The 72,089-nt window shown below is 51.7% G+C and overlaps 2 protein-coding genes across 2 annotated transcripts; both read left to right on the plus strand.

Annotated features, from left to right (window-relative positions):
* Nucleotides 1–1,409: 1,409 nt before the first annotated feature.
* On the plus strand, nucleotides 1,410–42,602 carry LOC133362103 (adhesion G protein-coupled receptor L3-like; the record flags this gene model as incomplete). The annotated part of the gene is made up of 7 exons (XM_061581065.1): nucleotides 1,410–1,605; nucleotides 3,147–3,256; nucleotides 12,210–12,481; nucleotides 14,382–14,949; nucleotides 30,427–30,491; nucleotides 39,004–39,667; nucleotides 41,340–42,602. Coding segments are annotated over 7 exons (2,033 nt in total), but the record flags the coding sequence as incomplete, so codon positions are not given.
* A 6,907-nt stretch (nucleotides 42,603–49,509) lies between these two features.
* On the plus strand, nucleotides 49,510–55,375 carry LOC133362107 (basal cell adhesion molecule-like). The gene is made up of 4 exons (XM_061581067.1): nucleotides 49,510–49,653; nucleotides 53,789–54,005; nucleotides 54,612–54,676; nucleotides 55,343–55,375. The coding sequence occupies exons 1-4, from the start codon at nucleotides 49,510–49,512 to the stop codon at nucleotides 55,373–55,375; spliced, it is 459 nt and encodes a 152-aa protein (XP_061437051.1).
* Nucleotides 55,376–72,089: the final 16,714 nt, after the last annotated feature.

The following is a 72,089-nucleotide window of genomic DNA, read 5'->3' on the forward strand; positions in this document are numbered from 1 at the left end:
GAATTGAGAAGTGATGTGCATAAGAGAGGGGCGCCGTGGCGGTGAGATGTTGACCACCTCGCCTGGTACACAGGAGGTCGTGGGTTCGATCCCGACCCGGACACCTGCTGCTGTATATTTGGGGTTTGCGTGTCTCTCTCTCTCCGTGGTGAGATGTTAACAACCTCGCCTGGTATACAGGATGCCGTGGGTTCGATCCCGACTCCTGATGCCTGCCGTATATTTGGAGTTTGCCTGTTCTCCCGTGGTCACGTGGATTTTTCTCCAGGTCCTCCGGGTGTTCGCTGGACATTTAGAATCAACGTGCGTTTTAGAGTATTTGGCTGCTATAAATGTCCACACGATAAGCCACGTCGTTGAGCTGTATAGCTCGTTCTCTCTCTGGCAGGGCGAGCGATAGCCGTCAGAGCGCTACAAGTTGAAATCGTTGCTACTGTTGGATTGCAATGGGGGTGTTTGGGTGCTCATTCCAATTGGACATCCTGGAAATCCCACATTGGCGGTGACACTTGTGCATCACAGCAAGCAGCGCCTGGGTTCAAATCCCGACTTGGGCACCTTTCTGCATGGAGTGTGTCTTGTTGTTGTTTCCAAAGCACGTGCGTACTTTGGACGTCTTTGGCACCGTACGTAGCCCACCGTGCTCATCGGAGTTGTGGGGGAAGGACAACAAACGAAACACAAACTGAAAAATTGGATTCCACCACACAGCAGCAGCAGCGGTAGCAACATCGGCCACTACGGTGAAACCCTGGCAGGACCCTCCTGGACAATAACCCTTGAGACTCTGAGGCGTTTGCTTGGGTAAGCGGCCAATCATAATAACAATGATGATGATGACGATAACGACCTCTTGACCTTGTCCCAGAGGTCGCAACCGGGTACCCGATACCCGTACCCTACCCGATACCCGGCTACCCGTACCCGGTCGGGTACGGGTAGCCGTTTGCGACCCTGGTGCGGCCGGGTACGGGTAGGCCGTGAGTCACTGGTGAGTCACCGTTTGTCACTCATTTCCCAACGTCTTGTCTCTTCTCACAATTCAAGTTCCTAGAATCAACCCACCCGCGCCTGCAACATGGCTTCATCCCAGAGGTCGCAATCGGGTACCCGTACCCGTACCCTACTCGTACCCGGCCGGGTACGGGTAGGGAACGGGTACCCGTTTGCGACCCTGGTGCGGCCGGGTACGGGTACAGCCGGGTACGGGTACGGGTATCGGGTACCCGATTGCGACCCTGGTGTGGCCGGGTACGGGTAAGGAATCAAAACCCGTTTGCGACCTCTGACACAGACCTACACACACCTACACACACCTAAACAGACCTACACACACAGACGGACCTATACACACACATAACGACCTCTTGACCTTGTCCACCTCCGCCTGTCCGTCCTGTCCGTCGCAGGCTCCGAGTCCCCGGTGCGGCGGGAGCTGTCGTGCGAGGGTCGTCCCGTCGACCTGCGCTGCCCGGGCAGCTACGTCATCGCCGTCAGCTCGGCCTTCTACGGCCGCACCGACGGACAGATCTGCGAGTCCGAGGCGGCCAAGATGCAGAACACGGCCTGCTTGCAGGTCGAGAGCTTCCACATCGTGGCTCGGAGGTGGGCGCCAGTGTCGTGAGCGTGTGTGTGTGCACGCGCGAGTGTAGTGTGCGCGTGTGTGTGTGTGCACGCACGCGCGCGAGCGTGTGTGTGTGTGCACGCGTGTGTGTGTGTGCACGCGTGTGTGTGTGCGTGTGTGTTTGTGTGTGTGAGCGTGTGTGTGTGCACGCACGCGCGCGAGCGTGTGTGTGTGCACGCGTGTGTGTGTGTGCACGCGTGTGTGTGTGTGCGTGTGTGTGTTTGTGTGGTGTGTGTGCACGCGTGTGAGTGTGTGTGGGAGTGGTCGTGTAGTTGGCACAGTAAGGGGAGGCACAGCCTCTCCCTGTGGTCGCATGGATTTTTCTCTGGCTACAAACGGTGCAAAAGAAAGTCTCCATACATCCATAGAGACCCACAGACTCGGATAGAGACCCATAGACTCACACAGACACCCACAGCCTCAGAGACCCATAGACTCGCATACATACACGTACATACCTCCAACACAGCATGTACACGAACAAACTCGGGGCACCGGCTACGTGTCACAGTGCGCTAACCCACTCGGCCACCGTCTATCCCTGCCCGCCCCCCCCCCCCCAGTAAGAATCATAATAATTATAATGAATATGCCAGTCATTTGATAGCCACAAAGGGCCTGATTCTCATCATCACCCTCTCACAGGAGGGTCCTGCACTGGGGATGCTTGGCCCAGCTGTGGCCGAGAGTCGCGGCACCGGTGTGTGTGTCTGTGTGTGTCTGTGTGTCTGTGTGTCTGTGTGTGTCTGTGTGTGTGTCTGTGTGTGTGTGTGTCTGTGTGTGTGTGTCTATGTGTGTCGTGTGTCTGTGTGTGTCTGTGTGTCTGTGTGTGTCTGTGTGTGTGTCTGTGTGTGTCTGTGTGGTCTGTGTGTCTGTGTGTGTCTGTGTGGTTGTGTGTGTGTGTTGTGTGTCTGTGTGTCTGTGTGTCTGTGTGTCTGTGTGTGTCTGTGGTGTGTGTGTGTGTGTCTGTGTGTGTGTCTGTGTGGTGTGTCTCTGTGTGTCTGTGTGTGTCTGTGTGTGTGTGTGTGTCTGTGTGTGTGTGTCTGTGTGTGTGTCTGTGTGTGTGTGTCTGTGTGTGTGTTCTGTGTGTGTGTGTGTCTGTGTGTGTCTGTGTGTGTCTGTGTGTGTGTCTGTGTGTGTGTGTCTGTGTGGAGGGAGCGGCAGTGTAGCGGTTAGCGCGCTGCGCTATGAACCTGGTGAACCGGGTTCAATTCCCGCTCACGGCCAGCACCAGTGACGATTATCTGAAATGGTCCCGGGCCTCTCCTAGGTCGACTCAGCCTTGGTGCAATGTGTAAACATCGCCACTAGGGAGACAAAGGGCGTGGTGTTGGCCACCCACCCCCTCGTGTGCCGTGCTGGCCTTCATAGGTGCTGGCTAACAGCACTTGCCCCAACAGTCTGTTACAGGCTACACGGGGGATCTTTGTCTTTTGTTTTGTGTGGGCGGGGGGGTTAACGCGCGTGCTCGTTACCCCCCCCTCCTCTCTCTACGCCGCTCCGCTCCCCCTGCCCCCCGCAGGTGCAACAACAGGACGTGGTGCCACGTCGTCGCTGGCAACGAGCTGTTTCCGGACCCCTGTCCCGGGACGTACAAGTACCTGGAGGTTTGGTACAAGTGCGTCCCCTACAGTGAGTACTTGCGGAGCGCGCACACGCACACGCACACACACGCACGCACATGCACGCACACGCACGCACACACACGCACGCACACACGCACACACGCACGCACACACACGCACGGACGCACACGCGGGCAAAGATCGCCCCCCCCGTAACGCCCTTTGACAGGCTGTCGGGGCAAGCACCGATGAAGGCTGGTACGGCACATGAGGGGGTGTGAGTGGCCAGCACCACGCCCGGCCGTCTTTGTCTCCCCAGTGCTAGCGATGTTTACGCACTGCACCAGGCAACCGAGGGGAGGCCCATGACAGGTTTAAACAATCGTCACTGATGTTGGGCGTGAGCACGAATTTAACTCGGGTTACCGGGTTCAAAGCTCAGCGTGCTAATCGCTTGCAGTCCACCACTGACCCGTACATTGTTTGCACCTGCGGACTGGAAGATATTCGGTGTGATTACGAAACACACAACATATGTACCACTCTTAGCTTGAGACATAGCTGATAAAACCAAAGAATTCAATTGTGTGCGCTCACCAAAAGTTATGCAGGTTGTAAATAAATATTTATTATGAAATCGAATCAACGCTTTCTAACAGTTTTCGGCGTTAATTGACAGCATGGCGATTATGTGACATCGTCATTGCCTTGTTTCGTGTAATTGTTGACCGCATTTCTGGCGTAACTGTCAGCGCTGTGCGTTCATGAGCCTTATAGACTGCATTGATTACAATAGAACTAACACGCTAAATACGAGTACTACAACGTTATTGGAAAATCGTCCTATTGTGAAATTTGATGTCGTATAGTGAAAAAATATTTTGCGGCAATCCCAGTAACAACACCTTCGGTTGAAATTCGTTTAGGCTAGGCCTCAGCGCATCCTGGGAAACCCCACAATCCTCTGCATGCCCGCTGTTTCTGTGCAAAAGCTGAATGGCCTGTGTTCACGACGCTTTCATTTCAGCCAAGTGTTTAACCGACGTGCGACGATGAATCTGTCGATTTATGCCACACACAATAAGCCCCCGATGCACATGCCACGTGTGTGTTTAAGAATCGCGATCGTTCCCTGTGGACATTCGGCTTCGTCAGGCTCTGCTGCGACACAGACGGCACCTATGTTGACACACACCCATCAGTACACGTGTCACGTGAGGTTATATCCGGGTCGTTGACGGATTACAACTCGTCACGATGATTGGCTCTACCGGTCCTGGTCCATAGCCAATGGGGGGAAGCCTAGGGGCGTGGCCCTGACGTGATGGGATGGTGACAGCTGTTTGTAGAGGATTGGTTCTGCTGGCTTTGGCCACAGCCAATGGGGGGACGAGTCAGGGGCGTGGTCCCGGGAGCCTACGATGGAGTCTGGAAGATTCCATGGAGGCTAACCAGGATTGGTGGAAAGGTACCACGTGACCCGGGTATTAAATAGGGGTGGAGACGAACGACACGTGGTCAGAACTGGAACGAACGGAGGAGGAGGCCACGCGAAAACGGGGGTCCAGGCTGCCACGTGGTCTAGCCTGCCACGTGGTCCAGGCTGCCACGTGGTCCAGGCTGCCACGTGGCAGTGCGTCTCTCTCTCTATCCCTCTCACGCTGCCTGTCAGCAGCGTGAAGGAAGTGCTGTAATGAAAAGTGAATAAAGACCGGATTCCAGAAGTCGCTTCAACGACCTTTATTACACACGCATGCAAACGGTGGCGAGATGTTAACTACCTCGCCTGCTATACAGGAGGTCGTGGGTTCGATCCCGACCCTGACGCCTGCTGTATATTTGGAGATTGTGTGTCTCTCATCATCATCACGGTGGCTAGGAGATGTTAACTACCTCGCCTGGTACACAGGAGGTCGTGGGTTCGATCACCAACCTTGACACCTGCTCTATATTTGGAGTCTGCGTGTCTCATCATCATCATCACGGTGGCTAGGAGATGTTAACTACCTCGCCTGCTATACAGGAGGTCGTGGGTTCGATCCCAACCCTGAGGCCTGTATACTTGTGTAATGCGGGCGTAAACGACCTTCCGGAAGTGACGTCATGGGGGGAGGAGTTACGTCACGTGGGGGACAGGGTTCAGGGTTATAAGGGGAGAAACCGGAAGCAGTAGGGAGTGATCGGAGACTGGGGAAAGTGTAAGGCCATGCAGGGCGGAGTGGGGAAGAGAGTGTGGCGAGATCGCCACACACACAGACCTCGAGGATCGGCACCGTCGGCCAGCGGTGACCGACCCCGGGGCTGGAGGAGCAGCGAGGAGGCTGCAGAGAGAGCAGCGGGTCTGCAAGGGTGGAGTTGAGCAGCGGGGGGGGGGGTCTGCACGACGAGACAGCAGCGGGTCTGCAAGGAGGGAGTGGGCTACGTGAGCGACAGCAGCCTGGGGGCTGCAGAGCGAAGAGTATATAGGGGAGTGCTGTGAAGTGGGCTACGTAAGCGATAGCAGCCTGGGGCTGCAGAGCGAAGAGTAAGGGGGAGTGCCGTGAGGGAAAAGAGATCGAACCCAAATAAAGGACACAGGACAGAGAGAAGCGTCCGAGTTTTATTACACTGGTGTTGGAAGTGTAACGGCATGGCAAAACAACTGAGAAAAAAGATTATTCCGTCTCCGGCATCGGCTTCTTCTTCCGACGACGAAGACCTTCCTCCTACGGTGGACCTGACTCCGACAGATGAGGAGATCCGTGCTGGGACGAGTGCGGGTCCGGGGGTCCAAGAGGTCGTCGCGTCGGCGGACCCGTCTTCACTAAAGAACGTGGATTTAAGATGGAGTCAGATGGCGGAGCAACTTGAAACTCTCAAGAACGTACTTGCACAGTTGTGTGAGCTCGTCACGCCGGGAATGGCGTCTGGGGAGATGTTGGTGGTCCGCAGGAGCCCGGGTTGTCTTCGCTGTCGCCGCCATCAGCCACGCGGCGTGAGGACGCCATCTTGGGCGTGGCGCACGAGGAAAGGCGGGAAGCCGCCATTTTGGGCTCTTCTCGGCGTAAGGCCGCCATCTTGTCGACACCACGTTGGGACGCCATGTTGAATCTGCCACCCGATGAGTCAGCGGCGTCACTTGCCGACTGTAAAAGAATTCTCCATCGGGGGAGATTGGAGCGCGTTCGCCTGCAGATTTTTGGCAGCGGTACGCACGGCGAGGTGGACTGACGCGGAGGCATTAGAAGTTCTTCCGACTCTTCTCGATGATGAGTCTGTTAGATTCTTCCGCTCCATAAAAGCCGCAAAGAAGAAAACGTTGCGAGGAGTATTCACCGAAATGGCTGACGCTTACGAACCACCGGACGATGCTCATCGCCGGTTTGTGCAACGACAGCGCGCACCCGAGGAGTCTCCGGTGGCGTATAGGGGCGCGGTGCTAGAACTGGCTATGGCTGCATACCCGGAGACGGAGCCTGACCTGCTGGAACCTCTCATCCTGGGAAAGATGCTGGAGCTGTCCCGGGATCTCGGCATTCCTATGCCGGTGTGTGATCATGAGAAGCTCACCTCCCGGGCTGCGGCCAGATGTCTAGATGCCCAGTTCAACCTGCGCCGGTGGAAGCAGGTTACGGCGTGGACGGGGGGGCCTATCGTCGAAGGTGGAGCCTTGGGTTGGGACCCCAAAAAGGCAGTTTTTGTGCCAGACGACAGGGGCCCGCAGGAGCTGTCGGCTGCCGCGACTCCGTGGACGGGCCGAGGGGGGCCGGGGCCACGGGCTGCGCCGCCGACACGGCCGCGTCGGGACGGGGCGTCTGCAGCGCGCCGTAACGACATCGACTGTTTCCGCTGCGGCCGTAAAGGCCATTACGCTCGGGACTGCTGGGCCCGCGTTCCGGGTCCGCCCCAGCAGGAGGCCTCGACTGCGGCCGCTCCAGGAAAGGATTCGCCAGCACAGGCAAGTCGGTGCGCACCAGACACCCGGCAAGGCTTGACACCTCATTCATCACCGTTGTCGTGCGATCCGGGTATTGTTAATAACGGGAGGCCATCGACTGCGCCTTGTCGCTCGGTAACGCAGTGGCGTAAGCTGGCTCGGCGGGTTGTCGCGGCCGCTACCGGTTCGTCCACCGTACCTGGGTCGATACAAGGGGTGGACGTGCGGATTTTGGTAGATTCTGGAGCGTCCGCGACCATTATTTCTGATGTAATATTTCATCTCTTGAACATCCCACCAGAGGCCGTGAGTCCAGCTTACGCTTCCTGCATCGCCGCGAAGGGGGGTAGCATGGGCATTGTGGGCCAGGTGAACGCTAACATCGCTATCGGGGGAGTGTCTGCCTCGGGAATTGTGTTAATTTCGAGGTCTCTTGCGGTTCCTTGTTTGTTAGGGACCGATTTTCTGGCCAGAATGCCCATTCTGATTAGAATTAATGAGAGCTGCATTGAGCTACCGGAAGGCCGAAAAATTGCGTTTTTGCCGTCAGCCTGGGGGCGACCTGATCCTGTCGCCCAGGTGCAGGCGTTGTCCGAGGTGTCTGTTGATATTCCACCTGGCTCACAGATACTCATTCCCTTGCGTTATCGGAAGCCTGTACCTGGTCGTCAAGGAGCGATTGGTGTTTTGTTGTCGCCGTCCGCCGCTATTACGGGTGGATCGGCACTGGTTGGGGCACAAACTATTGTCCGGCCAGACCAACAGCCGTTTTTGCAAGTGCTTAACGCGAGTACCGAAAGCGTGTGTGTGCCGGCGGGTACTGTTGTGGCACATGCCACTACTGCGTTTACAGCTCATGATAATTTGTCCAGCCGGGGAGTTGTTGGAGGTGTTTCGGGGGCCGGAGCTGCAGATGATCGCTGGATCGCTGAATTGTGTGCGGAAAATTCGGTTCTTTCCGGGGAACAACGTTGTGCGATTCGTAAATTATTATTCAGCTATTCTGACGTGTTTAGCTCTGACGATTTGGACTTGGGACGCACCTCGTTGCTTTACCATCATATTGACACAGGGGACGCTGCCCCTATTCGGTTAAACTTGCACCGGATGAGTCCGGCGGAACGCGAGCATGTTCGAGGGGCAGTGGATGACATGTTGGCTGCGGACATAATATCTCCGCCTAACAGCCCATGGGGCGCGCCTGTTGTTTTGGTCAAAAAGAAAGATGGCAAATTGAGATTTTGTGTTGATTTTAGTAAATTAAATAAAGTGTCGGTAGCAGATGCATATCTCCTGCCGCATATGGACGACTCTCTCGATGCCTTGTCGGGGGCGAAGTTTTTCTCGACGCTAGATCTCTCTTCGGGCTTCTGGCAGCTTCCCCTTGATGAGTCCTCGCGAGAAAAAACAGCTTTCCGTACGCCGCAGGGGTTATTCCAATTTAACTGCCTTCCGATGGGGCTGAATGCGGCCCCTGCCACTTTTCAGAGGTTAATGGAGTTGGTATTAACGGGGTTGCAGTGGGAGACGTGTCTTATATATCTAGACGATGTTATCGTCTTCAGCCGCACATTTGACGAGCATTTATCGCGGTTGGAGGCTGTGTTCACCAGGATGCGCTCTGCTAATTTGAAATTTAAGCCTAAGAAATGTCACCTACTGCAACACTCCGTGCGTTACCTGGGGCACATCGTCAGTGTGGGGGGTGGCCACGGATCCGGACAAGACTGCATGCGTCCGTGACTGGCCAACCCCTGCCACGGTGGGGGATGTGCGTCGGTTTTTGGGGTTCGCCTCATACTATCGGAGGTTTGTTCCAAACTTTTCTACGATCGCGAGGCCCTTGCATCTCCTTACGGGAAAAGGACATAAATTTGCTTGGGGACCGCCAGAGGAGGCGGCGTTTCGAAGCCTACGCGATCTATTGGCTACGGCGCCGACGTTGGACTATCCGGATTTTGAACATCCCTTTATTCTGGATACGGACGCGAGTGACACGGGTATTGGGGCGGTGTTGTCTCAGTCCAAGGGTGGTGTGGAACGCGTGGTGGCGTATGGTAGCCGGGTTTTGTCTCCAGCTGAGACCCGCTATTGCGTCACACGCAGGGAACTTTTGGCTATTTTTTTTTCTCCGCCAATTTCGACCGTACTTGTACGGTCGTTCGTTTATTGTTCGCACGGATCACGCGGCCTTGCAGTATGCGCTTAAAATGGACCAACCATCCGGCCAGCTGGCGCGGTGGTTGGACACGCTGCAGGAATTTTCCTTCCAAATTCACCATCGGAAGGGAGTGCGTCACGCTAATGCGGACGCACTTTCCAGGCTGCCGCAGCGATCCCCTTGCGCGTGTGCGTCGGGGACGCATAGGTGTGGCCCGATTCAGCACCCCCCTCAGCCTGTCGCGTTGGCAGTCGAGGTGCCTGAAGCTCCGCTTGAGCCGGGGCCGGCTGATGGGGGACCGGCTGATGGCATTTTACATCTTCCGAGGTCCGTGTGGATCCGCGAACAAATGTTGGATGATTCTTTGGTGACATTACGTAAGCGGCCAGTGAAGGGAGAGGGGGGTGTGCCGGAAACTGCTCTCCGTGATGGCTTGCTGATGTGGAGGGAAGGGATACAGGAACGCTGGCGTCTTGTTGTACCGGCATCATTGCGGTACGAATTGATTAGAACTCTGCATTGTGACACGCTTTTACATCTGGGAGTGCAGAAGACCCTATTGACGCTGCAGCGAGATTACTATTGGCACGGCATGACGACGGATGTCGTCGGACACGTTCGTGCGTGTCCCGATTGTGCCCGCCGTAAGCCACCTAAACATCCATATGTGCCGCCTATACAATCTATTCAAGTGTCTCGAGTTAATGAGTTGGTGGCGTTAGATATTTTGGGACCCTTTCCGCCATCCGCTAGGGGAAATAAATATTTGCTGGTAGGGGTGGAGTACCTCTCCCGCTGGCCGATGGCCTGGCCCTTGCCTGACCAGTCAGCGGCGTCTATCACAGACGCCTTTCTTTTTGGGTATGTTATGGACAAGGGGGCGCCGGAGAGACTCCTTACGGACCAAGGCCGGAATTTTTCGTCTAAATTGTTGGGGGAGGTGTGTGCGGCTCTTGGAACAAAGAAAATTCGGACATCTCCCTACCACCCGCAAACGGATGGTATGGTGGAACGGCTAAATAGGACTCTGTCCACCATGTTGTGCCATACGGTTAGTGAAAAACAATCGGATTGGGATTTGCATATCCCTGGGGTGCTTTCTGCGTACCGAATGACGCCGCACGCGGCTACAGGATATTCGCCGTTTTTTCTTATGTACGGTCGTGAAAACGTACCGCGATTAATGAACAGTTGGGAACCGGAATGAGGGGACCTGCCAAGCCTCTGCCTGACTATATTCAGGACACCGTTCGCCGAGTCACTGTGGCGCGGGAAGGGGCCCGCGTGGCTACGGCCAAAGCCCAGGCTCGGAATGAGAGGTGTGCGCGCCGTTCAAAAGGGGAATGCCCCTGGAAACCGGGGGACCTGGCCTGGCTTCATTGTCCATAGGTGCGGCCAGGTACCTCTCCTAAGTTACACAAACCATGGCAGGGCCCGGTTCGCCTCATTGAGGTTCCCAACCCACAGTCGGCGCGTGTTCGGTTTGGATCTCGGCGTTGGTTCGTCCACACATCTCGGTTGAAACCATACGTGGCCCCTCGACCTGATGCGTCATCTCCTGAGATTGCCTTGCCGGGGTCTGTTGCTGCCGACGCGCCTTTGCCTGTGCCTGCTGACCTTGCAAGAGCGCCTGTTGTGCCTTTTACAGACGAGCCGGCCGTAACGTGGCAGGGGAAAGACGACTCAGCTCGGGGTGCGCCTAACACGGCTGCGGAACCTTTGAGGCCCGCAGCCCTTCCAACCCCGCCGCGGACGCGATTTCGGGACGCCCCTGATGCTGCGCCGGCAAGATTGGGGGACCGGGACGTTGCCAGGCTTCCAATAACGACAGACGTACTTCAACCTGTCGCTCTTAAGACCCTGCCACGTTCTCGTTCGGCGGGAGGGCCGCCGACCGTCCGGGACGGTCCGGCGACCCGCACCCGCTCAAAATCCCTCACATTTCGTTAAATATTGTGTTGTGTTCTTGTTCTTCGATATAATATTGTGTGTTCTGTGTCCTTTTTGTTTTTTTGTATACGGTCGTGTTCGCTCGCATTATTGTTGGAGTTGTGTTCAGCCGAGGTCGGCTGGATTTTCTCTACGGGGGAGGGTGGTGTAATGCGGGCGTAAACGACCTTCCGGAAGTGACATCATGGGGGGAGGAGTTACGTCACGTGGGGGACAGGGTTCAGGGTTATAAGGGGAGAAACCGGAAGCAGTAGGGAGTGATCGGAGACTGGGGAAAGTGTAAGGCCACGCAGGGTGGAGTGGGGAAGAGAGAGTGTGGCGAGATCGCCACACACACAGACCTCGAGGATCAGCACCGTCGGCCAGCGGTGACCGACCCCGGGGCTGGAGGAGCAGCGAGCAGGCTGCAGAGAGAGCAGCGGGTCTGCAAGGGTGGAGTTGAGCAGCGGGGGGGGGGTCTGCACGACGAGACAGCAGCGGGTCTGCAAGGAGGGAGTGGGCTACGTGAGCGACAGCAGCCTGGGGGCTGCCGAGCGAAGAGTATATAGGGGAGTGCTGTGAAGTGGGCTACGTGAGCGGTAGCAGCCTGGGGCTGCAGAGCGAAGAGTAAGGGGGAGTGCCGTGAGGGAAAAGAGATCGAACCCAAATAAAGGACACAGGACAGAGAGAAGCGTCCGAGTCTTTTATTACACTTGGAAGCTTGCATGTTCTCCCCCCGCGGTCGTGTGGAGTGCTCTCCGGGTCCTCCAGTTTTTCCCTCCGCGTTTAGAATCGACGTCGCGTGTTTCGAGTACTCGGACACCGCTGTACATTTCCACGTGATAAGTCACTTTCATTGAGCTGCCATTGTGTGCGGCGAGGTTGCTTCTGCAAAAGAGTTACATAGCTCAGTTGGCCTTTTATAGTATATCGACTAGGGAGCAGCCGCGAATGATGCTTGACCCGACTGTCCGTCCATCCGTTCGTTCGTCTGTCCCCCGTTCCCCGTGGCAGTCTTCCCCTGCCCGGGCAGCATCCGCCTTGTTGGCGAGGCCTTGCACCTCCTGCAGGCGAAGCAGAAGGCCGGCTCGTGGTGCCGCGACCCGCTGCGTGCCGACGGCAAGGTGTACTTCATGCCGTGGATGCCCTACCGCACCAAGAGGCTCGTGGAATACGCCTCCCTCCAGGACATCGCGGCCAGGCTGCCGCTCACCAACTACCAGCTGCCGCACCGAGTGGACGGCACGGGCTTCGTGGTGTACGACGGAGCCGTGTTCTTTAACAAGGTCGGTGCCCGGCGCGGCGGAGAGATGTTGGCCACTTGATTTAGAATCCACGCGCATTTAGAGCGATTGGCTGCTGTTACGTCGCCACGTGATAAGCCACTTGGTTGAGCTCTCATTTTGTGTGGTGAGCTGCAATTGCCAGGTCGTCGGCATACATAACGTGGTTGACCAATAGGGAGCCTAAATGTTTTTAACCGGCGAAGATGTTCCATTAGGGGGGTGCACGTTTCGCAAGCGTAGAGAAGGGAGGAAATTACCGTGGCCGAGAAGACCTGAAGCTTCATGCGGAGCGAGAGAGACCAGGTAGCTTCCACACAGCGTAATGCAGCCGATGAAAAGATAATGACGCTCGACTGATTTGGAGTGAGACCTCTGCTGTTAAGCTGGAGCCGGTCATGAGCACACTGGCCAGGTATGGGAAACTCTCCACTCTCTACACAACTGCCGCATCACCGATTGTGAGTTATGGGAGTGGATTGTCCGATGGTACAAAATACCCAGGCAGGTGCTTGGTTTTGGTGGGGCTGATGGTAAGGTCCCACCTTTTAGTGGCAAGTTCCAGGTTCAGCAGCAGTGCCTCCAACTCCACCTCTGAGTGAGCAGCAATCACCAGAGCATCGGCATACATAACATGGTTGACCAATAGGGGTCTATACCTTGACCGCACCCGGGCATCGATCAGCCTCCCATTGTATCTGTACCAGATGGAAATTCCTCCGGTACAGCTAGTGAAGGCTTCACGAACTACGTGGTCGAAATAGATGTTAAATCATGTTGGAGCCAGAGGACATCCCTGTCGCACCCCAAGGTGTACAGGGAATGGCTCTGACTCCTGGCCACGTAGTTTTACCCGGGCCAGCTCACCATCATGAAGGTCCTTAATGAGCGTGAGCAGAGGGTCAGGCACTCCGAAAGCACGAAGAACAACCCAGAGCCCAGGCCTACTGATGGCATCATAGGCCTTGACCAGGTCAATGAAGCAGAGATGTAGGTCTTGTTGGAATTCCCTACACTTCTGCTGTAGTAGACGGACAAAAATATGGCATCTGTGTAGGACCGCCCTTTCATGAAACCACATTGGGGCTCCGCAAGTCCTCAGCGTGCCTAGCAAGGCGATGTTGAATAATCCTTGCCAAGACCTTTCCCGGCACACTGAGGAGTGAGATGCCCCTGTAGTTGTTACAGTCTGTGCGGTCCCCCTTCTTAAAGAGGGGGACCACCAGGGCATCCTTCCAATCCTGCGGAATCCGTCCAGTGGTCCCGACTGTTGTTATGATGTCATATAGGGTAGTCTGTGCACAAACGCCACCCTCCCTAAGCATTTCGCTTGGGAGATGATCTGTGCCTTTCCTGGTCTCAGACTCTGGATCGCCTTCAGTACTTCCTCAACGGATGGCACCTCAGCCAGCCACTCACAGGGGGTGAATTCCTCCTCCAATATTTGAGGCACCGCAGCCTCAGCAAGGTCATCCGCACTTTGTCCCATGATGTTTTCCAGGCTGAGGGATTTCCCCTCCTCCATGACCTCAGAAATGCTCAGCAAATCTGCAAACCTGTTCCTGGGGGTCTGAGATTGGATCATCGTTCTTTCCCCTAACGATGGTAATAGGTGTGGCGCTGCAGGTTACTTTTTGATCGAGTTAAATAGTGATTTGTGATCGCGGGCCATTGAGCAGCACCTATGATGGCCGGCGCAGCGTACGAGGGGGTGCTGTGGCCAACACCACCACGCCCGGATGTTTCACACTCACACCTTCACCCACTCATACACGCACACACTCCCACTCTCCTCTCTCACTCTCACCTTTCCTCTCCCCACCGCCTCTCCCTCCCTCTCCCTCACACACTCACCCACCTCTCCGACACACACACACACGCTCACCTGACCTCCCCCTCGCAGGAGCGAACGCGCAGAATCGTCAAGTTCGACCTGGGCACGCGTGTCAAGAGCGGCGAGGCGGTCGTCCCCAACGCCAACTACTACGACACGTCGCCCTACCGCTGGGGCGGCAAGTCCGACATCGACCTGGCGGCCGACGAGAACGGCCTGTGGGTCATCTACGCCACGGAGCAGAACGAGGGGCGCGTGGTAGTGAGCCGCTTCAACCCGTACACGCTGCGCGTCGAGGCCTCTTTTGAGACGGCCTACGACAAGCGCTCGGCCTCCGACGCCTTCATGGCGTGCGGCGTCCTCTACGTCCTGCGCTCCACTTACGAGGATGACGGCGACGGAGCGGCGAACGGCACCGCAGGAGGAGGAGGGGTGGGGGGGGGGACGAGCGACCGCATCGATTACGTGTACGACACCAACTCGCGACGGGATGCACGCGTCTCCATCCCGTTCCCCAACCCGTTCCAGTTCATCACGTCGGTGCAGTACAACCCGCACGACGGCGCCCTCTACGTGTGGAACAACCACCACGTGCTGCGCTACACGCTGCACTTCGCCCCGCTGGATCCCACTGCAGGTGAGCGGAAGGGTGAGGCGGCGGCGTGGGGGTGGGTTGGAGGAGTGGGGGGAGGTCGTGGGTTCGATCCCGACCCTGACGACTGTTGCTGTATATTTGGGGTTTGCGTGTCTCTCTCTCTCTCCGTGGTGAGATGTTGACCACCTCGCCTGGTATACAGCAGGTCGTTGGTTCGATTCCGACCCTGATGCCTGCTGTTGTATATTTGGGGTTTGTTCTCTCTCTCTCTCTCCGTGGTGAGATGTTAACTACCTCACCTGGTGTACAGGAGGTCGTGGGTTCGATCCTGACCCCGACAATGCCTGTATATTTGCAGTTTGCGGTGTCGCTTTCCCTGTGGTCGCATGGATTTGGGTACGAGGTGGCTGGGCATGCGGGCTACATGACCCAGCCAATGGAGCCTTGCCTGCCGGAGGAGCTCAGCGACGGGACTGTGTCCGGATCTTTCAAGGATCTGTGAGCTCCTCACACAATCCAGCCTGGTTAAACCCAACATGATTGTAAGCAGGCCAGCCTGCATGTTTCAAACCAGCACAGATATTCCATTAGAGCGGTGCACAATTTGCAAGCATAGAGAAGGGAGTTTAGTTGGTTGTCAACAGACACTCGCTATTGCATTCACATTCGTCACAACGACTCAAAAGTGATTTTCCTGCTCAGAAAGAGCGTTGAGGCATGTGCGCTCATCTCCCGCTTACAACCCTGAGCCAGCGGTGGGAATTCCACCTTCCTATGGCGGGGACAAGTCTATCGCACAGGACAGTGTAATTCCATTCAGAGTGAGTGATTAAATCCAGCTGCTCGTTCAAAACTGACCAGAGGGTAGGAATACCTTTTGAACCAGAGGTAGGACCCATCTGTGGCCTGTGGCTTCACTTCACAAGGCACACAGCCGCATGAGGCCAACTACAGACGATTGTTATCCATCGCCGTGGGCAGTTTTTCTTCGTGGCACTAATCGTCTAAACGACGCAGGGCTCTCAAGTCGCTCCCATCACCGCCTCGTCTTGTTTTCTGTGTGCAGCAACTTCACTCAGGGTGACCTCGTAAGAGTAAAACTCTTAAATTGGGGCATGGGTTCGAAATCAACCCTGATGCCTGCTGTATATTTGGAGTGTTCTCTCTGGTGTGTGGATTCTTCTTCGTGTTCTTTGGTGTTTCCCTCCACATTTAGAATCAACATCAACGCGTTCAGAGTGTTTGGCTGCTATAAATCTCCACGTGACGATGAGCCACTTCGTTGAGCTATTAAGCATATAAATGTTATACTTTGTTATTATACACTGTACCATTGACCGTCGTGTCAATGGGTGAATAGTGGGGGGAAAACTTGCAGCGGAGCAAAGAATCCATTCCCTGCGGAGAATACAATGCCAGTGAGTGGAACGCAGTCTGAAAGTCACCGTAAATGTGAACACAATCAGTTAAGATCCTAAATGGTTTATTACGTCCTTCCAATGATTGCTAAGCCAGAATCCATCTTCTCGGTTGAAATTGTCTCTGTGTTTGTATATGTGGATAGCCTCATGAACGAATCTCTCATGATAGCCAGTTGGCTTGCAGACAACCTCTGTCTTGGAGAAGTCAATGTCATGTGAGCCCACTGAATTGTAACAGTGATCTGCCACGGCTGAGGTTTGTCCTACCGTGTTTCAGGTCTGCTTTATGTTCATGGATGCGGTCCGAGACATGTCGTTTGGTTTCTCCAATGTAACTGCTACCACAGAGGCAACTTAGTTTGTAGACGCCAGGGTACTTTATGTCTGGAACCACATCTTTTACAGACGGGACCAGATCATGGATTTTATGTACTGTGTTGAATCGGACCTGGATCTTGTGTTTAATCAGGATTTTGGAGATCTTTTTTGTGACCCCAGCAATGTAGGGTAAGGTGATGGTCTTGAAAGGCTCCTCAACAGGATTCTTCTTGATGGTTGGAGTGATGGCCTTGCGGATTGTGTAGTCGGAGTAACCATTAGCCTTAAGAGCTTGGCGTACGTGTTTGAGTTCACTGGCAATGTGATCCTGGTCGGAAATGCATTGGGCTCTATGGTATAGAGTCTTGATGAGGGAATTCTTCTGGGATGGATGGTGGGAATCCGGTTTTAGGTAAGCATCCATATGGGTGGCTTTCCTGTAGACAGAGTGGCTCATTGAACCATCAGGTCTCCTTTTAATTAGGACATCCAAAAAGGGTAGCTTGCCATCTTTTGGACTTCCGTGGTAAATCTGATGGCTGGGTGTATGGAATTGATGTGGTCGAGAAATTGGTTTAGAGCAGGTCGGCCATGTGGCCAGATGACAAAAGTGTCATCTACGTACATCTTCATAAGGTCGGGCGTAGAGTGGCAGTCTGGATGGCGTCAGTCTCAAATTTCTCCATGAAGATGTTGGCTACAACCGGAGATAGGGGGGAGCCCATTGGGGTGCCCTCAGTTTGCTTGTAGAAAGTTCCATTCCAGGTGAAGTATGTATTGGTTAAGCAGTGTCTCACCAGGGGGGTACCCCAGCATTCAGTCCTTGATGGACCAAGTCTTCAATGATTGCGATGGTGTCAGGTACAGGAACTTTGGTGAATAAGGAAACCACATCAAAACTGATAAGCAGGTCGTCTGGGGACAGGGCAATCCCCTTGATTGTCGATACCAGGTCAGTAGAGTTTAGTACCGCAGAGGTGGTTTTTCCAGTGAAAGGCCGTAGGATTTCAGACAAAAAACGAGCCAGTTTATAGGTGGGGGAGTTGATAGTAGAGACAATGGGACGAAGAGGTGTATCTTTATGTATTTTGGCAAGCCGTATAATCTTGGTGGCCTGGCTGCAGAAGGTTTCAACGAGAACTGTTTGGTCTGATCAATTAATGCGGTTGAATCAGAAATGATTTGCTTGGTTTTAGAGACGAGGCTGTTGGTGGGGTCTCTTTTATTTTTGTATAGCTGCCATCGTTGAGTAGTTCTTGGATTTTTGTTGTATTCTGTTTTGTCCATGATGACAGTGGCATTGCCTTTGTCGGCTGAGAGGATGACAATGTCATCCCTCTTTTTTAATTGAGCTAATTCATAACGCTCATCTTTGCTGATGTTGCTAGCTGGCATCTTTGCATTTTTGAGAGTTGCAGAGATTTCAGATCTTGCTACGTCTGCAGCGATGGACTCAGGCCCTTGAAGCTACATCTACTCTAGCAATTATATCATTAACTGGTATGTGTCTAGGTGTGACTGCAAAGTTTAGTCCTTTAGCTAAAACGCATTTCAGACCTTGAGAAATAGAACTGTTACTGCGATTAATTATGACTTTGTTAACATCTAGCTTTTTAATGTGTGGGTCCGGTTCCTTATTTGAGAGGCGGTTGAATTTGGAAATCAAGTTGTCCTTACATTTGGTCGACATAGCGGCAGCTGACGAGGCAGTCATTTTTCTACATGTTCCCAATCCGATGCGGACATTGTTGCACTCAAAGATAAGTGTGATTTGTAGAGTGTCTTGTCTAACTGATCTAGATCGGTGCGCGTAAGTCTGATTTTCTCTGAGATAAGAGCCAAGCTAGTTCTAGACAGAATTCGTTTAGCATTAGAAGTTACAGCAGCAGATGTTAGTGTAAATGCGTTTGGTATTACCTTAGAGTCGCGGCATCTCTTCAGAAAGGTGAGAGACTCGATTAGCTGAGCCTTCTATCCCGGAGCTTGTTGAAGGATCTCAAAGTTATGTGGAAATCCTCCCCGTAGAGGCGGTTAAATTTCGATTTAAAGCTTTCGTGACTGCAGGGATAATCTTCTCGGTTCTTTCGGTAAAGTCACGTAGAAGGGAAGTAATAAAATAATAAAAACAAAACATAACAAAATAATATAATTCTCACGACGTTTCGGCCACAACGCAAGCAGCCGTCCTCAGGTGAAGAATGAAACACCACCAAGCTAGGAGCGTATATATAAGCTGGGTTGGGGGGGGGAGGTGGGAAGAAGAGCGCCTTAACAACATAATTTGCATATCAAGAGGAATTTAGCATATGAAAAATGCGTAGGAGGTGGATGGAGGGGTTTCAAGTTAATATTATGCCCGTGCATTATGCAGGATTAGCAGCATCAAAGGGAGGGGGAAGGGGGGTAGCATTAACAAAGGAAAGGAATGTTAATAGTATGTAGCTGCAGTTAAACAACAACGTAAAAAAAACTAAAGTGTAAACTGCATGAACAACTAAAGTATAAACTACATAGCATCATTAGTATACTTACTATACTCTACAATAAGCTGAGTTACTAACAGTAAGTAATATATTACAATTTTACGTCGTTTTAATGTAACACTATGTATTATTCTACCCACCTTAAAGTGTATCACAATGCTATATTTTACTATAAAATTACGATACTATATATTACTTTGTACATTGTATTAAGCATATAAATGTTATACTATTTGTTATTATACACTGTACCATTGACCGTCGTGTCAATGGGTGAATAGTGGGGGGGAAACTTGCAGCGGAGCAAAGAATCCAATCCCTGCGGAGAATACAATGCCAGTGAGTGGAACGCGGTCTGAAAGTCACTGTAAATGTGAACACAATCAGTTAAGATCCGAAATGGTTTTACGTCCTTCCAATGATTGCTAAGCCAGAATCCATCTTCTCGGTTGAAATTGTCTCTGTGTTTGTATATGTGGATAGCCTCATGAACGAATCTCTCATGATAGCCAGTTGGCTTGCAGAACCTCTGTCTTGGAGAAGTCAATGTCATGTGAGCCCACTGAATTGTAACAGTGATCTGCCACGGCTGAGGTGTTTGTCCTACCGTGTTTCAGGTCTGCTTTATGTTCATGGATGCGGTCCGAGACATGTCGTTTGGTTTCTCCAATGTAACTGCTACCACAGAGGAAACTTAGTTTGTAGACGCCAGGGTACTGTATGTCTGGAACCACATCTTTTACAGACGGGACCAGATCACGGATTTTATGTACTGTGTTGAATCGGACCTGGATCTTGTGTTTAATCAGGATTTTGGAGATCTTTTTTGTGACCCCAGCAATGTAGGGTAAGGTGATGGTCTTGAAAGGCTCCTCAACAGGATTCTTCTTGATGGTTGGAGTGATGCCTTGCGGATTGTGTAGTCGGAGTAACCATTAGCCTTAGAGCTTGGCGTACGTGTTTGAGTTCACTGGCAATGTGATCCTGGTCGGAAATACATTGGGCTCTATGGTATAGAGTCTTGATGAGGGAATTCTTCTGGGATGGATGGTGGTGAATCCGGTTTTAGGTAAGCATCCGTATGGGTGGCTTTCCTGTAGACAGAGTGGCTCATTGAACCATCAGGTCTCCTTTTAATTAGGACATCCAAAAAGGGTAGCTTGCCATCTTTTTCGACTTCCATGGTGAATCTGATGGCTGGGTGTATGGAATTGATGTGGTCGAGAAATTGGTTTAGAGCAGGCCGGCCATGTGGCCAGATGACAAAAGTGTCATCTACGTACCTCTTCCATAAGGTCGGGCGTAGAGTGGCAGTCTGGATGGCGTCAGTCTCAAATTTCTCCATGAAGATGTTGGCTACAACCGGAGATAGGGGGGAGCCCATGGGGTGCCCTCAGTTTGCTTGTAGAAAGTTCCATTCCAGGTGAAGTATGTATTGGTTAAGCAGTGTCTCACCAGGGGGGGTACCCCAGCATTCAGTCCTTGATGAACCAAGTCTTCAATGATCGCGATGGTGTCAGGTACAGGAACTTTGGTGAATAAGGAAACCACATCAAAACTGACAAGCAGGTCGTCTGGGGACAGGGCAATCCCCTTGATTGTCGATACCAGGTCAGTAGAGTTTAGTACCGCAGAGGTGGTTTTTCCAGTGAGAGGCCGTAGGATTTCAGACAAAAAACGAGCCAGTTTATAGGTGGGGGAGTTGATAGTAGAGACAATGGGACGAAGAGGTGTATCTTCTTTATGTATCTTTGGCAAGCCGTATAATCTTGGTGGCCTGGCTGCAGAATGTTTCAACGAGAACTGTTTGGTCTGATCAATTAATGCGGTTGAATCAGAAATGATTTGTTTGGTTTTAGAGACGAGGCTGTTGGTGGGGTCTCTTTTTATTTTTGTATAGCTGCCATTGTTGAGTAGTTCTTGGATTTTATAGTTGTATTCTGTTTTGTCCATGATGACAGTGGCATTGCCTTTGTCGGCTGAGAGGATGACAATGTCATCCCTCTTTTTTTATTGAGCTAATTCAAAACGCTCATCTTTGCTGATGTTGCTAGCTGGCATCTTAGCATTTTTGAGAGTTGCAGAGATTTCAGATCTTGCTACGTCTGCAGCGATGGGACTCAGGCCCTTGAAAGCTACATCTACTCTAGCAATTATATCATTAACTGGTATGTGTCTAGGTGTGACTGCAAAGTTTAGTCCTTTAGCTAAAACGGATTTCAGACCTTCAGAAATAGACTGTTACTGCGATTAATTACGACTTTGTTAACATCTAGCTTGTTAATGTGTGGGTCCGGTTCCTTGTTTGAGAGGCGGTTGAATTTGGAAATCAAGTTGTCCTTACATTTGGTCGACATAGCGGCAGCTGACGAGGCAGTCATTTTTTCTACATGTTCCCAATCCGATGCGGACATTGTTGCACTCAAAGATAAGTGTGATTTGTAGAGTGTCTTGTCTAACTGATCTAGATCGGTGCGCGTAAGTCTGATTTTCGCTGAGATAAGAGCTAAGCTAGTTCTAGGCAGAATTCGTTTAGCATTAGAAGTTACAGCAGCAGATGTTAGTGTAAATGCGTTTCGTAATACCTTAGAGTCGCGGCATCTCTTCAGAAAGGTGAGAGACTCGATTAGCTGAGCCTTCCTATCCCGGAGCTTGTTGAAGGATCTCAAAGTTATGTGGAAATCCTCCCCGTAGAGGCGGTTAAATTTCGATTTAAAGCTTTCGTGACTGCAGGGAATAATCTTCTTGGTTATTTCGGTAAAGTCACGTAGAAGGAAAGTAATAAAATAATAAAAACAAAACATAACAAAATAATATAATTCTCACGACGTTTCGGCCAAAACGCAAGCAGCCGTCCTCAGGTGTAGAATGAAACACCACCAAGCTAGGAGCGTATATATAAGCTGGGTTGGAGGGGGGGAGGTGGGAAGAAGAGCGCCATAACAACATAATTTGCATATCAAGAGGAATTTAGCATATGAAAAATGCATAGGAAGTGGACGGAGGGGTTTCAAGTTAATATTATGCCCGTGCATTATGCAGGATTAGCAGCATCAAAGGGAGGGGGAAGGGGGGTAGCATTAACAAAGGAAAGGAATGTTAATAGTATGTAGCTGCAGTTAAACAACAACGTAAAAAAAAAACTAAAGTATAAACTACATGAACAACTAAAGTATAAACTACATAGCATCATTATACTTACTATACTCTACAATAAGCTGAGTTACTAACAGTAAGTAATACATTACAATTTTACGTCGTTTTAATGTAACACTATGTATTATTCTAACCACCTTAAAGTGTATCACAAAGCTATATATTTACTAAAATTACGATACTATATATTACTTTGTACATTGTATTAAGCATATAAATGTTATACTATTAGTTATTATACACTGTACCATTGACCGTCTTGTCAATGGGTGAATAGTGGGGGGGAAATCTTGCAGCGGAGCAAAGAATCCATTCCCTGCGGAGAATACAATGCCAGTGAGTGGAACGCGGTCTGAAAGTCACCGTAAATGTGAACACAATCAGTTAAGATCCGAAATGGTTTGTTACGTCCTTCCAATGATTGCTAAGCCAGAATCCATCTTCTCGGTTGAAATTGTCTCTGTGTTGTATATGTGGATAGCCTCATGAACGAATCTCTCATGATAGCCAGTTGGCTTGCAGACAACCTCTGTCTTGGAGAAGTCAATGTCATGTGAGCCCACTGAATTGTAACAGTGATCTGCCACGGCTGAGGTGTTTGTCCTACCGTGTTTCAGGTCTGCTTTATGTTCATGGATGCGGTCCGAGACATGTCGTTTGGTTTCTCCAATGTAACTGCTACCACAGAGGAAACTTAGTTTGTAGATGCCAGGGTACTGTATGTCTGGAACCGCATCTTTTACAGACAGGACCAGATCACGGATTTTATGTACTGTGTTGAATCGGACCTGGATCTTGTGTTTAATCAGGATTTTGGAGATCTTTTTTGTGACCCCAGCAATGTAGGGTAAGGTGATGGTCTTGAAAGGCTCCTCAACAGGATTGTTCTTGATGGTTGGAGTGATGGCCTTGCGGATTGTGTAGTCGGAGTAATCATTAGCCTTAAGAGCTTGGCGTACGTGTTTGAGTTCACTGGCAATGTGATCCTGGTCGGAAATGCATTGGGCTCTATGGTATAGAGCAGGGGTCCTCAAACTTTTTAAACAGGGGGCCAGTTCACTGTCCCTCAGACCGTTGGAGGGCCGGACTATAGTTAAAAAAAAAAAACTATGAACAAATTCCTATGCACACTGCATATGTCTTATTTTGAAGTGAAGAAACAAAACGGGTACAAATACAATATTTAAAATAAAGAACAAGTAAAGTTAAATCAACAAACTTGCCAGTATTTCAATGGGAACTATGGGCCTGCTTGTGGCTAATGAGATGGTCAATGTCCGGTTCCATATTTGTCACTGCTAGTCGTAACAAGTGATGCAAGTGTGCATCCGTTAGTCTAGATCTGGTTGGAGATTTCAAATGTTTAATTCTGGAAAAAGTCTGTTCACAGACATAAGTGCTGCCAAAGATGGTTGCCATTTTGAGTGCATGGTTCCTGAGAGGATATGTCTCAGAGGGGAGAGATGCATTGAAATTATGAAGGCTGTGACATGAATGCGTTTCAGAGAGTCACAATTCTGCAGTTCAGCCAGTTCCATTTGGTAAATTGTATCCACATTTTCAATGTCAATAGAAAATGGATTACGGAAAAGCTGTATGTCCTGTTCATGGAGATGAAGCTCTTTAAATCCAAATTGGAACTCCTTTTGCAATTTTTCCAGTGAATCCACACATGTTTTGTTTGGGAATGCAACCAATGGTTTTTCCGCTAACAGATTTTGAGTTGTGGGGAGATGGCAGAAGTTTTCCTCCTTCACTTGTTTGATGAGGAGGCCTAATTTTACTTCAAATGCTTTGACATGTGATTGCATATCACAGATGAGCTTCCCCTTTCCTTGAAGTTGCACATTGAAACTGTTGAGTAGCTCTGTTACATCTGTCAGAAAGGCAATGTGCCATTTTTATTCTGCATCATTGAGCTCTGGTACTTCTTGTTTTTTTAAAGCAGAAAAACTGTAATCTGTGGAAGTAAGTCATAGAAACGTTTCAAAACTCTCCCTCGACTCAGCCAACGGACTTCTGTGTGATACAAAACATCTTCATAGTCAACATTTAGCTCAGACAGAAATTCCTGAAATTGTCTGTGGTTTAGTGCATGAGCTCTAATGAAGTTAACACAAGATACCACAATTTTCATAACAGAGTCCCACTTCAGTGATTTACTACACAGCGCTTGTTGGTGGATGAGGCAATGTATGGCTATTGGATGAGAATGGTTATGTTTGTCCATCTCTTGGTTAATGCGAGCAATTACTCCTTTCTTAGACCCCACCATGCTAGGAGCACCATCAGTTGTCACACTGGCTAGTTTAGCCCAGTTCAGCTCCAAACTATTCACAGTTTGGCAAACTTTTCATAGATATCCTCTCTTCTTGGTTCTTTCGGTAAAGTCACGTAGAAGGGAAGTAATAAAATAATCAAAATAAAACATAACAAAATAATTGCATATCAAGAGGAATTTAGCATATTATGGGAAATGCAGGAATGTGATTAGTACTACATATGCAGCGCGGGCATATGTAGTACTAATCACATTCCTGCATTTCCCATAAATATGCTAAATTCCTCTTGATATGCAAATTATTTTGTCAAGGCGCTCTTTCCCCCGTTTCCAACCCAGCTTATATATGCTCCAAGCTCGTGTGCTGTTTCATTCAGACGCTGTCTCCCGACAGACCTGGTTTTCACCTGAGGACGGCTGCTTGTGTTGTGGCCGAAACGTCGTGAGAATTATTTTATTATGTTTTATTATTTTATTATTTCCCTTCTATGTGACTTTACCGAAAAAACCAAGAAGATGAATCCCTGCAGTCACGAAAGCTTTAAATCGAAAGATATCCTCTCCTGTAGATGTTCCTTTGATGCTTTGCAGTGCAGCAAGCTCTTCTGTGACTTCGAAATAGTCATTCGTCCCACGAATAAAAATTAGAAGTTGTGCAGAATCACGAACATTATTGCTTTCGTCGAGTGCCGAGGAAAAATAGGAAAGTTTTTTGTGGAGTTTTGCAAATGCTGATGCAAATTGTCTCCCATTTCTTCAATCCTCCGTGTAATTGTAGGTCCTGAAAGACTCACTGTACTAAATAAATCGGCCTTCTCTGGACACATCTCTTTGGCAACAGAAAGAAGGCATTCTTTAATAAATTCTCCTCCACGAATGGTCTGCCAGTGCACGCTATTAGCTTGGCAACTTGAAAACTTGCTCGCAGTGATGAAATATTTATCTGCTTCTGCTTCACAAAAGTATTTTACTGAGTTGTTAATGTATTTTTCAGTTTTAATATTTTATCCTTTCTCACTTCTCCGACCAAACAATCATATTTATCTTTATGTTGAGTTTCATAGTGTCGACGTAAATTGTATTCTTTGAACACAGACACTATATTCTGGCATATCAGACACACAGCTCTTTCCTTGTACTGCATGAAAAAGTAATCATAAGTCCACTGTTATTTGAATATCCTACACTCCGAGTCAATTTTCTCTTTCTTGACATCATTGTTTCCTAGGGAGTCAAAATTGCTATTAGTAAAATACCAATATATATAGTGCTACAAAAACAATATACCAGCAATAACTTTGCCCACACAGAGACATACAGACTGCACTGCCCATCAATGCAGTCTGATTGGGGGAACTCCGCCCCCTCTCCCTCTTCCACCAATGACCGTCCTTCTCATGTAGAAAAAAAGTAACAGACAGGCAGCGGCGGCAAAAACGCCCGGCGGGCCGGATAAATGTCCTCGGCGGGCCGCATGTGGCCCGCGGGCCGTAGTTTGAGGACCCCTGGTATAGAGTCTTGATGAGGGAATTCTTCTGGGATGGATGGTGGTGGGAATCGGTTTTAGATAAGCATCCGTATGGGTGGCTTTCCTGTAGACAGAGTGGCTCATTGAACCATCAGGTCTCCTTTTAATTAGGACATCCAAAAAGGGTAGCTTGCCATCTTTTTCGACTTCCATGGTGAATCTGATGGCTGGGTGTATGGAATTGATGTGGTCGAGAAATTGGTTTAGAGCAGGCCGGCCATGTGGCCAGATGACAAAAGTGTCATCTACGTACCATCTTCCATAAGTCGGGCGTAGAGTGGCAGTCTGGATGGCGTCAGTCTCAAATTCTCCATGAAGATGTTGGCTACAACCGGAGATAGGGGGGAGCCCATTGGGGTGCCCTCAGTTTGCTTGTAGAAAGTTCCATTCCAGGTGAAGTATGTATTAGTTAAGCAGTGTCTCACCAGGGGGGGTACCCCAGCATTCAGTCCTTGATGAACCAAGTCTTCAATGATTGCCATGGTGTCAGGTACAGGAACCTTGGTAAAAAATGAAATTAAAATTTATAAAAAATAAAATAAAAATCACGACGGTCCCACCTGATGACGGAGACTTGTGTTGCCTCCGAAACGTCGTGATTTTTATTATTTTTTTTTTCATTTAAATTTAAATTTTTTACCTACGTGACTTTACCGAAAGAACTAAGAGTATTCTAATATTTAATATACATTTTTAAAAAACCTCTGCAAAAAATGTGAGCTATTAGTATGTTTTCGCTATATCAACATCATCCATAAAAGGTAATGCGATCTAAACCAAAATACCCCCCTTTATTATAGAGTAATGGGCTAACAAACGACCCAGATGTGTTATTTAATACATTTCGATTTAAAGCTTTCGTCACGTAGAAGGGAAATAATAAAATAATAAAAATAAAACATAATAAAATAATTCTCACGACGTTTCAGCCACAACGCAAGCAGCCGTCCTCAGGTGAAGAATGAAAAAAAAATACTTAATAAATGTTATACTCAACTAAAACAACACGTATCTGACAATACAGCCTCGAGTGAATGCCTCATCTAACACTCACAGAAGTCGTCCCCAGCTCCACTCTGCACTGCTGGGTGATGTTTGTGCTCAGCTCCATTGCCGCTCCAAGCATCTGAACCACGTGGCCGAGTGGGGGAGGGTCTTTATACCCGAGGCGAGGTCTGTGTCGTCATCCACCAATGGGGTGACGCCTCTAGCGCCTGGCCGCAACGTCACGTGGTCGTCAACAACAAGTGACGTCACGCGATTTTGGACGATTTTTGACCCCCCCCCCTCGTCACACGGCGTCACAAAAAGTCAGACCCCCCCCCCCCCCACCTCAAATATGACGTCACAAAGCTCTGCCCCCCCCCCTCCATTTTGAAAAAAAACAATTCAAATGGCTTTAAACTGTTGTCATTGTCGTGCGTATTTAATGTGGCGCTGCACTCTGATGTTGTAGGAGAGTTGTCATAACAACTAGTGTTGTTATAACAATCCCATATTCATTTAAAGTTGCGTATTTAGATGTGACGTCACATTTCTCACTCCCCCCTCCTCCTCGTCACACATCGTCACAAATGTCTGACCCCCCCCCAGGTGCGTGACGTCATTTATGGACGGCCCCTAAGTGTGTCGTAAACAATAACATAAATATATAATAAATATAATATAAAAAATATATAAAAAATATTGGTTCATGTTTATTATTTTATTATTTCCCTTCTACGTGACTTTACCGAAAGAACAAAGAATGTGAATCCCTGCAGTCACGAAAGCTTTAAATCAAAACTGCAACACGATGTTTGTCCCCGGGTAGTGTTATGTTTAATTGGCTATGCCTAAAATGGATAGAAAGTGGCAATTATCATTCCCCACAAACTTTGCTTTTGTGACCAGGACTTTGTGTGTCCTGGTCACAAAAGCAAAGTTTGTGGGGAATAATAGTAACCCACTTTCTGTACTTTTGAGGCATTAGCAATTAGAAAATATTACTCACTACCCAAGGACAAAAAAACATGCTTTTGTTACAGTGTTGTCACGATTCACCACCAGCACGATCCACGATTCACCAGCTCTACGATCCACCAGCATCACGATCCACGATCCACCAGCTCCACGATCCATCAGCACCACGATCCACCAGCTCCACGATCCACCAGCACCACGATCTACCAGCACCACGATCCACCAGCTCCACGATCCATCAGCATCATGATCCACCAGCACCGCGATCCACCAGCACCACGATCTACCAGCACCACAATCTACCAGCACCACAATCTACCAGCTCCACAATCCACCAGCTCCACAATCCACCAGCTCCACGATCCATCAGCACCACGATCCACCAGCTCCACAATCCACCAGCATCATGATCCACCAGCTCCACAATCCACCAGCACCACGATCCATCAGCCTCATGGCGCCTGGATCCGTCTCCTCCACGCTCCTGCAAAGCGCCAGTCTTCTGGGGTCTCTCCTCGCCGTCTGCGTCGCTCACGAAGGTAACGAGGCGAGTGGGGGGCGGGGTGGGGTGGGGGGCTCAAGCATCATCGCTCTTTGCCGGCTCCGCATCTTTCATCGTGAATGTGACGGGGCACGTGGAGAGAGAGAGAGAGAGGAGAGAGAGACACCGCCAACTTCTGTACGTGTTGTTTACGTCGTTTATTGTGGAAAGTTCGGTCACAGTTCCTGTGATCACTGTTTCATTGCTTTCATGGCTTGATTTTGGTGATTTTCGAAAAGTGTATTGGTTTGGCCATGTTTGTGTTGTTGTAGTACAGAGTTCGACTGATGGCCTTAATCTAAGTTGTCTTGTGGTTGTTTGACTTGCATCCCACTGGGATTTTTGCACACAGCGTTGGTGTGTAACGGTGCTTTTTCTGTAATATTTTGCTGTCTTTTCTTGGATTTTCTGTTTGCACTCAGTTACATATTCACTTTGAGATGTTTTTTGTTCATGTTTTAGTTTTTTTGTTTGTTGCGATTGCACCCGATTCAAGAGCCGAATGGTTCACAGGGCTATACCTAATACATGAACTTTGAAACTTTGATATATTCTAGATGTGAAGCTTTCGTGACTGCAAGGATTCATAGTCTTAGGCTTTTTCGGTAAAGTCACGTAGGTAAAAAATAAAAAAAAAAATAGAAATAAAATAATAATTCACGACGTTTCGGAGGCAAAACATTACGAAGAGAAATCCCTCTACGATTTCAACAACATCCACGGGGCCTTTTTGGAATTTCAAGTTGTCTCCTGGAGCCTGGTAGGGCCCATCCACGGTAGTTGCAGAGGGAGTTTGTGTTGAGTCCAATGTGCCTGTAAGCAGATAACTGGTTCAGTGAGATAAAAAAGTTTCATGTCAATGATGGAAAATAAAATACTTCACATTTTAGCCTCATTTTAAATAATCGTTTGTTTTACACCAAAGACTGTATATTAACACCGTATTCTCGAGAATATAAAATGCTGCTGAAAATAAGAAATTTTAATTATGCAGGGGGCAGGGGGGGGTCTTATAATCCAGAGAATACGATGTCAGCAATACGACATTTCCCATTGGTATTCTCTGACAGATGACCCCACTCGCTTGGTTTACCTTGAGTAGAGTCGGGGAAAATGCATGGCCATTGTGCCATTGCTGTCGCAGAGTGTTCACCCGCACACTTCACCAACAAACACATCGTCCTGCTGCTGCGGAGGGAGCTGGTAGGAACGTTGGGTTGCTCGGTCAATGGCCTGCAGGGTCAACAGCGGCGTGGTGTATTCCACCAATATGCCCGACTGTGAGGGCGGGCACAAGCCGGCGTGAGTAGGTTCAACGTTGATAAGGGCACCACGGGGTGACCAGCCTTTTCCCACCCAGCCCCACCCCTCCCAGCCCCACCCTCCCCACCCAGCCCCTCCCCACCCAGCCCCACCTTCCCCACCCAGCCCCTACCCTCCCAACCCCTACCCACCCAGCCCCTCCCGACCCAGCCCCACCTTCCCCACCCAACCCCTCCCCACCCAGCCCCTACCCACCCAACCCCTCCCCACCCAGCCCCTACCCACCCAGCACCTCCCCACCCAGCCCCACCCTCCCTACCCAGCCCCTCCCCACCCAGCCCCTACCCACCCAGCCCTTCCCCACCCAGCCCCTACCCAGCCCCTCTTTGCACGGCGGACACAATAATCTCCTGTGGGCTGGTGTAACCAAGAGGTTCCTACCAGTAAAAACATGTGACTCTCATTGTGTTTGACTTGATGTGTCTCCCCGGCCTCGCGGCTCTGCACATCCCCACGTTGTGACGACCAGCTGTTCGGGGCTGAATGTTGCGCCTTGTCTCCTGCAGTCAATATCCTCGACTCAAAGAGCGCACTGGGGGAGCCTGGCTGGATTGCCTCACCACCTGAAGGGGTAAGAAAACAAAATGACCACCTACGGATATTGGTACTGTATGAGTGCAGGCTCATGCAGCCAGTTATGGCTGCAGGGTTTGGTGTTGTTTATGTCGTTTATTGTGAAAATTCGGTCACAGTTCCTATGATCACTGTTTCATTGCTTTAATGGCTTTATTTTGATGATTTCGAAAAGTTTTTTGATTTGGCCATGTTTGTTTCTTGTAGTACGGAGTTAGACTGATGGCCTTAATCTAAATTTGTCTTTTGGTTGTTGTTGTTTGACTTGCATCCCACTGGGATTTTTCTACACAGTGTTGGTGTGTACGGTGCATTTTTTTCTGGAATTTTTGCTGTTTTTTCCCCTGGATTTTCAGTTTGCACATAGTCACATAGTCACTTTAAGATTTCGATTTAAAGCTTTCGTGACTGCAGGGATTCATCTTATTGGTTCTTTCGGTCAAGTCTCGTAGAAGGGAAATAATAAAATAATAAAAATAAAATATTAAATTCTCACGACGTTTCAGCCACAACGCAAGCAGCCGTCCTCAGGTGAAGAACAGGTCTGTCGGAAAGACAGCGTCCGAATGAGTAGTAGTGCTTATCACAACTTGGGATTTATTCCCGGCCATGTACACCGGTTTTGGAACGTTTACTGGCCCTCCATGAGGTCAACTTTGTCCTAAAAGAGTCCTTGGAATCGTGTTAAAACATATTCACGACAGAGTCAAAGGTCCATCCCCTCATACAGCATGCCAGTGATCACCAGGAGATTCTCTGATTTTCAGCCAAACATTCAAATAATGTTTAATTTGTTGCGACTAATTAATAAGTTGATAATTGGTTATTTACCCTTCTATCTGGCAACAAAACTGACACCTTTTTACAAGGAGTCATGTTTGCATAGACCACAATACCTGCAGTCATAATACAAACAAAAGACATAACTCTGATAATGTGCACTGTCCTTGAAGTTGATTGGTCCACACCCGAGACAGCTTTCCTTAGAGCCTAGTCTCACATGGGTTGGACCAGATGACGCCAAAAGGTGTGGACCAATCAACTTCAAGGACAGTGCACATTATCAGAGTTATGTCTTTTGTTTGTATTATGACTGCAGGTTTTGTTGCCAGATAGAAGGGTAAAAAACCAATTATCATATTTTTACTGGCAAATGAGGTTCCCATAGTGTAGATAATTAATAAGTGTCGGAATAATTGTGATCGTTGCCTAAAAAGCTAAGCAGCATTGAGCCTGGTCGGTAGTTGGATGAGTGACCACCAGGTACCACCACCAGGTGTTGTTGGCATGGGGATGCCAGAGATGGTCAGGAGATGACGGTGCTGAGTGGCACCACCTCGTAACTGTGGTGGATTTTCTCCGGGCACTCAGTTGGGCAGGACTGTGGTGCCAAACCATATTCAGGGAGGATCCTGTGAGTCTTTTTATCTGGAAATAATTTACATCATTGTTATTGTAATAAAGGTCGTAGAAGCGACTTCTGGAATCCGGTTATTATTTGTCTTTCATTACAACACTCCTCCACGCTGCTGACAGGCAGCGTGAGAGGGATAGAGAGAGAGAGACACGCGCGGCCACGTGGCAGCCTGGACCCCGCTTCAGCGTGGCCTCTCCCTCCGTTCATTCTAGTTCTGACCACGCGTCGACATTTTCACCCCCCCGCACGATTCCCCCGACGCGACGGCGCAAAGCGAGGAGGGAGGTGTCCTCCATTTGGAGGCGCCCCCACTCCGCAACCGACAACCCCAGCAAGGAATCCCTCCCTTCTTGCTCGATAGGACCGGCAACGGAAGGCGCATCGGCGGCGGCTGCTAAAACCGAATTAGAGCTGACATTCGGAGGTCTGCAACGCCACGAACCCAGCAGGCAAGCGCACTCAGAAGTGGGTGGTAACCGGGACAGAGCGTCCGCATTGGTGTGGCGAGTGCCCTTACGATAGGTAGTCGCAAAATCTAAATCCTGAAGGATTTCCAACCATCGAGACAATTGTCCCGATGGCTGTTGAACCCGCAAAGCATACTGCAGCGCCGCATGATCTATGCGGACGGTGAACCGCCGACCGTACAGATATGGGCGGTATTGTTGAATGAAGTACACGATTGCCAATAGTTCCCTACGGGTAACGCAGTATCTTTGCTCCGCCGGAGACAACACCCGACTGCCGTACGCAACCACATGTTCCACGCCCCCAATAACCTGGGAGAGAACGCCCCCGATGCCCGTTTTGCTTGCGTCTGTATCGAGCAAGAAGGGTTTTGTAAAATCCGGGTAACTCAATGGCGGAGCCCCGACTAGGGCGTCCCGGAGCGAGTGAAAAGCGGCGACTTCCTCCTCACCCCAATGAAATTTGACCCCCTTAGATGTCAAGGCATGTAAGGGTTTCGCAATGGTAGCGAAATCAGTGACAAACCGGCGGTAGTATGATGCGAATCCGATGAAACTCCTGACCTCACCCACCGAGGTGGGAGTCGACCAGGAGCGAACACATTTCGTTTTGGCGGGATCAGTGGCAATGCCTGAACGGCCCACAATGTGACCCGAATAGCGCACCGATTCGCGGAGCAAGAAACACTTCTGGGGCTTGAACTTCAAATTAGCAGCCCGCATTTTGAGAAAAACGGCACGCAACCTCTGGAGGTGTTAATCGAATGTTCTACTAAAGACGATGACATCGTCTAGGTAAATCAGACACGATTCCCACTGCAAGCCAGCCAGAACCAATTCCATTAATCGCTGAAAAGTTGCCGGCGCGGAATGTAATCCCATCGGCAAGCGATTAAATTGGAAAAGGCCCTGTGGCGTACGGAAAGCAGTTTTCGGTTTGGATTCGTCATTCAGAGGCAGCTGCCAGAACCCGGACAATAAATCCAATGTGGAGAAGAATCGCGCCCCTGCCAGGGCATCAAGCGATTCGTCCATCCGGGGAAGCGGGTATGCGTCGGCTACAGAAATTTTGTTAAGCCGACGGAAATCCACACAAAAGCGCAATGATCCGTCGTGTTTTTTAACCAGAACGATCGGCGCGCCCCAAGGGCTGCTGGAAGGGGATATGATATCCGCAGCTAGCATGTCGTCTACAGCCGATTTAACATGCTCCTTTTCGGCGGGACTTAACCGAAATGGATTTTGGCGGATTGGCGCGCTGTCACCCGTGTCAATATGGTGTTTCAGCAATTTAGTACAGCCAATATCGTATTTATTTAGACTAAAAACGTCTGAAAATTCGCGAAGGAGGACTCGAAGCCTCTCACGCTGTGGACCGGACAGGTCCACCGATCCCGCGCAAAGCGCATCGAGCCACCCCTCATCACAATCCGAATGTGGTAGCGAGGGCGAACCGGCGCTCACCTGAGCAACAACCGGTTCCTCCCGAGGCACCGGCGTCGCGTGCGCGAGCACGGTCCCCTGAGGAACCACGGCCGTTCGCGACCCCACATTGAGGACCGCGATGAAGGGGTCCTCGTCCCCTTTGACCAGGGTCTGGGCCGCTACCAAGTTGGGTCCGTTGACCTCGGCCCTCGATGGTCCCAACAGAACCCCCCGATCCCCGACGCCCTCCCCAAACGGTCGGCGCAGCCTAAGAGGTACGAGCATTTGAGCTCCCAGCGGTGCACGTACCGTCCTCGCGACCAGCGCCGGTACCGTCGCAAACGCCGTACGGACAGTGGTAGCGGGGGATGACAAAAAGGCCATACGTCGCCCCGACGGAAGTTCAATGCATCCTTGGTCGATTAGTATACGAATGGGCATTTTGGCCAAGAAATCCGTCCCCAACAGGCACGGAACCGCCAGCGAGGAGGAGACCAATATCGGGCCGGATAATTTAATGTCCCCAATACAAATTTGCGCGCGGATCTGTCCGATAATGCCCAACGAACCCCCGTTAGCAGCGTAACATGGGACATCAACAGGGAGCAAGGGACGACTTTGAATGGGGAGAATGTTGTAAATCAAATCAGACACAATAGTCGCCGATGCTCCCGTATCAATCAAGACCCGTACCTCGACCCCATCAATATGTCCCACAACAACCGACGACCCCGACGACGCGGCAACAACACGATGAGCCAACTCGGTCCACTGGGTCGGTTGGACCGCACACCCGACGGAGGTACGTTTTGGCGTGACAATGGATAATTTCTGACCCCCGTTCGTTGCTGTGTGTGAGTGAGTGGCAGGTGTGTGTGTGGGCCAACCATGTGGGGTGCCACGACTCGCCGGATTTTGCTGGGGAGACTTGGGTCGAGGCGCGACGTCCTGGCGAGGCGTCGCACCACGCTGCCGAGGAGCCCGGCATCCTGACGCCACATGGCCCTGGAGGCCACAGTTGTAGCAGCGCGTGAGTGTTGCTGATGGCTTGGGCTGATCCCGGCGGCTCGGTCCGTCCCGAGCTGGCCGTACTCCGGACCTCCACTCCGTCGGGCGATCCACAGCGCAGATGTCTTCCGCTGGGAGGGCGGATGCAGCCACGGTATGGCTGGCCTTCGCTTTGCTGGCCTTCCGACGTTGGGCCAGCAGGTTGGCATGGATGTGCCGGGCGGCCGTCAACGAACACATTTTTGCGTCGTCCTCAGCCAAGACGACGATGTCCAAATCATCGGCCAGCAGCAGTAGCTTTTCCGTGACCATGGCGTCCACCCCATCCTCGTCCATCCATGGAAAAGCCGTTTTCGCCAGGGCCAGGAGAGCCGTGCGGTACGCCAGGGGCGACTCCTTGGCGCCCCGCTGGCGATCGTAAAACAGCTGGCGACAGTCCGAGGGTGGTCCATAGACCGCGGCGAGGAGTTGCAGCGCCATTTGCAGCGTGGCGCGCTTCGCCCTTGGTGCCGAGGTGAAAGTTGCGAGGGCATCGCTGTCAAGCATCGCCGGCAGCGCACGCAACGCCTCGTCATCGGTCCATTTCGCCATCTCTTGATGGGCGAGGAAGCGCCTCCGGAAGCCACCCCAGTCGCCTTCTCCTCCCACGAATTCCTTGAGAGGTGGCAGTCGCTGTTGCAGCGCAGCGTCCGTAGGCGAAAAACGCTCTCCGTCACTCCGTGCAGCTTTGGCGGGCTGGGCGCGTGGCAACGGCGGTTGCTGTGGTGACGTTTTGTTGTCCGCCGCTGCCGACGTGGCTTGTGGTTGGTGAGTTACGGCCACGTGACGTAGCCCCGCCTCGCCGTCAGCCTGCACTGTACTTATGGCGGGAACTCCAAACTCAGCGTCTCTGGAAATGGCGGGAAACGGCATTGTATGTTGGCCGCCATCGCCCCGTGCAGCTCCTCCCGTCCCCAGTCGGGTAATCTGTTCCAGTGTGGTGGCTGCAGCATAGAGCAATTCTGCCAGTCGAGAGTGGGCCAGCCACAGTCCTTCAGACGACGTTTCCCACTCGTCTTGACGTTGCGGTGTGGGTGGACTTGGCCCCTGCTGCTCGAGTCCGCCCTCAGCCATTTCTGGCTCAAAGTCAGCCGAGGTTTCCTCCGCCCCCGTCTCTCTGGTAGGAGTTGTCCGTCGTGTCTCCATCCTTGTAAAACCACTTCCGACACCAGATGTAGTAAGGTTCCCGGAGACTTGACAACGTAGTTGGAGGCACACGCTTGTTTATTGACACCAGCGAGTAACAGGCAACTTACAGTACTTGAAGGGGTATCGGCCCCTTCACCCGTCTACACTACGGAACACAACAGCCTGACTCACAGCTAGCTTACAGCTAGGTTACGGCACCCGGAATACCCAGTCCGGCTCTTAGAAGAGCGTCGGTCCTGGGCTCTTAGGGCCACGCCGCTGGCTTGCCTGGTCGGCCCTGAAAAGGGCAGCGATCCCAGGGAGTTCCAGGGCCTGTCTAGCGAGTCTTCTTTCTTCACTGGTTACAGCTTAACACTAGACCCCGAGCCGTCCGGCTCGCCACCTTAAATAGCCATCCCCTCTTGAGGGGTGGGGCTGTGGGGGATCCCAGCTCCCCAATAGCCCCCCAGGATAACAACGCGGACGTCGCAGTAAACACCGTCTTCGCGTCCCGATGTAGCCACGCCCATTGTGTTTGTTTGCCATCCGCGGCAAGTCTAAATCCGGCCGTCTACAACGGCTACAACGGCTCTACAACGGCTCTACACTTGTAAGAGCCGAGCAGGGCAAGCCAGGGGCGACCTCAGAGCAGCGAGGTCTGTGTCCTTGTGAGGGCCAGACTCGTGTGGCTGAGGGTCGGACCTGAGCCGAAACTGGGCCAGGTCAGTTAGCCTCCACTAGGATGGTCTGAGATAGAGGGGTGTAGTAGGAGCTCACGAGGAACGTTCGCTGAGGAACACATCCTCTAGTACAGTGGTTCTTAACCTTTTTGGAGGTACCGAACCCCACCAGTTCATTTGCGCATTCACTGAACCCTTCTTAATTGTAAAAATAAAATATGATTTTTTCAAATTAAAAACATAGGTATATTTTTTACTGGTGCACAATCATATGAGTCGGGTGTGTGTCTTAACCTCCGCCGAACCCCTGAGACTGACTCACCGAACCCCTGGGGTTCGATCGAACCCAGGTTAAGAACCACTGCTCTAGTGTTAGGGTTCGCTACGTGCTGCTGTATCGTAGCTCTTTTTAATCAATAAGTGTTGCCTCCATCGACGTCTCCTGCACTACCCTTGCTCACTACACATACTCACGTTGAGCTTATTTTGTACCCTCCGAAGCTAACCATGCTAATCGGAGGTGTGACGAAGGACAACATTCAATCCGTGCAATGATGACCATGAAACTCCTTGAACGACTAGCCCTCGCCCAGCTAAAACCACACATCACCTCCTCCGCAAACTACTGCTGCTTCCAGTCAGCTTACCGTCAAAACTATTCCACAGAAACAGCACTCACTAGAGTGCTCGATGACATTTTAACGATCATTGATTCCGGCTCAACTGTTGCACTTATAAGTCTGGACATTTCGTCAGCCTTCGACACCATCAACCATTTGCTCCTTACATCCCTCCTGAAATCCGACTTTGGTATATGCGGCTCAGCACTCAAGTGGATAGTTTCGTACCTTTCTGACCGGCAATCTTCAGTCAGGGTGGGCATGTTCACATTGCCTGAAACAACAGCATTAAGCGGGGTTCCCCAAGGCTCTGTACTAGGTTCCCTGCTCTTCACAGCCTACACTTCCCCGATCGGCCGGCTCATTGCAAGCTTCGGTGTTAAGCATCACTCATACGCGGATGACACGATTATATTCACCGCCATCGATTCTAGAAATGCATCTGGATTCGAGAGGCTCTCGGAATGTACCACCACCGTGCAACAATGGTTCACTGCACACAACCTAGCCCTTAATCCGAAAAAGTCAGTGGCCATCATGTTAGGTACCAAGCAACGTCTTAATTCAGCAGCACTCCCCACACACATACACATCTTCGGTCACAGCATCAAGTTCACCGACCACTTCAGCTACCTCGGTGTCATCCTAGATTCAACTTTATCCTTCGACCGTCAAACCAACCATATCATCAGCTCATGTAAATTTCACCTGAAGGCTCTTAGACACATACGTCCTCTCATCTCTACTGAAATTGCCAACACATTGGCATGTTGCATAGTTGGGTCTCGCCTTGACTATTGTAACTCCGTCCTAGTCCGGACCTCCGCTGGCAGCCTAAAGAAACTTCAAAGACTACAAAATAACCTGGCATGCGTCGTCATTGCCCACACTCATCCCCGTCTCGACTCACTAGCTTGTCTCCGTGCTCTCAACTGGCTACCCATCACCAGTAGGGTCACACAAAATACCGCCTACCTCTGCCACCATGCCTTCATATCGGCCTGCCCACCGTACCTCTCTTCATTATTGACAACTTGCAGCTCAGCACACGGCAGATGCCTGCGCAGCGCGACTCACGACCTCCTCTTGATACCAAGATCCTCTGCACAGCATCACCTCAATCGCCTCCTTTAAGAGACACTTAAAAACTCACCTCTACAATCATGCTTTTGAGCGATTCTGAGCTTGGCTCCGCGCCTCTGAGTTGCGGCCACTACGTCTGCAAATTTGCGCACGTTAGAAATTGAACTATTATTATTAATCTATATATTGGCGACTAAATTGCATAATGCTGTTGTATCCAATTGTGAATCTTATATAAAGTACTGTACATAGAGGCCAAAGACTGAATTACAAGTCAGAGTGCCATGATGCTCAATTGAGCATTTGGAGGTGCTCATCTCATTTACCTTTCTTAGCCATTGGTGGAAATTGCACATTCCTATGGCGGGGGCCGAGATGCCTTAGAGCAACCGCCGTTGATTACTTACAAAGTAGTGCTCGCAATGTGATTCCTGGGTAGACAAGGAGCTGAATGGACCCGATAATCTGACCCACTCCGACTTGACACTTCGTAGCTCATCAGTTTCCCCCAGCGCTAAAGAACGATTCTGATCATGAGACTTTAAACTCCCGATCTTCCAATTTCACTAACAAAAATATCGCCACTCCCCCCCTCCCGCTCCACCCACCAACCTTCTCTGTCTACCCTCCCCTACAAACACAGTGGGAAGAAATAAGTGGGTACGATGAGTTCCACACGCCCATTCAGATGTACCAAGTCTGCCACGTGATGAAGCCCAACCAGAACAACTGGCTGCGGACTAACTGGATGATGCGCGGCGGTGCCCAGCGCGTCTTCCTCGAGCTCAAGTTCACGCTGCGCGACTGCAACAGCATCCCGGGCATCTCGGGCACGTGCAAGGAGACCTTCAACGTCTACTACCACGAGTCGGACAGCGAGCGCGTGTCCGGCATCCACGAGAGCCAGTACGTGAAGGTGGACACCATCGTGGCCGACGAGACCTTCACCGAGATCGATCTGGTCGGCCGCATCATGAAGCTGAACACGGAGGTGCGTGACGTGGGCCCCCTCGCCAAGAAGGGCTTCCACCTGGCCTTCCAGGATGTGGGTGCATGCATCGCGCTCGTGTCCGTGCGCGTGTACTACAAGCGCTGCCCACGCACCGTGCGCGGCCTGGCCGTCTTCCCCGACACGGTGACGGGCGCCGAATCTTCCTCGCATGTCGAGGTGCGCGGGGCATGCGTCGAGAACTCGGTCGAGGAGGAGGCGCCGCGCATGTTCTGCAGCGCCGATGGCAAGTGGCTCATGCCCGTCGGGAGGTGCGTCTGCGGCCCCGGCTATGAGCAGGCGGTGGATGGGTGCCAAGGTGAGAGAGGGCGCATGTGGGGGCTGGGGGTGGTTGGTTGGGCACGCGACGCACGGTCCGGCATGCGGTCCGGTGGTAAGTCTGTGGATTCGTCTCGCTGCCGGGTGTACGCACGTAATTGTGCACGTGTGTGCGTGTCGTTACCCGAACGTCAGTTTCGCAAAACGAGGTGGGATAGTAGTAGCTGCGCTGCACAGTGAACGTTTGTGTGTGTTGAACTTCTTTCGTGCCGCACGATGACAACCGTGCTTATTGGTTCGAATGACATGAGCGTTCAACGCACGTTGAAAAGTGCGTGGCTCCGGTGGATTCCTGACATCGGCAGGAAGAGCGATCGAGACGGCCATGGAAGTCACCTGAAAGCGCGCGATGCGATCGCCGTCTTTGTTGTGTGATGTGAGGACATATCCGGGTTGCTGTTGGATTACACCTCGTACGATGATTGGCCCTGCCGGTCCTGGCCCATAGCTAATGGGGGGAAGTCTAGGGGCGTGGCCCTGACGTAATGGGAAGGTGACATCTGTAAGTAGAGGATTGGTTCTGCTGGCTTTAGCCACAGCCAATGGGGGGACGAGTCAGGGGCGTGGTCCTGGGAGCGTACGATGGAGTCTAGAAGATTCCATAGAGGTTAACCAGGATTGGTGGAAAGGTACCACGTGACCCAGGTATTAAAAGGGGTGGAGACGGACAACACGTGGTCAGATCTGGAACGAACGGAGGGTGAGGCCACGCCCGTTGCTCTGTTTAACTCGTCCGTGCGTTGCCAGCCGCCACAGACAACGCGAACAGACGAATGTAGCCAACGTACGAGGGCGTCTGAACATTCACTGGGGGCAGTGGGGACTCGAGCTGTCTAGGTGCCATCCGTGCTCTTCACTCCGCTGGGTGCGTTTGTTGGGGGGGGAGGGGGGGTCTGCGCCGATTTCATCTCTCCGGAGTGGGGCACCACGAACCTCACATCGCGGAAAGTAAAAAAAACAGCGCGGGTTTCCGTGGAGAGCGCATGGCCCCCGCTGTGGGACTGGAATTTTCCATGGTGAGCTCAGGGCCACCAACAGAGATGAGAGCGCTGCTACGTTGCCCACCCCCCCCCCCTCCCCGTGAGCTGGGAGCAGAGGTCGCAAACGGGTTTTGATTCCTTACCCGTACGCGTACCCGGCCGCACCAGGGTCGCAAACGGGTACCCGTACCCGGCTGGGTACGGGTAGCCAGGTATCGGGTAGGGTACGGGTATCGGGTACCCGGTTGCGACATCTAGCTGGGAGGAAATCCGACCGAGTAGAGAGGAAGGCAGAGACGACACCACAGGTCCCGTAACGCGAGCACAGAAGACTCCGTTATGGGAGGATTCATGACCGAATAGACGAGTTAGTGACTATAATGACGCATTGTCACGGGCATGAGCGCTCTGCGCTGGAATTTACACCGTTCTGAAATTATTAATCGCTACTGATTGTCATCTCTACACTCCAAACAACCAAAGTCATGCTTGAGTGTGCGTTGTATTAGCACTGCACTGAGATTGATGTTCCATAGTCATCTATATATATGAATACGAGACACGGTCATGCACACATCAAACTCTCCCGTACCACATCCTGAGCTGCAAATGCGTCCGGTCGCTATCCACATCTTAAGTTGCATTGTTGTAAGACGCTGTTTGTATTTGTAGGTGTTTTGTGCAGCAGGAATCTTCACGACGAGTTCGCAAATAAGTCGGCCGCTCTCGTCTGGCACAGCCACCAAGGGAGGAGGAAGTGGAGGAAGCACCCCAAGTTGGGGTTGCTGCTCCGACAAGCCAACAGCTGCTACCCAAAGTTCATTTATTAGGTAGAGCCCTGTGAGCCATTCGGCTCTTGAATCGGGTGCAACCGCAACAAACAAAAAAACAAAAACATGAACAAAAAACATCTTAAAGCAGTGGTTCTTAACCTTTTTGGAGGTACCGAACCCCACCAGTTTCATATGCGCATTCACTGAACCCTTCTTAATTGGAAAAAATAACCTCCGCCGAACCCCTGAGACTGACTCACCGAACCTCTGAGGTTCGATCGAACCCAGGTTAAGAACCAATGCTTTAAATCGAAATAAAAATTTCATCTCGACGTTAAGTCCTGTTATTTGGTTGCTTCTTTTAATAACGCGTGGGATGGACCGGGTGTCGCCGTGCTGAGAACAGTGCGCGATGAAACCGACCACCTGAGTTTGATTCTCCGTCACAGTGTACACACACACACAGTGTGTACACACACACAGTGTCTACAGTCTACACACACACAGTGTACACACACACAGTGAACGTACACACACAGTGTGTACACACACAGTGTACACACAGTCTACACACACACAGTGTACACACACACAGTGTGTACACACACACAGTGTACACACAGTGTCTACAAACAGTCTACACACACACAGTGTGTACACACACAGTTTATTGTCGGGGACACAAAGGCGGCCAGGCGTGCCTCGTTCCTATGGCGGGGCTAGTTGTGGTGCTCACTTTACGACGGCCGGAGGTGTTGATGATGGTGATGACGATGTGAGTTGAGTCGTCCCCCAACCAGGGATTGAACTGACACCCTTCTTCGTTCGATGGTTATTATTTGTTGACGGTAATTATTTTGATGTTGGGTTTAAAGTTACCTTTGCTGAATGCGCCTATTGACACTGGGCGTGTGTTGATTAAAAGCAGTGCAACATGTGTGGAGGATAGAACTAAATTGCCAATATAGAGTTTGACGTAAAATTTAGGGAGCAAAACCCCAGCACTCAACTTGATTTTCAGGTTACGGTTCAGAGGAAATTATTTGGTGGTTGCTGAAAACTTTACAGTTTCAAATATTCTGGAATGCGTCCGAAGAAGTATTCAAAAGGTCGACCGAACATGCAAACGGTAGTGAATGGAACCCAGTGTTAAAATAGCAACGTAATAAATATTTCCTGCAAACAATGAACAATTTTTCTTGGTTCTTTCGGTAAAGTCACGTAGAATGAAAATAATATTATTTCCATTCTGGTTCTTTCGGTAAAGTCACGTAGAATGGAAATACTATTATTTCCATTCTACGTGACGAATGGCGGTTGTTGTTGTCCGGCAAAACAACCCCCTACCTCCTCGTTCGTACCGGACAGCAACGCTGTGATGGGCAGTGCCGTGGGGGGAGGGCCAACTTAAATTCGCCATTCCCCTCATGGCCTTTGTAACCACTGCAGCGGCCAAATGGGGGCTCTGGACAGGTGTGAGGAACTGGTAATCTCTCCACCTTCAATTCATGACCACAAAGCGACCTGCAAAATATCTAATTCAGCTTGTCCCGGAGGAGCCGGGGGGACAGGCATCTATGACGTCTACTGGCCAAACCCCATTTGGCGGAGCCAGGAGACTGAATTCTTACCCTCGGGGCTCCTCCAGAAACAACAAAAAACCACTGCGGGTGGCCACGTGGAATGTTCAAACGCTCACTGCGGAGGAGAGGCTGCCACCCCTCTATCGGGAGCTGGACCGGTACCGCCTGGATCTCTGTGGTATTCAGGAGGTCCGGTGGACCGGCTCAGGCTCCTGCCACCATGAGGGGTGGACAGTCCTCTACTCGGGGCATGAGACTGCCAAACAACAGGGAGTGGCTCTTCTGAACAAAACAAGGGGTTGCGGGAGCGTGGTGGTGAGGTGTGGGAAGCTGTAAGCCCCAGGCTACTGTGGGCTCGCCTTCCCATCAACCAGAGGCGAGGAATGGTGGTCGTGGTTACTTATGCCCCCACTGAAGACGAACATCCGTGGAGGGATGCAGGCAAGGCCGATGAGTCAGATGCCTTCTATGACCTGTCACAGGTGTTAGCTAAAGTGGCCCCTTGGGGATAGAGTCATCTTGTTGGGCAACTTCAATGCCCGAGTTGGTCATGATACTGGCACTTGGCCTGCAGTGATTGCACCATAAACTCAACACTGCCCATAGATAATTGGTTCTTTACCCTTCTATCTGGCAACAAAATTGACACCTTTTTGCAAGGAGTCATGTTTGCATAGACCGCAATACCTGCAGTCATAATACAAACAAAAGAACATAACTCTGATAATGTGCACTGTCTTTGAAGTTGATTGGTGTGGACCAATCAACTTCAAGGACAGTGCACATTATCAGAGTTATGTTCTTTTGTTTGTATTATGACTGCAGGTATTGCGGTCTATGCAAACATGACTCCTTGCAAAAAGGTGTCAATTTTGTTGCCAGATAGAAGGGTAAAGACCCAATTATCATATTTTTACTGGCAAATGAGGTCCCCATAGTGTAACTGCCCATAGACTCAACACTGCACTATAGACTCAACACTGCCATATACTCAACACTGCCCATAGACTCAACACTGCACCATAGACTCAACACTGCCCATAGACTCAACACTGCCCATAGACTCAACACTGCACTATAGACTCAACACTGCCCATAGACTCAACACTGCCCATAGACTCAACACTGCCCATAGACTCAACACTGCACCATAGACTCAACACTGCCATAGACTCAACACTGCCCATAGACTCAACACTGCCCATAGACTCAACAGTGCCCATAGACTCAGCACTGCCCATAGACTCAACACTGCCCATAGACTCAACACTGCCCATAGACTCAACACTGCCCATAGACTCAACACTGCACCATAGACTCAACACTGTCCATAGACTCAACACGTGCCCATAGACTCAACACTGTTACCCATAGACTCAACACTGCTACCCATAGACTCAACACTGCACCATAGACTCAACACTGTTACCCATAGACTCTACACTGCCCATAGACTCAGCACTGCACCATAGACTCAACACTGTCCATAGACTCAACACGTGCCCATAGACTCAACACGTGCCCATAGACTCAACACTGCACCATAGACTCAACACTGCCCATAGACTCAACACGTGCCCACAGACTCAGCACTGCACCATAGACTCAACACTGCACCATAGACTCAACACTACCCATAGACTCAACACTACCCATAGGCTCAGCACTGCCCATAGACTCAACACTGCCCATAGACTCAACACTACCCATAGGCTCAGCACTGCCCATAGACTCAACACTGCCCATAGACTCAACACTGCCCATAGACTCAGCACTGACCATAGACTCAACACTGCCCATAGACTCAGCACTGCACCATAGACTCCACACTGCCCCCCCCCCGCACCCCCCCTACCCCTCCTCCTCACCAGCAGTAGACAGAGGCTACCCTACGCGATGTTGACTCTAGACGTGAGTAGTGCGCAACGCATTCCATGATTGTGAAGCTTAAATCCGCACAGCTCAGCGGGAACCATCGACCATTCGCCAGAGTCGAGCCAGCCCTTGGCAAGGGGCGTGTTGAGTCACCAGAGCTGAGTCTACACGGAGCCCTGGACACAGAGGCTGCTGCAGTCAAGCTGCTGGGTGCTGGCTGGCTTCTAGCTGGGCAACTGCTGCTCCACCATTGCTGTGGTGCTGGGACTGACACCTCCACAGGCAAGCCTCTCATCACCACCACCTCCACCTCATCCTTCTGCTGTGTGGGTGAGTGAGCGAGCGAGTGGGGGGTGAGTGTGTGCGTGTAGGCCCCGGCAAGGTGGAGGTTAAAGGGAAAAGCAGCGATTCTAGATTTGAAGTTTTCGTGACTGCAAGGGTTCATACTCTTAGCGGGTTGTTTTTCGGTAAAGTCGCGTCGGTAAAAAAGTAAAAAAAAAATAAAATAAAATAAAAATACATCGACTTATTTTCACGTATTATTATTTTACTTTTCTTATTTAACCTACGTGACTTTACCGAAAAAAACCTAAGAGTAAGAAAAACAATGAGCCTACTTTTACCCTTACCCTATACAAATTATCCGATTTTCATGGTAATTACTGGGGTACTACTACCCATGAACAATGTTTATAACGGTAAATGCTGTAAGGTAGAGCACTTTATTCATATAGAATACTCTCCATGATTCCAATTTTACACGCTGTCGTTGTCGTTGTTGTCGTTGTTGTTGTATCCTCAAATCTTGTAACTCAATTTTAACCCACTTCCCAATGTGGTATCGACTGCAAACTTGGTATACTTATTTCATAGTGATGACAACACTGTCCATAGACTCAGCACTGCCCATTGACTCAACACTGCACCATAGACTCAACACTGCACCATAGACTCAACACTGCCCACAGACTCAACACTGCCCACAGACTCAACACTGCCCACAGACTCAACACTGCACCAGTAGGAGTATAAAAACTATTTCAAAAGTCACCTTTAAAGATCTAAGATGGAAAGCTCTGAAATCAGCTCGTATGCAGGTGCTCCGTGAATTGTTGCATTGCAAGAAAATGTGATGATGACAGCTTGGAGAGGCCTCCATCCAGCATTGGATTTAATCTTGGTTGACAATGATGATGAACATGAATCTCTCACTCGGCTTTGCCGCCTGTTTACATAAAAGACTCACCTGAGCTGTATCGCCACTAGGTGGCACCATATTACAATTTACTCCAATTCTGGCAACATGTTCAGGAGATACATGAAAACGTCGAGGTCTGCTAGCCAGAAGAGGGCTTCGGGAGAGAGTTGGTGTAGCTTTGTTATTCCTTCATTGCAGGAACGAAGACTACAGTGGTTTACTAGATGGTTTACTGTATTTACCGGGTAAGGTTGCCCTTTGAGTTTATTGCCGACGCAACTCAACAACTTAAGCAAGATAAGCGGACTTCCTCACTGCTTGGAACGTGAACCAACGCTCACGGACGGCGCAGTAACAAGGATATGCCCTCGCGGCTAGGAACAGAAACGCACCATCCCTGCAGATCATTGCCAAAAACCTCGACTGCCGCTGGGACATCCCAAACAAATACAATCTCGGTTGGAATGTTTCCATGAAAGCAAACCGTCCTGGATTGTTTAAAACTGTTTCCAAAGACCGGCATAAATGTTGCATTTCTCTGTTAAATGTTCATCATTCATCTCCTCTGGTTCGTGATGGCAGACTACTCGCGCTGTGACACACTGGGTGGGTGTGGCAGGACAAAGTGGCAAGCGAGTGGAGCAGAGGGAACGCCAACTAGTTTCCCTTGCCAAATGAATCTCACCAAAAAACGCACACAGAGTTGTAATGTTCGGGCCTTTAATAACCCTTGAACAAGATCAAGATGTACGTCTTGTTTGGGGCGATGTGTCAGTGGTAAAGGTCACAAGGCTATCACAATTTGTTCAACGAATTGTGCAACGCAACAGTAAATTCCTCTCCACTTAGTGCAACAAGTGAAGGATAATTTATTCCATCACGCGGTAATATTTAACTCTTAGGTTATTTCCTTGTTGCCGTTGTTGTGATGGGAATTGAACAGAAACACATTCCTGCGGAGGGAGCTGCTAGGAACTTTGGGTTGCTCGGTCAATGTCCAGGGTCAACGGCGGCGTGGTGTATTCCGCAAATATGCCCGACTGTGAGGGAGGGCACAAGCCGGCGTGAGTAGGTGAAACGTTGAGTTTTAGAAGGGCACCACGGGGTGACCAGCCCCTCCCCACCCAGCCCCACCCTCCCCACCCAGCCCCTCCCTCCCCACCCAGCCCCACCCCTCCCACCCCCCACCCAGCCCCACCCTCCCCACCCAGCCCCTCCCCACCCTCCCCTCCCCACCCAGCCCCTCCCTCCCCACCCAGCCCCTCCCTGCACGACGGACGGACGGACACAATAATCCCCTGTGGGCTGGTGTAACTAGGAGGTTCCTACCAGTGACAATGTTGCCAATTGCTTCGTTTTTATTTGGCGAGTCCTGTTCTCTCCCGTGACGAGGTGGATCCGCACGACGATGTGTGTGAAGTGACTGTCATCGACAACACGATGTGTGTGTGAAGTGACTGTCATCGACAACACGATGTGTGTGTGAAGTGACTGTCATCGACAACACGATGTGTGTGAAGTGACTGTCATCGACAACACGATGTGTGTGAAGTGACTGTCATCGACAACACGATGTGTGTGAAGTGACTGTCATCGACAACACGATGTGTGTGAAGTGACTGTCATCGACAACACGATGTGTGTGTGAAGTGACTGTCATCGACAACACGATGTGTGTGAAGTGACTGTCATCGACAACACGATGTGTGTGAAGTGACTGTCATCGACAACACGATGTGTGTGAAGTGACTGTCATCGACAACACGATGTGTGTGTGAAGTGACTGTCATCGACAACACGATGTGTGTGTGAAGTGACTGTCATCGACAACACGATGTGTGTGAAGTGACTGTCATCGACAACACGATGTGTGTGAAGTGACTGTCATCGACAACACGATGTGTGTGAAGTGACTGTCATCGACAACACGATGTGTGTGTGAAGTGACTGTCATCGACAACACGATGTGTGTGTGAAGTGACTGTCATCGACAACACGATGTGTGTGTGAAGTGACTGTCATCGACAACACGATGTGTGTGAAGTGACTGTCATCGACAACACGATGTGTGTGAAGTGACTGTCATCGACAACACGATGTGTGTGAAGTGACTGTCATCGACAACACGATGTGTGTGTGAAGTGACTGTCATCGACAACACGATGTGTGTGAAGTGACTGTCATCGACAACACGATGTGTGTGAAGTGACTGTCATTGACAACACGATGTGTGTGAAGTGACTGTCATCGACAACACGATGATGAGGTGACGACGTGTATCCCATCGGCGAGGGTGGTGAATGGTGTCGTGGCTCTGGGGGCGAGGGGCGTGAGATGTGGCTCACATGTCCTGAATGACTTGGTCAAGGTGCCACGTGCACGTGCGTCTCACAGCGCGATCTGGGCGATTAGAACACACGACGGAATTGATTACACCTGCTTGCTTATTGTTTATTGATTTTTTTTACTTAACATTTTACTGTGCAATACAGTATTGCAATTAATAAATACACACAGTGTATAGTTTACATTTCGATTTAAAGCTGCTTTCGTGACTGCAGGGATTCATATTCTTGGTTACTTCGGTAAAGTCACGTAGAAGGGAGATACAAAAAAAAATTTAAATAAACACGTATATCGTTTATACAGCACGCTACTGTGAATTGCTCTGTTCTGCTAAATTACCACCATTCTTTCGAACTCTGGGGAGGCGAGGTCATCTTCCACTTACGGTGAGAACGCATCTCCGTCCTAAGTATTTTGTATTAGTCGGTTCGCCAGGCTGCCTCCATAGGTTCATTTGCATTATGTTTAACACGACACAGGATTCACGACGGCAGGAGACGGGCACGGCGGTTTCACTGCTCCACAAGCAGCAGCAGCATCATCAGCAGTCGCAGCATCATCAGCAGCAGCATCATCATCAGCATCAGCAGCAGCAGCAAGAACATGTTGCTGCCACGGCGTCTCGCGGTGCTGCTTCTCGCCTGCTGCGTCTCCTTCCAAGGTGACGATCGCGTCGTGAACATCGTCCCAGCGGCGGCGGCGGCGGCATCCAGCAGTATCCCCCCCTCCCCCCTCATCCGATCGAGGGCAACACCGTGCGGCTTCATCGTGTCGATCGTCATCTGTACAAGCGGAGATTCGCCCCCCCCGCCCCCCCCACACGCGAATTGGCGCTGTACGATTGGGAGTCTTTAAAAAAGAACGAGTCCTGATTGTGATTCCTGCGACAGGCGACGCTCCGCGCAACGATGAGCTCGTTGGTGCCTGCACCACGGTGGATTCCATCGTGTAAGTCGTCATCTAGCCCCGTTTACTGTACACTTCACTACTACACTACACACTACACTACTATACACTACACTATACACTACACCACTATACACAGACTGCAGCGTGACTTGCGTGCGATGACCGTCATCGCCGCAGGCGTCGAAGCGGCGATCTCAGTGGCGGTGACCCCGCTGATGGAGGTGGAGCTGGGAAGTCCGCTGGTGATCCCCTGCACGGTCACCAGCTCCGTGGGCGACCACGTGGTCACCCAGTGGTTCATCGTGAGTAGCGCCACCCCCACCTCACCACCCACACGCACACCGCCGCTTGTCATGCTCGGATACGTACGTCGTATGCCCTGCCCAGAGACTCAGCACTGTTACCCATAGACTCAGCACTGTTACCCATAGACTCAACACTGTCACCCATAGACTCACACTGAGATCCATAGACTCAACACTGTCACCCATAGACTCACACTGAGATCCATAGACTCAACACTGTCACCCATAGACTCAACACTGTTACACATAGACTCAGCACTGCCCATAGACTCAACACTGCACCATAGACTCAACACTGCTCAGAGACTCAACACTGCTACATAGACTCAACACTGCCTATAGACTCAACACTGCACCATAGACTCAACACTGCCCATAGACTCAACACTGCCCATAGACTCAACACTACCCATAGACTCAACACTGCCCATAGACTCAGCACTGCCCATAGACTCAACACTGCCCATAGACTCAACACTGCCCATAGACTCACATTGCCCATAGACTCAACACTACCCATAGACTCAACACTGCCCATAGACTCAACATTACCCATAGACTCAGCACTGCCCCTAGACTCAGCACTGCCCATAGACTCAACACTGCACCATAGACTCAACACTACCCATAGACTCAGCACTGCCCATATACTCAACACTGCCCATAGACTCAACACTGCCCATAGACTCACATTGCCCATAGACTCAACACTGCCCATAGACTCAACACTGCCACCCATAGACTCAACACTACCCATAGACTCAGCACTGCCCATATACTCAACACTGCCCATAGACTCAACACTGCCCATAGACTCACATTGCCCATAGACTCAACACTACCCATAGACTCAACACTGCCCATAGACTCAACACTACCCATAGACTCAACACTGCCTATAGACTCAACACTACCCATAGACTCAACACTGCCCATAGACTCAACACTGCCCATAGACTCAACACTACCCATAGACTCAACACTGCCCATAGACTCAACATTACCCATAGACTCAGCACTACCCATAGACTCAAAACTGCACCATAGACTCAACACTACCCATAGACTCAGCACTACCCATAGACTCAAAACTGCCCATAGACCCAACACTGCCCATAGACTCAGCACTGCACCATAGACTCAACACTGCCCATAGACTCAGCACTGCCCATAGACTCAACACTGCCCATAGACTCAACACTGCCCATAGCCTCAACACTGCCCATAGACTCAACACTCCCCATAGACTCAACACTGCCCATAGACTCACACTGCCCATAGACTCAACACTGCCCAAACACTCAACACTGCCCATAGACTCACACTGCCCATAGACTCAACACTGCCCATACACTTAACACTGCCCATAGACTCACACTACCCATAGACTCAACACTGCCCATAGACTCAACACTGCCCATAGACTCAACATTGCCCATAGACTCAACACTGCTCATAGACTCACACTGCCCATAGACTCAACACTGCACCATAGACTCAGCACTGCACCATAGACTCAACACTGCACCATAGACACAGCACTGCACCATAGACTCAACACTGCCCCATAGACTCAACACTGCACCATAGACTCAGCACTGCACCATAGACTCAACACTGCCCATAGACTCAGCACTGCCCATAGACTCAACACTGCCCATAGACTCAGCACTACCCATAGACTCAACACTGCCCATAGACTCAGCACTGCACCATAGACTCAACACTGCCCATAGACTCAACACTGCCCACAGACTCAACACTGCCCATAGACTCAACACTGCCCATACACTCAACACTGTACCATAGACTCAACACTGTACCATAGACTCAGCACTGCCCATAGACTCAACACTGCCCATATACTCAGCACTGCACCATAGACTCAACACTGTACCATAGACTCAACACTACCCATAGACTCACACTACCCATAGACTCAACACTGCCCATAAACTCAACACTGCACCATAGACTCAACACTGTACCATAGACTCAACACTGCCCATAGACTCAACACTGCCCATAGACTCAACACTGCACCATAGACTCAACACTGCACCATAGACTCAACACTGCTCCATAGACTCAACACTGCACCATAGACTCAACACTGCACCATAGACTCAACACTGCACCATAGACTCAACACTGCATCATAGATTCAACACTGCACAATAGACTCAACACTGCACCATAGACTCAACACTGCACCATAGACTCAACACTGCACCATAGACTCAACACTGCACCATAGACTCAGCACTGCACCATAGACTCAACACTGCACCATAGACACAGCACTGCACCATAGACTCAACACTGCCCATAGACTCATCACTGCTCATAGACTCACACTGCCCATAGACTCAACACTGCCCATAGACTCACACTGCCCATAGACTCATCACTGCTCATAGACTCACACTGCCCATAGACTCAACACTGCCCATAGACTCAACACTGCACCATAGACTCAGCACTGCACCATAGACTCAACACTGCACCATAGACACAGCACTGCACCATAGACTCAACACTGCCCACAGACTCAACACTGCTCATAGACTCACACTGCCCATAGACTCAACACTGCCCATAGACTCACACTGCCCATAGACTCAACACTGCCCATACACTCAACACTGCCCATAGACTCACACTGCCCATAGACTCAACACTGCCCATACACTTAACACTGCCCATAGACTCAACACTGCCCATAGACTCAACACTGCCCATAGACTCAGCACTGCCCATACACTAAACACTACCCATAGACTCAACACTGCCCATAGACTCAGCACTGCCCATAGACTCAACACTGCCCAAAGACTCAGCACTACCCATAGACTCAACACTGCCCATAGACTCAGCACTGCACCATAGACTCAACACTGCCCATAGACTCAGCACTGCCCATAGACTCAACACTGCCCAGACTCAACACTGCCCATAGACTCAACACTGCCCATACACTCAACACTGTACCATAGACTCAACACTGTACCATAGACTCAGCACTGCCCATAGACTCAACACTGCCCATATACTCAGCACTGCACCATAGACTCAACACTGTACCATAGACTCAACACTACCCATAGACTCAACACTGCCCATAGACTCAACACTGCCCATAGACTCAACACTGCACCATAGACTCAACACTGCACCATAGACTCAACACTGCTCCATAGACTCAACACTGTACCATAGACTCAACACTGCACCATAGACTCAACACTGCACCATAGACTCAACACTGCATCATAGATTCAACACTGCACAATAGACTCAACACTGCACCATAGACTCAACACTGCACCATAGACTCAACACTGCACCATAGACTCAACACTGCACCATAGACTCAACACTGCACCATAGACTCAACACTGCACCATAGACTCAACACTGCACCATAGACTCAACACTGCACCATAGACACAGCACTGCACCATAGACTCAACACTGCCCATAGACTCAACACTGCACCATAGACTCAACACTACCCATAGACTCAACACTGCACAATATACTCAACACTGCCCCATAGACTCAACACTGCATCATAGATTCAACACTGCACCATAGACTCAACACTGCACCATAGACACAGCACTGCACCATAGACTCAACACTGCACCATAGACTCAACACTGCACCATAGACTCAACACTGCATCATAGATTCAACACTGCACAATAGACTCAACACTGCACCATAGACTCAACACTGCACCATAGACTCAACACTGCACCATAGACTCAACACTGCACCATAGACTCAACACTGCACCATAGACTCAACACTGCACCATAGACTCAACACTGCACCATAGACACAGCACTGCACCATAGACTCAACACTGCCCATAGACTCAACATTGCACCATAGACTCAACACTACCCATAGACTCAACACTGCCCATAGACTCAACACTGCCCATAGACTCAACACTGCACCATAGACTCAACACTGCACCATAGACACAGCACTGCACCATAGACTCAACACTGCATCATAGATTCAACACTGCACCATAGACTCAACACTGCACCATAGACTCAACACTGCTACATAGACTCAACACTGCTACCCATAGACTCCAACCCCCCCCCCGGCACAGATTTCACGATCTTCGCGAACGAGGATCTCGTACCGCGACGCGCGACTCTTCGTGGCGGACGTGGGCACCGGCTACGAGAGTCGCATCGACGCTCGGCGCAGCGACTCCGCGCTGGCGCTGAGCGCGACGGTGGCCGCTGACGATCGCGACTTCGTCTGCCAGGCGCTGGCGGGGCGCGCCGGCGTGGCCGAGGCCACCGCAAGCGTGCGGGTGTTTTGTAAGCAAGCGCACGGTCCAGCACCGCCGGGGCTACTTACTACTCCCCTACTTACGGACGTTGCTACGAGGACTCCCCTACTTACGGACGTTGCTACGAGGACTCCCCTACTTACGGACGTTGCTACGAGGACTCCCCTACTTACGGACGTTGCTACGAGGACTCCCCTACTTACAGACGTTGCTACGAGGACTCCCCTACTTACGGACGTTGCTACGAGGACTCCCCTACTTACGGACGTTGCTACGAGGACTCCCCTACTTACGGACGTTGCTACGAGGACTCCCCTACTTACGGACGTTGGGACAGAAACTATACACTACACGCTACTATACACTACACTATACACTACACACTACTATACACTACTATACACTACACACTACTTTTCACTACACTATACACTACACTATACACTACACACTACTATACACTACACTATACACTACACTACTATACACTACACTACACACTACACTATACACTACTACACGACGTTTCGGAGTCAAGTTGGACTCGCAAGCAAATGGCGGATGACGAGCCCGCGACCTTTGACTTAGGGAGCGCCCCTCCCCCCCGCCCCCCCTCCCCTCGTCTCCCTCCCAGCGGCCCCCACGGTGGCCGTGGCGTCCACCCAGAGGCCCGTGATGCTCCACCAGCAGCACCTCAAGGTGAGCCCTCGGCCTACGTGGACATTGTTTCGTTTCAAAGTCTGGCTCACCCCGAGCTCTCATATTCTGATGGTGCGTTGTCTTTGAGTTGTGCGCCTTGTGGCGTCATCTGGTCCAACACCACGTGAGACTAGGCTCTAAGGAAAGCTGTCTCGGGTGTGGACCAATCAACTTCAAGGACAGTGCATACATTATCAGAGTTATGTTTTTTGTTTGCATTATGACTGCAGGTATTGTGGTCTATGCAAACTTGACTCCTTGTAAAAAGGTGTCAGTTTTGTTGCCAGGTAGAAGGGTTAAAAAATAATTATCATATTTTTTACTAGCAAATCAGGTTCCAATGGTGTAAATGCTTGCCCCGAGCTCTCATACTCTGATGGTGCATTGTCTTTGAGTTGTGCGCCTTTTGGTATCATCTGGTCCAACCCATGTGAGACTAGGCTCTAAGGAAAGCTGTCTCGGGTGTGGACCAATCAACTTCAAGGACAGTGCATACATTATCAGAGTTGTGTTTTTTTTGCATTATGACTGCAGGTATTGTGGTCTATGCAAACATGACTCCTTGTAAAAAGGTGTCAGTTTTGTTGCCAGATAGAAGGGTAAAAAAAACAATTATCCTGTTTATTTCTCCGTTCCCTGCTGCCGGTGGTTTTTGTTACCTTAAAGGCGTCGCTGTCGACGCCACCGATTCGTGCATAGATTCAAACGTGGTTTAGTTTTAGTTAGGAGATGTTGACTACCTCGCCTGGTACACAGGAGGTGGTGGGTTCGATCCCGACATGGACAACTGCTGCTGCTGCTGCTACTACTACTGCTGCTACTGCTGCTACTACTACTGCTGCTGCTCTATATTTGCGGCGTTTGTCTCTGGATCTTTCAGGTTTTTCCCCTCCAAGTAGTGTAGTGTATAGTGTAGTGTATAGTAGTGTATAGTGTAGTGTATAGTAGTGTATAGTGTAGTGTATAGTAGTGTAGTGTATAGTAGTGTAGTGTATAGTGTAGTGTATAGTAGTGTAGTGTACAGTAGTGTAGTGTATAGTGTAGTGTATAGTATAGTAGTGTTTAGTGTAGTGTATAGTAGTGTATAGTGTAGTGTATAGTAGTGTAGTGTATAGTAGTGTATAGTAGTGTAGTGCATAGTGTAGTGTATAGTAGTGTAGTGTATAGTGTAGTGTATAGTATAGTAGTGTATAGTGTAGTGCATAGTGTAGTGTATAGTAGTGTAGTGTATAGTGTAGTGTATAGTAGTGTAGTGTATAGTGTAGTGTATAGTAGTGTAGTGTATAGTGTAGTGTATAGTGTAGTGTATAGTAGTGTATAGTGTAGTGTATAGTGTAGTGTATAGTAGTGTAGTGTATAGTGTAGTGTAGTGTATAGTGTAGTGTATAGTAGTGTAGTGTATAGTGTAGTGTATAGTAGTGTAGTGTATAGTGTCGTGTATAGTGTAGTGTATAGTAGTGTATAGTATAGTAGTGTATAGTAGTGTAGTGTATAGTAGTGTAGTGTATAGTAGAGTAGTATATAGTATAGTAGTGTATAGTGGTGTAGTGTATAGTAGTGTATAGTAGAGTAGTGTATAGTAGAGTAGTAGCAGTACGTGAAAACATCGCCACCGGGGAGACAAAGGCGGCCAGGCGTGGTGCTGGCCACCCACCCCCTCGTGTGCCGTTCTGGCCTTCATAAGTGCTCGCTAACAGCACTTGCCCCTACAGTCTGTTAAGGCTATACGGGGGTTCTTTGTTTTGTGTGTTGGTCTGTTTCCCTCTCTTGCAGATCGGTGAATGTTACGTGCGCAACGCTTACCCAGAGCCCCGCATCACGTGGTACAAGGAGTCCCTGCCCCTGTGGCCATCACCTGGTAGGTAGATCTGCTGGTGAATGTATCTGCTGGTGAATGTATCTGTTGGTGAATGTATCTGTTGGTGAATGTATCTGTTGGTGAATGTATCTGTTGGTGAATGTATCTGTTGGTGAATGTATCTGCTGGTGAATGTATCTGCTGGTGAATGTATCTGCTGGTGAATGTATCTGTTGGTGAATGTATCTGTTGGTGAATGTATCTGCTGGTGAATGTATCTGCTGGTGAATGTATCTGCTGGTGAATGTATCTGCTGGTGAATGTATCTGTAATGCGAGCAAGGAAAGGGTGGCGCTGCCTTCGCACCACTCACGTGGGCCGGGGTATTAGGGGAGGTGGAGCCTGGTCGCGGGGTGAGTGGGGGCGGGTTCAGGTTCACGTGAGGAGGAGGAGGAGTCAGGGTCACATGAGGAGGAGGATATAGGACGAGAACCGGAAGGGGATCGGGAGTGGGGAGAGAGTGAAGATAGGGGGAGGCCACGCGGAGTGCTGGCGGAGGAGTGGCACGAATTGCCATGCGGTTGGAGTCACGGCACCGTCGGCCAGCGGTGGATGTGGAGCAGCGGAGTGGCTGCAGAGTGTGCGGGGCACACGGGCAGCAGTGTGGCTGCAGAGAGAGAGAGCGGAGAACTCGAACGGCGTGCGGGGGAGCACGCGACGGAAGAGGTGCGGGTCCGATCGGGGACATCGCGGGGTGCGAAACAAGAACCCAATAAAGGACAGACGGAGACCAACATCGCCTAAGAGTCCTCAGAAGAAAGAACATACCTGCACCATCTTCTGCACCATCTTCTGCACCATCTTCTGAAGACGACGACGATCCTTCTCTGGCGGTGGCGCTACCGACGATAGAAGACGGGGGCGACGTGCCGGGAGTGCAAGATGTTACCGGAGCAGCAGGACCGTCTGCGTTGGTGGGCGCCGAGGAAGGATGGCGACACGTGGCGGCCCAACTTGTTTTAACGCAGTTATGCACCCTGGTGACGCCCACGACGAGTCCGGGGAGGCCAAGCGGGGAGCATCCGAGTGGGGCCTTGCCGACACTTCCAACCCTCTCAACCACGCGGCACGAAGCCGCCATCTTGGGCGTGGCCGGAGAGGAACGGCGGGAAGCCGCCATCTTGCTGCCTCCACCGCGGGAAGCCGCCATCTTGGGCGCGGTCGGGGACGAACGACGGGGAGCCGCCATTTTGAACACATTGCAGAGTGACGCCATCTTGTCGCTGCCGCATGGATCACCTTCGGCGGATGATGGCGGTGTGGGGACCCGCAGCCATCGTCTAACGACTGTGAAAGAGTTCTCCATTGGCGGAGATTGGAGCGCCTTCGCCTGCCGTTTTCAAGCGGTGGTACGATCCGCAAAATGGATGGATGCGGAAGCCTTGGAGGTCTTGCCAACGCTTCTTGACGACGAGTCCGTCAGGTTCTTCCGCTCCATCAAGGCCGCAAAGAAGACGACGCTACAGGGGGTGTTTGAAGAAATGGCGGAAGCGTATGAGCCCCCGGACGATGCACATCGCAGGTTCGTGCAGCGGCAACGGGCACCTGAAGAATCGCCAGTGGCATTCTGGGGCACTGTGTTGGAGCTAGCTATGGCCGCGTATCCGGAGACGGAGCCCGACTTGTTGGAACCCCTGATACTGGGTAAAATGTTGGAGTTATCCAGGGATTTGGGCATCCCCATGCCGGTGTGCAGCCACGATAAGTTAACGTCCCGGATGGCGGCCAAGTGCCTGGATGCCCAATTCAACCTTCGCCGGTGGAAACAGGTGACGACTTGGACGGGGAGCCCCACCGTCGAAGGCGGAGCAATAGGGTGGGACCCGAAGAAGGCCGTCTATGTTCGTGACGAGAAGGGTCCTGAGGAGCTGACGGCAGCATCGACCCAGTGGCCTGCTCGAGGGGGAGCGGAATTGCCATCCGTGCCGCCGGTGCGGGAGCGCCAAGACAGAGGGGGTGCTGCACGGCGAGCCGACTTTGCGTGTTTCCGCTGCGGTCGTAAGGGCCACTTCGCCAGAGAATGTTGGGCTCGCATTCGCCAGCCGCCCCAGCAGGAGGCCTCGGTCAAGGACGCGACGCGGCAGGAACACCCACGACAGGCAAGTCGGTACGCATCAGACACCCGGCAAGGCCTGTCATCTCATGCAACACCATCGCCATGCGGACCGGGTGCCAGTACTAACGGGGGGGCGCTTAGTAATCCGCGTCGCTCTCTGACACAGTGGCGAAAATTGGCACGACGGGTGGTTGCGGCCACAACTGGGTCGTCGACCGTGCCGGGTTCGATCCAAGGGATCGACGTACGCATTTTGGTGGACTCGGGTGCGTCCGCAACTATTATCTCCGATGTAATATTCCATCTCTTGTCCATTCCGCCGGGGCGGGTGCGGCCGGTATACGACTCTTGCATAGCGGCGAACGGGGGTAGTATGGGCATTGTGGGTCAGGTGGACGCCAGTATATTGGTTGGGGGTGTTTCGGCTTCAGGGACCGTATTGATTTCCAGGTCCCTCGCGGTGGCCTGTTTGTTGGGGACCGATTTCCTGGCCAAGATGCCCATTCAGATAAGAGTGGATCACAATTGTATCGAATTGCCGGGGGGTCGGCAGATTTCATTCTTGCCGTCACCCTGGGGCCAGACAGCTCCTGACCGTCAGGTACAGGCGCTGTCCGAGGTATCGGTGGATATTCCGCCTGGCTCGCAGATGCTTATTCCACTGCGGTATCGAAAACCGGTGCCTGGCATCGAGGGTGCGGCGGGTGTTTTGTTATCACCGTCCACTGCTATAACGGGTGGCTTGACGCTGGTCGGGGCACAGACGATTGTCCGGCCGGGTCAACCTCCGTTTTTACAGGTGTTGAATGGGAGTGTGGATAATGTTGTTGTACCGGCCGGAACGGTTTTGGCTCATGCTACGACTGCCTTCACAAGCCATGACGATCAGGGCCGCCGGGGCCTTGTGGGGGGAGTTTTGGCCTCCACGTCACAGGACGATCGATGGATTGCCGAGTTGTGTCGGGAAAATGCGTCTTTGACTGGGGACCAGCGGTCCGCGCTTCGCGCGCTGTTGGGAAGGTATTCCGACGTCTTTAGTGCGGACGATTTCGATTTGGGTCGCACCTCCTTGCTCTCCCACCACATTGATACGGGTGATGCTGCTCCGATTTGGATGAACCCGCATCGGTTGAGTCCGCCGGAGCGGGATCACATTCGCGGCGCAGTCGAGGAGATGTTGGCCGCTGACATCATTTCCCCGTCCAACAGTCCGTGGGGCGCGCCGGTGGTCCTTGTGAAAAAGAAGGATGGGAAGTTGCGGTTTTGTGTTGATTTTCGCAAATTAAATAAGGTGTCGGTTGCGGACGCGTACCCCCTGCCGCGTATGGATGATTCCCTCGATGCCTTGTCTGGGGCGAATTTTTTTTCTACTCTTGATCTCTCATCGGGATTCTGGCAACTTCCCCTGGACGAGTCCTCGAGGGAAAAGACGGCTTTCCGGATGCCGCAGGGATTGTTTCAGTTTAATTGTCTTCCCATGGGCTTGAACGCCGCCCCCGCAACATTCCAGCGGTTGATGGAGCTCGTGTTACCGGGTCTGCAGTGGGAGAAGTGCTTGATATACTTAGACGATGTTATCGTCTTCAGCCGCATGTTTGAGGAACATCTGCGGAGGTTGGACGCGGTGTTTGCTAGAATGCGTTCCGCCAATTTGAAATTTAAGCCCAAAAAGTGTCACCTGTTGCAACGATCTGTGCGCTATTTGGGCCACATTGTCAGTTCGGAAGGGGTCGCCATGGACCCGGAGAAGACGGCGTGCGTCCGTAACTGGCCGACGCCGGCCTCAGTGAGGGACGTGCGTCGGTTCGTTGGGTTCGCTTCATATTACCGCAGGTTCATTCCAAACTTTGCCACGATCGCTAGGCCGTTGCACCTCCTTACGGCTAAAGGCCGGAGATTCAGCTGGGGACCGACGGAAGAGGCGGCGTTTCAAGGCCTGCGCGATCGGTTGGCGTCGGCACCGACGTTGGACTATCCAGATTTCACTCGACCTTTTATTCTGGATACTGACGCTAGTGACACCGGAATTGGGGCTGTTCTGTCCCAGTCTAGGGACGGCGTCGAACGTGTGGTAGCTTACGGTAGCCGCGTGTTGTCTCCGGCGGAGACCCGTTACTGTGTTACTCGCCGCGAACTTTTGGCTATTGTACATTTTCTTCGCCAATATCGGCCGTATATGTATGGCCGTATGTTTATTGTGCGCATGGACCATGCGGCTTTGCAATATGCCCTGAGAGTTGACCAACCGTCTGGCCAGTTGGCACGATGGTTGGAAACCCACGCACTGTCCAGATTGCCGCAGGGGTCCCCTTGCACTTGCGCTTCGGGCACGAATAGGTGTACGCGGGTTCCGCAACCCCCTCGGCCTGTTGCGTCCACTGTCGAGGTGGCCGAGGCTCCCGTATGCCCGGGACCGGCTGATGGGGTTTTGAACCTGCCGCGTTCGGTATGGATTCGCGAGCAATTGCTCGATGAGTCGCTAGCGGCCTTGCGGGGTCGGGCTGCGAAGGGGACGGGGGGACCGCTGTCCGGTGGGACGCCGGGAGCCGCTCTCCGGGATGGGTTGCTGATGTGGCGGGAAGGGTTGCACGATCGCTGGCGTTTGGTGGTGCCGTCGTCGTTACGGTACGAGTTGGTTCGGACTCTGCACTCCGAGACGTTGTTACATCTCGGGGTGCAGAAAACCTTGTTGACGTTGCAGCGGGACTACTTCTGGCACGGCATGACGACTGATGTCGTCGGGCACATTCGGGCGTGTCCCGACTGTGCCCGGCGGAAGCCGCCTAAACACCCATATGTGCCGCCAGTGCAGTCCATACAGGTGTCTCGGATTAACGAGTTGGTGGCGTTGGATATATTGGGACCCTTCCCGCCGTCCGCTCGGGGGAATACATTTTTGCTGGTCGGGGTGGAATATCTTTCCCACTGGGTGATGACTTGGCCCTTACCCAACCAGTCGGCGGCATCTATCACGGACGCGTTCCTGTTCGGATATGTAATGGACAAAGGGGCGCCGGAAAGGTTGCTCACGGACCAAGGGCGAAATTTTTCTTCTAAATTATTGGCTGACGTGTGTGCTGCACTGGGGACCAAGAAGGTTCGTACGTCTCCCTACCACCCGCAGACGGATGGCATGTTGGAACGGCTTAATCGGACCCTGTCGGCCATGCATATCCCTGGGGTGCTCTCCACTTACCGGATGATACCTCATGCGTCGACAGGGTACTCACCTTTTTTTTAAATGTACGGCCGCGAGAATGTGCTGCCGGTGGACGTCCAGCTGGGTACGGGGGCGAAGGGTCCTGTTAAGCCTCTCCCGGAGTACATTCAGGACACTGTTCGTCGCGTGGCAGAGGCACGGGAGGGGGCCCGATTGGCTACGGCCAAGACCCAGGCCCGGAATGAACGTTGCGCTCGGCGCTCGGTTGGGAAATCCCCCTGGCGAGTGGGGGACATGGCCTGGCTGCACTGCCCGCAGGTGCGGGCGGGGACCTCCCCTAAGTTGCACAAACCATGGCAGGGGCCGGTTAAGCTTATTGAGGTTCCTAGTATGCAGTCCGCATGTGTTCGGTTCGGATCGCGGCGCTGGTACGTCCATACGTCTCGATTGAAACCCTACGTGGCCCCGCAGACGGATGCGTCATCTCCTAATGTTGCCTTGCCGGTGTCTGTTGCATCCGACGCGCCACTGACTTTGCCTGTTCAACCTGCAAGCGCACCTGTCGTGCCTTCTACAGACGGACTGGCCGTGACACGGACGGATACAGTGATTCCTGCTCCGGGTGGGCCTACCACGGCGACGGGGACACTTAACCCCGCTGCCCCTCCAACCCCGCCACGGACGCATTTGCAGGAGACCTCGGCAACGGGTCTCTCTGGGGAACGGGACTCTGGAAATGACAGGCCTCCAACAGCGGCGGGCGGTTCCGATCCTGCCGCTCCTAAAACCCTGTCGCGGTCGCGGTCTGTGGGGGGGCCGCCTCCCGTTCGGGACGGGCCGGCGACCCGCACGCATTCCAAGTCCCTTTCCTTTCGTTAATTGTTGTTCTTGTTGTTGTTATAATCTCCGTTTGTCTTGTGATACCTGATTGTTGTATGGTTGCTCGCATTATTTTTGTTCTGTTGCAGCCGGGGATGGCTGGGTTTTTCATCAGGGGGGGGGGGTCATGTAATGCGAGCAAGGAAAGGGTGGGCGCTGCCTTCGCTCACGCGGGCCGGGGTATTAGGGGAGGTGGAGCCTGGTCGCGGGGTGAGTGGGGGCGGGGTCAGGGTCACGTGAGGAGGAGGAGGAGTCAGGGTCACGTGAGGAGGAGGATATAGGACGAGAACCGGAAGGGGATCAGGAGTGGGGAGAGAGTGAAGATAGGGGGAGGCCACGCGGAGTGCTGGCGGAGGAGTGGCACGAATTGGCACGTGGTTGGAGTCACGGCACCGTCGGCCAGCGGTGGATGTGGAGCAGCGGAGTGGCTGCAGAGTGTGCGGGGCACATGCGCAGCGGTGTGGCTGCAGAGAGAGAGAGCGGAGGACTCAAACGGCGTGCGGGGGAGCACGCGACGGAAGAGGTGCGGGTCCGATCGGGGACATCGCAGGGTGCGAGACAAGAACCCAATAAAGGACAGACGGAGACCAACATCGCCTAAAAGTCTTTTATTACATATCTGCTAGTGAATGTATCTGTTGGTGAATGTATCTGCTGGTGAATGTATCTGCTGGTGAATGTATCTGTTGGTGAATGTATCTATTGGTGAATGTATCTGTTGGTGAATGTATCTGCTGGTGAATGTATCTGCTGGTGAATGTATCTGTTGGTGAATGTATCTGCTGGTGAATGTATCTGCTGGTGAATGTATCTGCTGGTGAATGTATCTGCTGGTGAATGTATCTGTTGGTGAATGTATCTGTTGGTGAATGTATCTGCTGGTGAATGTATCTGCTGGTGAATGTATCTGCTGGTGAATGTATCTGCTGGTGAATGTATCTGTTGGTGAATGTATCTGTTGGTGAATGTATCTGTTGGTGAATGTATCTGTTTGTGAATGTATCTGCTGGTGAATGTATCTGCTGGTGAATGTATCTGCTGGTGAATGTATCTGCTGGTTAATGTATCTGCTGGTGAATGTATCTGTTGGTGAATGTATCTGCTGGTGAATGTATCTGCTGGTGAATGTATCTGCTGGTGAATGTATCTGCTGGTGAATGTATCTGCTGGTGAATGTATCTGCTGGTGAATGTATCTGCTGGTGAATGTATCTGCTGGTGAATGTATCTGCTGGTGAATGTATCTGCTGGTGAATGTATCTGTTGGTGAATGTATCTGCTGGTGAATGTATCTGTTGGTGAATGTATCTGCTGGTGAATGTATCTGCTGGTTAATGTATCTGCTGGTGAATGTATCTGCTGGTGAATGTATCTGCTGGTGAATGTATCTGTTGGTGAATGTATCTGCTGGTGAATGTATCTGCTGGTGAATGTATCTGCTGGTGAATGTATCTGCTGGTGAATGTATCTGCTGGTGAATGTATCTGCTGGTGAATGTATCTGCTGGTGAATGTATCTGTTGGTGAATGTATCTACTGGTGAATGTATCTGTTGGTGAATATATCTGTTGGTGAATGTATCTGTTGGTGAATGTATCTGCTGGTGAATGTATCTGCTGGTGAATGTATCTGCTGGTGAATGTATCTGCTGGTGAATATATCTGCTGGTGAATGTATCTGCTGGTGAATGTATCTGCTGGTGAATGTATCTGTTGGTGAATGTATCTGCTGGTGAATGTATCTGCTGGTGAATGTATCTGTTGGTGAATGTATCTGTTGGTGAATGTATCTGTTGGTGAATGTATCTGTTGGTGAATGTATCTGCTGGTGAATGTATCTGTTGGTGAATGTATCTGCTGGTGAATGTATCTGTTTGTGAATGTATCTGCTGGTGAATGTATCTGCTGGTGAATGTATCTGCTGGTGAATGTATCTGTTGGTGAATGTATCTGCTGGTGAATGTATCTGCTGGTTAATGTATCTGCTGGTGAATGTATCTGTTGGTGAATGTATCTGCTGGTGAATGTATCTGCTGGTGAATGTATCTGCTGGTGAATGTATCTGCTGGTGAATGTATCTGCTGGTGAATGTATCTGCTGGTGAATGTATCTGTTGGTGAATGTATCTACTGGTGAATGTATCTGTTGGTGAATGTATCTGTTGGTGAATGTATCTGTTGGTGAATGTATCTGCTGGTGAATGTATCTGCTGGTGAATGTATCTGCTGTGAATGTATCTGTTGGTGAATGTATCTGCTGGTGAATGTATCTGCTGTGAATGTATCTGTTGGTGAATGTATCTGTTGGTGAATGTATCTGCTGTGAATGTATCTGTTGGTGAATCTGTCTGCGATAGTGTAGTGTATAGTATAGTGTAGTGCATAGTGTAGTGTATAGTAGTGTATAGTGTAGTGTAGTTCGTAGTGTAGTGTATAGTGTAGTGTAAACTGCTACGTGGTGCAGGGAGTAAACATCGCCACTGCGGAGACAAAGCCGGCAGGGCGTGGTGCTGGCCACCCACCCCCTCGTGTGACACTCGCTAACAGCACTTGTCCCAACAGTCTGTTAAAGCCACACGGGGGACCTTTGTCTCTGTGTACGTGCGTGTGCGTTCGCCAGACGTGAAAGTGACGAGGAAGGTAATGACGGAGGCCGACGGCACCTTCGCCGTGATGTCCGTCCTGCGCTACAAACTGCGGTGGTGGGATGCGAGAGCCGGCTACCGCTGCGTGGTGAACTACGCCGTGCCGGGCGGCAGGAGCGAGGCCGTTGCCTCGGAGACCATCCACGTGAAGGTGCAGTGTGAGTACGGGGGGGGGGGGGGGGCACCAGACGGAGCGAAGTACAACAGACGGATGTGTATGACGGGTACCACAACAAGACATGCCTGACGGACCATCTTATTGGGTTATGGCCAAATGAAACACAGAGACTACCGCTACTCGTGAAGATTTGACTCGTGAACGTTCAGAGAGACGCTCAAACCTTTTAGAAAGTCCAGTTGCCTGTTTGGACCGCAATAGATGGCGGAGGTGGCGTCTGCATCTGCAGAACACGAACAACGAGTGGCATCTACATCTGCAGAACAGCGGCAATTGACGATGACTATGACGGTAAGTGGCATAGTTATCAATGACGACGACGTAACTGACGATGAATTGCGATGGCGAGTAGCACCGTGAATGTCTGCCGGCGGTGGTGGGATGCGTAGATACACCCCGCGGGAGGGTGGCCCTCATCCTGGAGTCTCACCGCGAGGCGGCCGTGAAGGAGGGCGACACGGTCGTGTTGAGGTGCCGTGCTGATGGATTCCCCCATCCCGAGGTCGACTTCTACCGGGTGAGGCGATGATGATGATGACGATGATGACGACGATGATGACGATGACGATGATGATGACGATGATGACGACGATGATGACGACGATGATGACGACGATGATGACGACGATGATGATGACGATGATGATGACGATGATGATGACGACGATGATGACGACGATGATGATGATGATGACGATGATGATGATGATGATGACGATGATGATGACGATGACGATGACGATGATGATGACGATGATGATGACGATGATGATGATGACGACAATGACGATGATGATGACGATGATGATGACGATGATGATGACGATGATGATGACGATGATGACGATGATGATGACGATGATGATGATGATGACGACGATGATGATGACGATGATGATGACGATGATGACGATGATGATGATGATGATGACGATGATGATGACGATGATGATGACGATGATGACGACGATGATGATGATGATGACGATGACGACGACGATGACGACGATGATGATGATGACGATGATGACGATGATGATGACGATGATGATGATGATGATGACGATGATGATGATGATGACGATGATGATGACGATGATGATGATGACGACAATGACGATGATGATGACGACGACGATGACGACGACGACGATGATGACGACGACGACGCAGACGACGCAGACGACGACTGCTGAGCGTGAGCGTTGTTGCCGCTGTGGGCCGCTGCTGCAGCTCGTGGCAGCGTGAGACGGAGTGTGAGGTGGAGTGTGAGGTGGAGCGTGAGGTGGAGTGTGAGGTGGAGCGTGAGGTGGAGTGTGAGGTGGAGTGTGAGGTGGAGTGTGAGGTGGAGTGTGAGGTGGAGTGTGGGGGCAGTCACAGGGCAGCCTCCCGCTCTCGGTTGGGGGCAGTGGAACGAGGCTCACAACGGCGACGCCGCGGGAGACATTTTTTTCGCCCCCCCCCGTTGAAGTTTGTTTTGCCGCCTCCTCTGCCGTCCCCGCCGTCCCCCGGCCCGTCAGAGCTCCCCGACGCGGGAGGACTACGGCCACGCGGCCGCCGGGAACGCGCTCACACTGCCCGCCGTCAGCCGCGACCACAGCGGCACCTACGGCTGTCGCGTCCGCGGCGGCCGCGACCCACCCGACAGCAGCGTGGATCTCCTGGTGCACTGTGAGCGGCGGGGGGGGGACGAGGGGGAGAGAGAGACTTTGCGTGAGGCCGCGTTTCTGCGAGCGAGGAGGAGGAGGCGACGTTACGAAAGAAATCGACGGTCTCAGAGTTTTTTGAGCGGATTTTTAAGACGTCCTGGGCCCGGGCGTCGAACCCACGTCGTCGGGAGACGACTCGCTCGCAAGCGAACCGTGCCTCTCCGGCGTCGCGCGTCGGGGAATCCCGGGGGGCGCGTCGGACGTCGCCTTGTTATCGTCGTCACGAGACGGAGACTGCGACTCCGACTCGGACGTCCGCGACGCGCAAAGAGCTCCGCGGCTCGTCGGATTTCCTCCGCACGGACGTTGCGACTGCGAGCGAACGGCGCCGCTTGGCCCGGAGTAAAAGTCGATCGTCTGTCCTCCTCGGCAGACGCGGACGACGTGAAGCTGCTGGGCCCCACCGAGGCGACCCGGCTCACGGCCGGGGACGTCGTGCAGGTGGCCAGCGCCGCCGCCTCATCCTCCTCGTCGCCCGCCGGGATACCCACCCTCACGTGGACACAGGTGCCCCGTCGGTGTCACCGTCACCCCGCCACCGTCACCCCAACACCATCACCCCACCGTGCCAACACCGCCCCCCCCACCACCCCCACCACCGCCGACCCCACCGTGCCAACACCCGAGTTTGATTCCCGCTCACAGACAGCAGCAGCGATTATCTGAACCGGTCCTGGGCCTCCCCTAGGTCTACTCAACCTCTAATTAGTACTTGTAGTAAAGATCGCTAGCACGCGGGAGACAAAGGTGGCGGAGGCGGTGGTGGAGGTGGTGGTGACGGTGGTGACGGTGGTGGAGGTGGTGGAGGTGGTGGTGACGGTGGTGACGGTGGTGGAGGTGGTGGTGGAGGTGGTGGTGACGGTGGTGACGGTGGTGGAGGTGGTGGAGGTGGTGGTGGAGGTGGTGGTGGTGGAGGTGGTGGTGGTGGAGGTGGTGGTGACGGTGGTGGAGGTGGTGGTGACGGTGGTGGAGGTGGTGGTGACTTTGGTGGAGGTGGTGGTGGTGGAGGTGGTGGTGGTGACGGTGGCGACGGTGGTGGTGGTGGTGGAGGCGGTGGAGGTGGTGGTGGTGGTGGTGGAGGTGGTGGTGGTGGTGGAGGTGGTGGTGGTGGTGGAGGAGGTGGTGGTGGTGGAGGAGGTGGTGGTGGTGGTGGAGGTGGCGGTGACGGTGGGTGGCATTTACGAAGATGGGAATGAGATGAGTGGATGTTGTGTGTTTATATTGGAGTGCGCGTGGCACCTGCTGGGTCTGCCTCGTGACCTCCTCCTCCCTGTGGGCGTTCGACACTTGGCCCGGCCTCAACGTGCACGTGGCCTGGCACAAGCGCCGTAGTGACGTCACCGCCACTTAGTGGTGTGTGTGTTGTTGTGTGTGGGGGAGTGTACGCGCGTGTGTGTGTGTGTGTCGGTGAGTGTACGCGTGTGTGTGTGTGTGGGTGAGTGTACGCGTGTGTACAACGAGGTGGTGACAGTCGGTGGCGTTAACGAGACAATCGGATTGATGGGGGGGGGGGGTGGAGCGTAGGGGGAGAGAGCGATCGCATTCGATGTCAGCCGTGAGCCCCGAGTGGACGTTCTCGCTCGTCACGGCAGGGCCTGCTCACTTGAGGCAGGACCACCGCTGACGTCCCACAGCACGAGACGGATGTCATTGACCCCTCGAGCCACTGGCTGAGTCATGCCCCCAACCAGGATGTCAATATGCAACCTTCTTGATTGCAAGTCAGGTGCTTTAGCCACTGACCCAACGAGAGACAAGCCGTTACAATCACAAAGGGCGATCGGAAACGCAGTGACGGATATGCAAAACGTTGAGTTTCAGTCGCCCGTCGTCTCCCCTGCGGCGCTCCGCGTCCCCCAGGCGGGGACGGCGCTGTCCGACGGGGCCACGTTGACCCTTGGGAGCGCGACGCCGTCCAAGATGGGCGCCACCTTGCCGCCCTCCGTGCCGGGCCTGGGGAGGTCGCGACCCGTCAAGGTCGCTGTGGGAGGTCACCGGGGCGGTGAGAGGCCGACGACGATGAGTCTCTCTCTCTCTCTCATAGCACCAGCAGAGACTCCACTCCCTCTCCACTCTCTCTCTCATAGCACCAGCAGAGACTCCACTCTCTCTCTCTCTCATAGCACCAGCAGAGTCTCCACTCTCTCTCTCATAGCACCAGCAGAGACTCCACACTCTCTCTCTCTCATAGCACCAGCAGAGACTCCACTCTCTCTCCACTCTCTCCCCACTCTCTCCACACTCTCTCTCTCTCATAGCACCAGCAGAGGCTCCACTCTCTCTCTCTCTCATAGCACCAGCAGAGACTCCGCTCTCTCTCCGCGCTCTCTCCCCGCTCTCTCTCCGCTCTCTCTCCGCTCTCTCCGCTCTCCACGTTGTCTCCTCTCTCTCCGCTCTCTCTCCGCTCTCTCTCCGCTCTCTCTCCGCTCTCCACGTTGTCTCCTCTCTCCTCGCTCTCTCCCCGCTCTCTCTCCGCTCTCTCCCCGCTCTCTCTCTGCGCTCTCTCCCCGCTCTCCACGTTGTCTCCTCTCTCTCCTCTCTCTCCGTGCTCTCCGTCCACACCGTCTCTCTCTCTTTTTTGTTTCCACTCGCAGGAGGAGCGCAGGAAGCAGACACGTCGGGACGTGGGCTGCCGTGGCTCATCATCATCCTCAACCTCCTCCTCGTTGTCGTCCCCCCCCTCTTCCTCGTCTTCTGCGTTTGGGCGCTTCGTCACGTTTGCTCGAGAGAGCCGCGAGAGGTCGCGGTCGTGGCCAGCGAGCGAAGATGCTGACCGCACGGCGGCGGTGCGGCAGCAGCAGCACAGATCCCAGTGCGCGCCCACCGGCCGCTGGGCGCGACGTGCGATCACTGACGAGGTGGTGGTGGTAGTGGGGTGATGGTGGTGGTGGTGATGGTGGTGGTGATGGTGGTGGTGATGGTGGTGATGGTGGCAGTGGTTGTGGTGGTGGCGGCGGCGGTGGTGGTTGTGGTGTGGGGGTTGTGGTGGTTGTGGTGGTGGTTGTGGTGGCGGTGGTTGTGGTGATGGTGGTTGTGGTGGTTGTGGTGGTGGCGGTGGTGGCGGTGGTGATGGTGGTGGCGGTGGTGATGGTGGTGGTTGTGGTGGTGGTTGTGATGGTGGTGGTTGTGGTGGTGGTTATGATGGTGGTGGTGGTGGCGGTGGTGGTGGTTGTGGTGGTGGTTGTGGTGGTAGTTATGATGGTGGAGGTGGTGGCGGTGGTGGTGGTTGTGGTGGTGGTGGTTATGATGTGCGTTGCATTAGCACTGCACTGAGATTGACGTCCCACAGTGGTCTATAATAAAGGCTGTCACGAGTTCAATCTGCCTCGTGATTCACAATGCCATTTACGTATGCACTTTTAAAACATTAGATTGACAACTCATTTGTTTAGAAGTGAGTTTTGTGTTTAGTTTGGTGTCGTTCCCTCTCACCGCTGATGAGTGCGGTTGGCTACGTACGTTGCGAAACAAGTTCAACACGCTGCACACGATGTACACATCTTTAGCAGGCCACTGGAACCGGCTTGTCTCTCTCATTACCTCTCGCTGTGCTGTATCCGTTCATGTCTGCCTCTCTCTCTGTCAGCATGCTTGGCCATACATCTGCAGTGGGCAGAACGGAGAGCGAGACTTCTTTAGAGGCAACACGTTTATTATAACAACGTGATCCTAACACGAAGGGGTAACGGCCCCTTCCACTCGATACTCGACGTAGGTCACGGCTTTGGGTCTTCAAGTACTACACGACAACAGCCAGCCGGACACGCTCAGGGCTCCTCCGGCTTGTATAGTCAGTCCCGGCTCTGGAGCAGACCGGTGGACACGGCAGCCAAAGGGGAGAATTCCACCCCGCGAAGACGTCCAAGAGAGAGATGGAGCGATTAGCTCGGCTCGTGTGCAGGCGATGGATTCTGACGACATCCTAGGACTGAGAGTGGGGGTTGGGACTTCATACAGCAGTGGGTAGACAATTGCTGGTCACGTGGCGATGTACTACGTGAGCTTGCATTGTTTGCAATAACCCGTAGATTCACAGGGAGGAATTCTTCCAGACACGACTGACAAAACGATTGTTTAATTGTCAAGAGCTGGAACATCTTGCCAAGAGCTGGAACATCTTGTCAAGAGCTGGAACATCTTGTCAAGAGCTGGAACATCTTGTCAAGAGCTGGAACATCTTGTCAAGAGCTGGAACATCTTGTCAAGAGCTGGAACATCTTGTCAAGAGCTGGAACATCTTGTCAAGAGCTGGAACATCTTGTCAAGAGCTGGAACATCTTGCCAAGAGCTGGAACATCTTGCCAAGAGCTGGAACATCTTGCCAAGAGCTGGAACATCTTGCCAAGAGCTGGAACATCTTGTCAAGAGCTGGAACATCTTGCCAAGAGCTGGAACATCTTGCCAAGAGCTGGCACATCTTGTCAAGAGCTGGAACATCTTTCCAAGAGCTGGAACATCTTGCCAAAAGCTGGAACATCTTGCCAAGAGCTGGAACATCTTGCCAAGAGCTGGAACATCTTGTCAAGAGCTGGAACATCTTGCCAAGAGCTGGAACATCTTGCCAAGAGCTGGAACATCTTGTCAAGAGCTGGAACATCTTGCCAAGAGCTGGAACATCTTGCCAAGAGCTGGAACATCTTGCCAAGAGCTGGAACATCTTGTCAAGAGCTGGAACATCTTGCCAAGAGCTGGAACATCTTGCCAAGAGCTGGAACATCTTGTCAAGAGCTGGCACATCTTGTCAAGAGCTGGAACATCTTGCCAAGAGCTGGAACATCTTGCCAGAGCTGCACTAAGTGCAGAACCGAATGTTAATGTGACCAGGGGGTTTTGTTGCTACTCTACAGTCATTGTTGACTGTAGAGAACATCACAACTGGGTCCACGTGTGCGAGTCTCTACGCATGACGATGGGCCTCTGTGCAATTCTACG

This window comes from Lethenteron reissneri, unplaced genomic scaffold, assembly GCF_015708825.2.
Source record: "Lethenteron reissneri isolate LAM-NWPU_2019-01 unplaced genomic scaffold, ASM1570882v1 scaffold_1373, whole genome shotgun sequence".
Taxonomy (NCBI): domain Eukaryota; kingdom Metazoa; phylum Chordata; class Hyperoartia; order Petromyzontiformes; family Petromyzontidae; genus Lethenteron; species Lethenteron reissneri.

What these genes read in the sequence shown, in the direction of transcription:
- LOC133362107 (XM_061581067.1), top strand. Translation starts at nt 49,510, where the DNA reads ATGACCGTCATCGCCGCAGGCGTCGAAGCGGCGATCTCAGTGGCGGTG. An exon ending in TGGTCACCCAGTGGTTCATC is followed by an intron (nt 49,654 to 53,788) that starts GTGAGTAGCGCC and finishes CCCCCGGCACAG; the next exon opens with ATTTCACGATCTTCGCGAAC. An exon ending in CGCAAGCGTGCGGGTGTTTT is followed by an intron (nt 54,006 to 54,611) that starts GTAAGCAAGCGC and finishes TCTCCCTCCCAG; the next exon opens with CGGCCCCCACGGTGGCCGTG.